The following is a 62,735-nucleotide window of genomic DNA, read 5'->3' on the forward strand; positions in this document are numbered from 1 at the left end:
GATGTCTCTCTGTGTGTGATGTCCCTCTGTGTGTGATGTCCCTCTGTGTGTGATGTCCCTCTGTGTGATGTCCCTCTGTGTGATGTCCCTCTGTGTGTGATGTCCCTCTGTGTGTGATGTCCCTCTGTGTGTGATGTCCATCTGTGTGTGATGTCCATCTGTGTGTGATGTCCCTCTGTGTGTGATGTCCATCTGTGTGTGATGTCCCTCTGTGTGTGATGTCCCTCTGTGTGTGATGTCCCTCTGTGTCTGATGTCCCTCTGTGTGTGATGTCCCTCTGTGTGTGATGTCCCTCTGTGTGTGATGTCCCTCTGTGTGTGATGTCCCTCTGTGTGATGTCCCTCTGTGTGTGATGTCCCTCTGTGTGTGATGTCTCTCTGTGTGTGATGTCCCTCTGTGTGTGATGTCTCTCTGTGTGTGATGTCCCTCTGTGTGTGATGTCCCTCTGTGTGTGATGTCCCTCTGTGTGTGATGTCCCTCTGTGTGATGTCCCTCTGTGTGTGATGTCCCTCTGTGTGTGATGTCCCTCTGTGTGTGATGTCCCTCTGTGTGTGATGTCCCTCTGTGTGTGTTCCCTCGCTGTGTGGTTTACGACATTTTCACCTGAGGACGAGCGCTTGTGTTGCGTTCGAAATGTCGTGATTAATTTAAATTTATTTCTACATACGTGACTTTACCGAAAGAACCAATGAGTATACGTTTTTAATTTCTGTATAAAAGCTCGCACACATTCAAGCAATTGCCATCAATATACACGTACGGGGGCTGGCTGGCATATTTTAGGCAGTAACTACGCAAACATGGAATAATAACGCACTTTAGCTTTATTTAATGTTATTATTATAATCAGTTATACTTAAAATGATACTTAATATTACATTCAACATCCTCCAGAAAACACGATCATCCAACCGCATATTTAAAAAATGAACGTGCCAGTGAAAATGTATTTCACCTTTGGATGGCATTTAATGTCTTCGACCCGCTGAGTGCACAGTCAATGTTCCTGTATTATGCAGTAAATGCAATAAAAACCAAAATACATGTGGATCACTTATGATGCATCCCATGATATATAAATCAGGGCACTGCAACAACAAAGCCGAATCTAGGCAATCGTCAGATTAAAGTTATCAGAAGGCAAAGTGACAACTTCAGTCGCCTTTGACACTTTCAATAGGGTCAATTTAATCAAGCTGTAGACGGCACAGATAATAGTCTCCATCCATTTGAATTGACGACAACCTGCCCCTACCAATATCTACAAAGCGAACGCACGATGTTCCATTTCGTCAGGAGGATGTCAAACGCGACAACAATCGCTCCTCTTCGTGTTACCCCCGAGATCCCTTCGCATCTCCTGGCGAGTTTCCCCTGTGGCCCGGTTTGTCACCGTCGCCATCGTCGCCCTCAGCGTTGCCCCGCGATTTCTTGTCGCGCGCGAGCTCTCTCCGCAGCTGGTTCAGCATCTGCTGTGTCAGAAGACCCTGCTGCAGCAGCTGCTCGGACAGAGAGCCGCCCTTGACCGCCTTCAAGGTGGTGTTCCCAATCCGCATGTCTGCTGCTCCCCCCGGGCCCTGGTTCTTGGTTCCTTGGCCCTTCCTCCTGTACCCAGTGCCACTGGTGCGGTCGGGCCCCTGTGTCTGGGTTGGCCTGTTTGGGCTGTCGGCGGAACTGCTGTCGTCCTCGCCGCTGCCTTGCTTGTGCGGCACGCCGCCCCTGCTCTCCTCCGTAGCACGAATGAGGCGCGTGATGTTGCGTACCCCCTCCTGGATCGCGCTGTCCAACTGTCGCTGGAGGTCGCGCACCAGTAGGGCGTCCGGAAACATGTCCATGAAGCGGTAGCTGTGGCGTGAACATTGCGGCCCGCGGGAACGTCAAAGCAAAGCAATGGCTGGCACCAATGTAATAATAATAGTATTATGGCCTGCCGAGGCGAGAATGTTCATAAATGGCCGAGCAGTGTGGCTCTAACAAGCATTCAACAAAGATACAATGCAGGAATTTGTTTAGGTGGTTATGCCTCTCAGAATGGGTTACCACCAACAAATAAGTCATGCATTTGATATTATAAATGATAAATGGAGAAGTAAAATTATCGACCTTTCATATGTTACAAAGCTCATGCCGCAGTTACGATAACGGGGACATCAAAACATAAGGCGATTCATTTTCAACAGCTTATATCATCAGATTGGTAATGCTGATTGCAAACGATGATGCAGGGCACGAAGTGGCTCAGCAGTCTTATAGTGCAGCGATGCAGGGCCACGTGGGCTGCACACCTGAGCCACGGGTACAGTGGCTCAGCTGCCTTTTTGTGGAGTGACGCAGGGCCATGGAGGCTGCACACCTGAGCCACAGGTAGAGGTCGAAGACGTCGTGGACGGCTTCCAGGTGCACGAGGTCACGGATGTTGCGCGGCTCAGCCAGGGGCCAGCTCACGTGGCGGCACAGCCAGCCGACCGTCAGTGGCTCGTTGCGGCTGTACTGACGCGCAAACTGCAGCGCACGAGGAACAGTTCACACGTACACGCGCGCAATCGTAATCACCCTCTCGCAGAATGGGACACATGCACACAGGCATTCCTCCAGGAAAACACCTAGCCACGAACACACAAGGGTAAATATCCCCTGTCTTGCCTTAACAGGCTGTTGGGGCAAGTGCTGTTAGCAAGCACCAATGAAGGTCGGCACGGCACACGAGGGGGTGGGTGGCAAGCAATACGCCCGGCCGCCTTCGTCTCCCTAGTGGCAATTTTGACACACCGCACCAGGTACCCATTTGAGGCTGAGTCGACCTAGGGGAGGCCCAGGACCGGTTCACATATTAGTCACTGGTGTTGGCCGTGGTCGGGAATCGAACTCAGGTCGCCGGGTTCGTAGCGCAGCACGCAAACCGCTACACTCCCGCTCCTCCCATCAATCGCTCAGCCAATGACAGCGACGTACGCTGTGAGCCAACTTAATGTTCTAACATCCATCTACGAGTGCACGTGTGCCAAGTTACCGTGTGCATGTTGAACTTCATTCGCACCGGACGTAGCCAACTGTGCTAACCTGAGGTGCGTTCTTTTGTTGCGGTTGTGCCTGTGGGGCTGTGGTTATGTTCGTGGGGCTGTGGCTGTGTTTGTGGGACTGTGGTTGTGTTTGTTGGGCTGTGGTTGTGATCGTGGAGCTGTGGTTGTGTTTGTGGGACTGTGGTTGTGTTTGTTGGGCTGTGGTTGTGTTTGTGGGGCTGTGGTTGTGTTGGTGATGCTGTGGTTGTGTTCGTGGGGCTGTGGTTGTGTTCGTGGGGCTGTGGTTGTGTTCGTGGGGCTGTGGTTGTGTTTGTTGGGCCGTGGTTGTGTTTGTGGGACTGTGGTTGTGTTCGTGGGGCTGTGGTTGTGTTCGTGGGGCTGTGGTTGTGTTCGTGGGGCTGTGGTTGTGTTCGTGGGGCTGTGGTTGTGTTCGTGGAGCTGTAGAAGCTTTGCGGCTTTGTCCGTGATTGCATCCAAGGGTCATGCCAGTTACTGCTCCTGCACGTGTCCTTGCACGACACCGAACGCGCCGCGCATGGACGTGCCTTGAGGAAGGACGTGCACACGAAGGGCTGCTTGCGGTTGATCGGCGCCGTGCAGAAGACGTAACGCACGCGTAGGTTGAGTGGGATGTGCTGGATCATGTCAGCCAGGAATTTGAAGTCGTCCACGTTGCAGACAAAGTAGAGGCCGTCCACCTGAGACAAGCTCACAAAGATGTCCTGCAACCAGGCGGGGTGGTCAACAAAAACACACAAAATCAAACTTTTTTTATTTTACTATTTTTATATTTCACCAGGAGGCCCACTGAGCTGTATAGATCTTTTTTTAGAAGGGACACTGGCTGTCACACAATATACATGTGGATCAAGTGGCTTATCACGTGGAAATTTATAGCAGCCACAAACTCGAAGCGCATGTTTCTATATATGGAGGGAAAAATTGGAGGACTCGGAGAAAAATGCAATCAACATAGGGGAGAACATGTAAACTCCAAATATACAGCAGGCATCAGGGTCAGGATCGCACCCATAACCTCCTGTATACCAGGCGAGGTAGTTATCAGCGGCCATATTGCAGATAGCCACACGGACGTGAGTGCAAGATGACTCTGATTAATTATCGGAGCACACGCATAAATAAGAGCAGCGGGGCGACCTAACGTGGTAGGGTAGCCAACTCGTGACGGGCTGCCCACATTCACACTATCAGCAGATTGCACGTCCGGACACAGAACTCTACGTTTGTCGATGTTCTTTGGTTTCCTACGCATTACACACACGGCTTCCATCGTCTCTTTCCTCGTGTATCGTGCCAGCGCGCGGTATCCACAGCTTCAGCTGGGTGCTGCAGGAGAATCCGCGTCGCGTAGCAAGGAGAGAAAGCTGCGTGCGACCCAGCCAGCACGTCCCGTGTTACACAATGCGCTACCTACGATAATATTGGAGAGGGTGGCTTGAGGTAGGTTGTACGTAAACAGCTCCACTTGCTCCGCTGTGGGATGCAGCCCAGCCTCCTAAACCCAGGGGGGGCACAAAAGCAGCAACAGTTGTCACAGATGAACACGAAGAAATGTAACAGCAGTGATCGTCATGCTGTGGGCTCTTCTCCAGATCAATGATGCGTATACTATCCAGCAATGTAGTCGCCAGTAATGTACAATGCGTTGCTTTACAATGAATGACGGAACAGGAATTAACCAGTTCCTCTGTGAGAACTTGCATCACCAGGGTGTGAAAGCGAGAATACGGCATCACCAAACCTTTGAGTTGACCAAGCACCGTATACAAAACAACCACCTACCACCATAAGCAGTGTTGTAGCTCCCTCTTTTCAATCCAACTAGTAGATCCCTCTATAATACAGGTTTTTTGGGTTAGATCACGTAAATATAAATGTGTTAAACCCACCACCACCCGACACAGCTAATTAGTAAGGTTTGTCACGTAAACAAAACATGCCAATTCGTTACGAGTACAGCACACCGGTGTGTTGGAGAGTAAACCCACAACATATACAATTCGAGTACGCCGTTTCGCCAGGAATTACAACCAGTTTCATCAGGCGACAGCCAGATTTGTGGAGAAATCCTCCTGCTTCGGTCTTAAATTCGAGGGATACGTGCGATGTCGTCACTTGCGAGTCAATACGGGGCTTCGAAGGCCAGAGGGGAGGGGGTGGGTTATTATCCAATGGCTTTAAAAGACAAACGCTTGCTTGTGTAAATTATGTTACATCTATGCAACTGTTATGACAGCATGGCAACATGGTCCACATTGCCAAAATTCGAAAATGGATCCGCAAATTACTCAATTGGGACCACGCGTTGCATCATCGGCGGGCCCCTACTGTCAGCAGTAGGGGCCGGTGATGCCGAGTTACCTTGTGCCCACAAGGGACAGTTGCCACTGGGGTGGCACCCTTTCAAATGCGTTGACGAGATCAGATGTAGGTCGTTCGTCGCGTGGAACGCGCTCCGAGACGTGTAAAGGGCGCTCTGCCAAAAACAAACTTTCATCGCTGATACTTCCGCTTCTTCTTTCACACGGCTGCTGACGTAGGTGTAGAGCAACGACTACAATTTCACATTTAAGTGGTCAAGCCAGATAACCGCGTCAGGAGCAGCGGAGTAGTGTATCATCGTTGTGATGTCTCCTTCATATTTGTGGATTGGGCATTTGCGTCGTTGTACATTGTACGGTTTCTATTCGGGATAACCACAGTCGCAGCCTTCTGCAGAGTTTTACATTTTCCATTTGTGCATCAGGTTTCCGCAGCCACTGCCACGGTTTGTGCGGTGGATGCGGTTGAGGGTGGAGCATGAGCTTCGTGGAAGATCAAACCCAGGGATCTTACCGCGTTGGGTCACTTGCTACTGTTTGTTACCTGAATTGGCTCCAGTGGGCGCGCCATGATGGCCTTCAGCACCGGTAGGTCGTCGCGGTGCATGGTCGTCACCAGGCCCTGGCTAAAGGCCGAGCCGAATCGGCCGGCGCGGCCGCCGATCTGCAGCGCCTGCGACGTGCTGATGCGCTCCATCGACTTCTCCCCCTTCTCGTTCATCGTGGGCTTGGTCAGCGAGTTGAATATCACCCGACGGATGCTCCTGAAAGTGCACGGGAGGAAACATCAGGAAGGACCTGAATAGCGTGTCTCTCTCTCCGTGGTCACGTGGATTTTTCTCCGAGTCCTCCAGTTTTTCCCTCCACGTTTAGAAACATGCGTTTTAGAGTATTTAGCTGCTATAGATTTCCACACGATAAGCGACTTAATTGAGCTATCATTTGTGATGGCCAGGTCGCTTCTGAACAAGAGCTATATAGCGCAGTGGGCCTTACATGGTAAAATAAAAAGTTTAGTTAGTTTAGTTCAGGTCATGCCAGTGCACATAATAAGGTATGTCCCCAACACAATATCGCAAAGTAATATCTACGGGACCCTTTTTGCCAGTATCAAGATGGTGAAATAAGAATAGGCTTTACCCAAACTGCTCAATTCATGCTTTAATATTTGCATTGCTTTTGTGCTGTTTGCCTTTTGGCATTCTCTGGTCTAACACCGGTGAGACAAGACTATAAAAGAAGCTCTCTCTGGTGTAGGCCAATCAGCTTCAAGGATTTGCATATATTACCACAATCATCTGTGGTTAATGCAGAATGTATGCCTTGCTATAGGTGTCTATTTGGCGTTTGAACATCTTAACACCTCCTGTGTGATTGCCGGAAAGGTTAAAGCATTTTCATCATCACAATTTAAATGTGAATATGGAAATTTATGTCGGGTATAACACGTAGGTTTTCGCGGCCAATATGAATGATTAATAATACATTTTACAGTTAGGGCATGCAATTATTTAGCCAAATGTGTCATTAAGACCTTTCACCACTTGACAAAGCCAAATAAATGTAATTGTCGAGTGTACAAGCATTTCTAACACACCGGTTGTTATTGTTTAAGCTCACCGATAAGTTGAAGAGTAACCCATACAACCAAATTGAGCAGTTAAGATATAATTATTTAAATGCATCTCCAGGAATGGCACTTGTGTTGATGATACGCCATCGAGAACATTTCCAGTGTAAGGTCTCCAGTGTGACGTGCATCGTGAACGGCCGACGGATGAACAGAGTGACACGGTTCGTGAGGGATTGGCCCGCTGTTATTCCCCCCAGAACACTCACAGGTTAAGGCCCATGCCAATGGCGTCGGTGGCGACCAGAATTTTGCACGGGTCGCTGGGATCATTGAATTTCTTCGCTTGCGCCAGCTTAGTGCCTGAGAAGACGGGGCAAGCACGTGAGAAACGACCGCGCTCATCTGCAAGTTAACATTTGACCTAGATATAACTGGACATATTTCTAAATACAATCATCCTTTATCAGCATGTCCTGGCTACTCGTACAATAATACTCAACATGGACAAGTCATTCAACACAATGAAGAGCATTGCAAAGGACGATACACAAAAAATGGGAGGCAAGACAAAAAACATGTTATCTGAAACTACAAATTGTATTTGAGGGGCCAGTTTTCACTCGTCAATTATATTAGCCGTGGCCAGGAATTTAGCTCAAATAGCCAGCTTCTTAGCGCAAAATGCTAATCACCACTTCCACCACACCTTAAAAAACATATGTGAAATTTAAATATATTATAAACCTTGCTTGTTTCAAAACGGGAAGTTAGCCATTGTTAGAATCCGAATATTTATTTATACTTGGAGAATTCCGATGAGCCCCTACTAGACATTTTTCACAAATGTCTAGTAGGGGCGGGTCAGAACGTTACAACAAACAATACAAAAACACGATAGGAGTGTAGGAAAGGTAGACAAATAAAAAACGAAACTATTTTTATTTTACCAGGTAATTCAGAAGCAACCTGGTCAGAAATGATAGCTCAGCGAAGTGGCTTTCCATTTCGAAATTCATAGCAGCAAAATAATCTAAATAATCTCAACGCAATGCACAGGTCCACTACAAAGCTGCGAAGCCCACGGTAGAGACACGGCTAATGTATGCGTATGTTAAACTTCTTTCGCACCGTACGTAGTCAACCGTGCGAATTAATTACGGCAATGACTCTACGCGGGGAAGCCTCACCTGGGGGCAGGCTGCCGTAGATGACAGCGCACTCTTGGCCGCTGGCCTCAATCTGCCGACTGATGGAGTAGATGTCGTTCTTGTTGAAGCAGACGACGCAGTCGCCCGATTGCAGCTTGTCCAGTGACTCCAGCGCATGGTCCTCGATGCTGATGGGAGTCAGCCGCTCGTACGTGTGCACCTGTCATGCCACGCGAAATGCGCGCACGGCCTTCAGCGTAACCGCAGCATGGTGGGACGGTCTCCGGCACCTCCAATTAGCACAGTTGGCTATGTACGGTGCGAAAGAAGTTCAACGTACATACATACGTCTCGTGTTGCAGCGTATCTGTAGCCGGTAAAACATGTGAATTTTGATTTCATTTCATTCTTGCCAGACATACTGCTTGACAACACAGCTAAACCGGTAACATTAAGTGTTTCAGCCAATCTGGGTTTTAAGGTCAATTATTATCATCAGCAGCCATGATCAATCCACTGCTGGATGAAGGCCTCCCCAATTTGTGACCATCTATCATGGTTTTGTGACCTAACAATCCCCCTCGCCTGCACCCGAGATAATTTCATGGCTCCATCTCCCATCATGGATGTCCTCTCAGAGCGCATTCCATTTCTTACCTCAATATAAAAATTATTGAAGGAATTACATGCAGCCCCTCTATCACAAAAAAAAACATATTTATCCACGAACGAGACCGGCTGTCAGATTATAGAGGAGGTTTCACACTTGAAGAATATTACTTATTATTCAAGGAAGATCGTGAAATCCACAGATGAACATGAGTGTTTATGGAAATCTCTCTGCGTAGCCTAGTGAAATTCACTTTGCTCTCATTACAGCCGCCCTGCTTCCCGCTGTGCTGCCACTGAAGCAGCGGAGCGTGGTTTGTGATTGAGTTTTATTTGATGTCACGCGGATGATCCCCTTTGGCCAGTTGCCCTGGCTATTTTACAAGGGAGATCCATGCTGCATGAGCACAGCAGCAACAAAACAAAGCCTAACAACATCAATGTTGCAAGAGAACCAGTACAGGGTCATTAAGCAAGATTGCACAACTAACAAAAGAGGTATTTAATGGATGTAAACGAAACACAAAAAATCGGAGCATATATGAGAGCAAGTGGTGCCAGAAAAAAGTTAGGTACAGGTGTGAGTAAGTAAAAAAAATAAACATTGTCCAACAGTTTCATAAAAACACCAATTGAAAAAGACAGTGCAAACGTGGGAGCACAAGGCACCAGGAAAAGAGTTATGTTAAAGTCACAGTTTACATATCAAATGCCTCTGTTGATATGTAAACTCTGACTTTAACATAGCCACTTCCGTGACCAGTTACATGCTAATGCCTCACATTAACATCATGCTAATCGCCCAGTTACATGCCAATCTCTCACAATAACATAGCTACTTCTAAATTATTCTGTTGATATATAAACTCCTTTGTCAAGGCACTCTGCTCCTCCCACCCAGCTTAAAATACGTTGCCAAGCTTAGCAGTGTTCATTGGAGCGCTGTCTTTCCGACAGTTCTGTTTCTTCACCTGAAGACGGCTGCTTGTGTTGTGGCCGAAACGTCGTGAGAATTTTATTTTATTATGTTTATTTTTATTATTTCCCTTCTACGTGACTTTACCGAAAGAACCAAGAAGACGAATCCCTGCAGTCACGAAAGCTCTAAGTCGAAATTTAAACCCTGTTTATTCCCCCTTATTCATGACAATAAAACCATTAATTACAATAAAACCATTTATTTTAATGAATAACTCTGTCCTAAATACATTGGTAGCTCAGTGGTAAAAAAGAGTTCACGTGAATGTTTAAATAATCTATCATTGTCCATTCATGATTAACGTCATCTTTTTTTCCTTAAGATTTCTCCGAAAAAAACCCAGTCAGTCAATCCCTTCTTCTACAGTAAAGGTGATCTAAGGTCCAAAGGCATTACGCTTCCCTCTACGCTTCATGTTAACGAAACTCGGGGGAGACGATGGGATGAGGGAGCATTATAACAGCCCGACCGGCGCGAGACTTGTTCTTATTCACTGGCCATTGCTTCTCACCTCCACCTCCTCGCCCGTGGTGAACATGAGGTCCCTGACCAGCGCGATGGCAGCTGGCTCCCCGCACACATGCACCTCTTCGGCACACAGCCCTGAGGGTGCGGGGTAAGAAGCGGTACGACAAGGCACGTGTACAGAGGCGGCGCAAGCAACATGACGCGTACGTTACGTTGTTGGAAAAAGCCACAGACAAAAAGCGTGAGAAGGCAAAGTTGCGAGTGCGAGGAACAACAAACCAAAGCGCATCAAACTAAAGGTTTGACGGGCCAAGTAATGCGACGCGTGTTTTTTGTGAGAACAGAATGTTGAGGGCACAGACACTTGAAAACAAAACAAAGACGGCCTCTCTGGGTTCATAATGAAACTGAAATTTCATCTAACAGGGGAGTTGCTCTTGAGATTGTTGATCGTATTGCTCAGTGAAACCCAGATCGGTGTCAACATCTACAAAAAGCCATTCCTCCCCCGGATACCTGAGTCACCTTCACTTTAAACTGACGATTCAGCTCATGGGAATTCGAATCATGCGATGGCTCCTGGCTATCTTAACCCTTTCCCATTCCGATGACTAACACGTATGATGACGCAATAAAAAATGATGACGTATTGCGTCATCATACGTGTTAGTCATCGGAATGGGAAAAGGTTAAGATAGCCAGGAGCCATCGCATGATTCGAATTGCCATGAGCTGAATCGTCAGTTTGAAGTGATAGTGGAATTAAATGAAAAGCTAAAATAACTTGATCGGTCCCGAGGCTCCCACAAGGCCATGCGGGAAGGCGTGTGCCAGTTAGTTTGGCGCTAGCTGTCAGAGTGCGGTCGTGTCGCTACAGTTTTCTGCCTCTCTAAATAAAGAGAACGCTAATTGCACGTTCCAAGCTTCAGTGGTGAATGGGACTCACCGTGAAATTTGCAGATGTCTCGGAACAGAAAGGGTTAAGAACTGAGCCACCTAGTTCGATAGTGTATATGGCCTTCTTTGCACGTGCATACTTGATGTAATGTCCTGCTTCACATCTACAGTGAGGGAAAAAAAGTATTTGATCCCCTGCTGATTTTGTACGTTTGCACACTGACAAAGAAATTATCAGTCTATAATTTTAATGGTAGGTTTATTTGAACAGTGAGAGACAGAATAACAACAAAAAAATCCAGAAAAACGCATGTCAAAAATGTTATAAATTGATTTGCATTTTAATGAGGGAAATAAGTATTTGACCCCTCTGCAAAACATTACTTAGTACTTGGTGGCAAAACTCTTGTTGGCAATCACAGAGGTCAGACGTTTCTTGTAGTTGGCCACCAGGTTTGCACATCTCAGGAGGGATTTTGTCCCACTCCTCTTTGCAGATCTTCTCAAGTCATTAAGGTTTCGAGGCTGACGTTTGGCAAATCGAACCTTCAGCTAACTCCACAGATTTTCTATGGGATTAAGGTCTGGAGACTGGCTAGGCCACTCCAGGACCTTAATGTGCTTCTTCTTGAGCCACTCCTTTGTTGCCTTGGCCGTGTGTTTTGGGTCATTGTCATGCTGGAATACCCATCCACGACCCATTTTCAATGCCCTGGCTGAGGGAAGGAGGTTCTCACCCAAAAATTTTACGGTACATGGCCCCGTCCATTCTCCCTTTGATGCGATGAAGTTGTCCTGTCTCCTTAGCAGAAAAACACCCCCAAAGCATAATGTTTTCACCTCCATGTTTGACGGTGGGGATGGTGTTCTTGGGGTCAAAGGCAGCATTCCTCCTCCTCCAAACACGGCAAGTTGAGTTGATGCCAAAGAGCTCCATTTTGGTCTCATCTGACCACAACACTTTCACCCAGTTGTCCTCTGAATCATTCAGATGTTCATTGGCAAACTTCAGACGGGCATGTATATGTGCTTTCTTGAGCAGGGGGACCTTGCGGGCGCTGCAGGATTTCAGTCCTTCACGGCGTAGTGTGTTACCAATTGTTTTCTTGGTGACTATGGTCCCAGCTGCCTTGAGATCATTGACAAGATCCTCCTGTGTAGTTCTGGGTTGATTCCTCACCGTTCTCATGATCATTGCAACTCCACGAGGTGAGATCTTGCATGCAGCCCCAGGCCGAGGGAGATTGACAGTTCTTTTGTGTTTCTCCCATTTGCGAATAATCGCACCAAATGTTGTCACCTTCTCACCAAGCTGCTTGGCAATGGTCTTGTAGCCCATTCCAGCCTTGTGTAGGTCTACAATCTTGTCCCTGACATCCTTGGAGAGCTCTTTGGTCTTGGCCATGGTGGAGAGTTTGGAATCTGATTGATTGATTGCTTCTGTGGACAGGTGTCTTTAATACAAGTAACAAGCTGAGATTAGGAGCACTCCCTTTAAGAGTGTGCTCCTAATCTCAGCTCGTTACCTGCATATAAGACACCTGGAAGCCAGAAATCTTTCTGATTGAGAGGGGGTCAAATACTTATTTCCCTCGTTAAAATGCAAATCAATTTATAAAAATTTCCACATGCGTTTTTCTGGATTTTGTTGTTGTTCTTCTGTCTCTCACTGTTCAAATAAACCATTAAAATTATAGACTGATCAACTCTTTGTCAGTGGGCAAACATACAACATCAGCAGGGGATCAAATACTTTTTTCCCCTCACTGCACATTCTGCTTCATAATTCCGACGCTAAGGAGGCGCACGTGCATCTTACCCAGCAATGCCCTGGTCCACGCCCATCCTCGTCCGGGGTCCCTTATCATCTGGATCTCATCCACAACGGCCACCTCATCTAGCGGGCACATTACACACAGTCGTCGCTCGGGCCCAACAATTCACAGCCGTCGATGCCAAATACGTGAAAAAAAACCCACCACTCGCAGCACATTTGCATTTCTGAGATCTATTATTAAATATATGGCACTGTTCTATTCACATCTGGCTGATGGTCTCGCAATGCTTTGTCAGTCGTGAGGGTTGATTACTGATGACAAAGGAAATGATGATGAAAATGGAGATGATGTTGGTGATGGTGAAGGGATGGTGAGGTATGGTGGGCATCAAAGTTACCGCTGTCTCTGTCACCAATGGCACGTGCTATTGTTGCCACGGTTGATGGATGACGATGGATAACCATGATGGTGGATAACGGTCACTGCCCTCTGCAGTACACGTTATAATACCAGAGCTCCCACTTATATCAAAGTTAATGGATATGATGCTCATTTTGTGCAAATAGTGATGAATAATTAACATCATAAGACTTTCTCATATCTATAAGTAACCTGAGAATGGACGATAATCATGCATGTATGTTGAACCTTTTTTCGCACCGTACGTAGCCAACCGTGCTAATTGGAGGTGTGGGAGGAAGGACAACAAACTTCACGCAAAAAGTTCGAAAGAAATTAAGTTTTAAATCTATATTTAAAAGTGCATAGCTCCAATTGGCTTCCTAATAATGACGCAAACCACGGAAATCTTGAGCGTCTCAACGCTGCCAATGTTTTCACTGGGACTTCTTACGCACGCACGTATTGGGCCTACACCAGCGGTGGCCAACTGGTGTCTCCCGAGCTGAGTGCGGCTCTTCAATCCACCCACACGTGGCTCTATCGAAGGGGCATAACGTGGAACGTACTATCACAGTAGTGAAGAATGTCTCCCGTGCTGTGCCGAAAACTGTTTATCTACACACACACTTATACAATATACACTTGGCTCTTTGCAGAACTCATGGGTACACTCTTTGGCCCTTGGGCTGTTACAGGTTGGCTACCCCTGCCTTACACATTATGTTGGTGCTGCACATTTCGATGGTGCAGGCCACGTGGGAGGACGGCCGACCCTCCTCAGAGGCGAATAGCCGCTCCTCACCCGTCACCAGGTCACATGGTACGCCCTGCCGCCCAGAGACAGGTCAAAGCCACACACACACAAGACCATGTGAGTACAGCTTCTGTTTTGAGCTTATAATCTGGTGATGTTGCTTTGGCAGTGGTACACAAGCACACAGAATAACAAAAAACAAACCACAACATATTCATCAATATCACTGCTTTAAAAGCAAACATATCATAGACGATGTTTTGGATAATGGCCCTACTTCATAGCAATTATGTGCTTCATGCTCCGAACCCGGCTATCCGAGTTCGATTCCTATTCGCTCAGAATAAATATCTGAACCAGTTCTGGGTCGCCACGAGGTCGAATCAGCGTTACACGAGTACCCGGTGCGATGTGTGAACATCAGCAGTGGCGTGGTGTTAACCACCATCCACTCGCCAACACTTGCCCCAGCAGACTGTAAAAAGGCTACACGGGAGATCTTTGTTTGTGTGGCGGTGCGCACACCGACCGCTCCTTTGCTGCGCTCGTAGATCTCGTGAGCGAGCAGCCTCAACGGGCCACAGTAGACGGCCGAGCGTGCCGCCAGGAAACGCTGAATGGCGTGGTGAGTCTTGCCACTGTTGGTGGGGCCCGCGTGGAACACGATCTTGCGCTGCATGCTCCGTGCCTCTGGGTACCTGCAAAAAACACGGGAGCGCTCGTGTATGTACAATGTTGAACTTCTTGGCACCGTACGTAGCCAACCGTGCTAATCGGAGGTGCGGGGGAAGGACACCAAACTAAAAGACGATAAGCAGTTCGAAAGAAATTAGTTTTCAATCCAGACTGAAAAGTGTATAGCCATTAGATACGCGACATTAAATACGTAAAGCATAGTCAGAACAAAATACAGAGAGTCAGAATAAAAATCGAGGAAATTTTAATTAAAAATTGCATTCTATTTCTGAGCTCACAACAAATGTTGATGTTGAATTAATTCATGAAGAGGCTTAAGCCACAAAAAGCAGTTCTAGAGAAATGAGTTTTCAATCTAGACGGAATAGTGCATAGCTCTCGTGGCTTCCCAATATCGTATGGAAGAGCGTTCCAGACGGACGAAGAAGCGCATCTAAAAGCACGCAAATGTAAATTGCTTATGGTGTGACCCTGGATACTGCTGCTCTTGAGTATTCATTTGAGCCAAGTGATATATTGCTTCTTTCATTTTAACATTCACTGCGGCAATTTAATATTTGAAAGCTGTGGTTGTTTATGCTAAGGACAGTTATGAGCAGGGGCGGAGCCAGGATTTCAGGCCGGGGTGACATTCAACAAATTTTAATTTCAAGAATGATTAGAGAGTCAGGCTGTTGAACTAGACGCCATCGGTTGGCGACACACTGACAATTCACTTGCACGGAGTCCGCCAGACCGAGTGTCGTACACTTATACGCAGAATGTCACCCCTGTCACCCCCCCCTGGCTCCGCCCCTGGTTGAGTAATGTAGAACAATGTAGAACAATTTGATGTCGCAGCATATTTTGTGTTGAGTATATTATTATATAAGCAAATTCCATTTTTGTTCTGGAGGATTATAGGTTGGTGGCATAATTTGAACTTAGCCACACTTAGTGGCTTGGCAATAACGACAAATTCTAGATTTAAAGCTTTCGTGACTGCTAGGATCCATACTCTTTGGTTCTATTGGGTAAAGTCATGTAGGTGAAAATAAAATAACAAAAAATCACGACGTTTCGGCCACAACACAAGCGGCCTTCATCAGGTGAAGGGACGAGACTGTCTGGAGGACAGCGCTGGAGTGGGAGAAGCCACGCTTAGATCACGACCTTTAAGCTGTGTGAGAAGAAAAACACAAAGCGCCTTGACAAAGGAATTAGCATATAATTTAGCATTGAAATGGCTCATTGAAATAGCTAAGTTAAAGTGTACACATCCGCAGAGGTACCCCTTGACAAAGGAATTAGCATAGAATTTATCATTGAAATAGCTGAGTGATTAGCTTGTAACTGGTCACAGAAATAGCTATGTTAAAGTCAGAGCATATATATTCACCGAGGCACCTAGTACTCATCAAACAGGAGAATTTAGTGAAACACAACCACGCTCAGACAGCGGACCTTTAAACTGTGTGCGAGCAAACAAGGTGTCCTGACAAAGAAATTAGCATAAAAATTATCATTTGATTGGTGGATTTTAGGAAAGAGGTGGTGTACGTGCCGGTGGACTTGCCGTTTGGCGCGGGGGGAAGGGGGGGAGGGGGAGTTTACCTATTGATGGTGTGAAAAGGGAATTTATAAGAGCTGCAAAAGTTTGGGGTACCACTACTTGAAAAAATATACTGTACCATTGAAATTAGTTAAATGTTTAGTTTGATTTAGAACATCTTTCCAATGGTTGCTTAATTTGAAACCATCTTCTCGGTTGAAATTGTGTCTGTGTTTGTAGATCTGAATTGCTTCATGAACAAATCTCTGATAAAAGCCCATGGGTTTGCAAAGAACCTTGGTATTGGAGAAAATTATATCGTGATCCCCCACAGTGATCAGCCACGGCAGAAGAATTCGTTTTGCCGTGTTTCAAATCTGATTTGTGCTCGCGAATTCGGTCAGAGACATGTCGCTTTGTCGCCCCGATATAGCAATCACCGCAGGTACAACTCAATTTGTGAACCCCGGGGTACTGTAAATCAGGAATGACATCCTTCACGGATGGGATCAGATCACGAATTTTGTGTACTGTATTGAATCGGACCTGGATCTTGTGTTTGTTTAGAATTTTGGAAATCTTTTTAGTAACGCCTGCTATATATGGAAGTGTGATGGTTTTGACCGGAGTATCAAGTGGTTGTTTCTGTATGGAGGGAGAAACAGCTTGGCGGATGGTACGGTCAGAGTAACCATTCCTTTTGAGGGCCAGGTGTACATGTTCTAATTCACTGGTCAGGTGGTGTTGGTCCGAAATGCAATGAGCCCTATGGTATAAAGTTTTGATGAGAGAATTATTTTGGGCTGGGTGGTGGTGGGAATCAGGTTTCAAGTAGGAATCTGTGTGGGTGGGTTTCCTGTAGACAGAATGCCCCAATGAGCCATCAGGTCTCCTCTCAAACAGAACATCTAAGAATGGTAGCTTGCCATCTTTCTCCACTTCCATGGTGAATTTGATGGCGGGATGTCTGGAATTGATGTGGTGTAGGAAAAGGTTCAGAGCTGGGAGGCCATGTGGCCAAATGACAAAAGTGTCATCCACATATCTTCCACAGGGAAGGTCTGAGGGTGGAAGTCTGGATGGCGTCTGATTCAAATTTCTCCATGAAAATATTGGCTATCACTGGTGATAAGGGGGATCCCATGGGGGTACCCTCATTTTGTTTGTAGAAGGAGCCATTCCAAGTAAAGTAGGTATTGTTGAGGCAGTGCCTAACCAATGCAGGTGTGTCGGGGTCTAGTCCATGTTGGACCAAATTTTCAATTATTTCAATGGTATCAGGTACTGGGACCTTGGTGAACAAAGAGACCACATCGAAGCTGACAAGGATATCGTCAGGGGACAGTACAACGTCTTTGACCATAGAGACCAATTGGGCTGAGTTAAGTACTGCTGAGGCGGTCTTGCCAGTGAAAGGCAGCAATGTTTCTGACAGAAAACGGGCTAGTCTATAGGTAGGGGAGTTGATCGTGGATATGATGGGTCGAAGTGGGGTGCCTTCTTTATGAATCTTGGGAAGACCATAGAATCTAGGGGGTCTTGCAGCAGAAGGTTTTAGGGAGGGACGTTTAGTTGGGTCGATTAGGAAGGTCGAACTTGTGATGATCTTGTTGGTTTTTATCGCTAGGCTATTGGTAGGGTCATTTTTTTTATTTTTGAGTAACTTCCATCGTTGAGCAGATTCTGGATTTTGTTGTTGTATGAATCGTTATCCATAATAACAGTAGCGTTGCCTTTATCGGCTGAGAGGATGACTATATCACGTCTGTTTTAAAAATTCGCGAGTTCAGAGCGTTCATTTTTGCTGATGTTACTAATGGGTTTCTTAGCATTCTTAAGAATAGTGGCTATTTCAGCTCTCGCAACGTCTGCTTGGATGTGTCCTACGCCTTTGAGGGCTGCATCGACCTGAGAGATGATATCATCTATTGGTATGTGTTTTGGGGTGACAGCAAAATTTAGTCCCCTAGCCAGTTCTGTTTTCAAGTAGTGGTACCCCAAACTTTCGCAGCTCTTATAAATTCCCTTTTCACACCATCAATAGGTAAACTCCCCCTCCCCCCCTTCCCCCCCCCCCCCCGCGCCAAACGGCAAGTCCACCGGCACGTACACCACCTCTTTCCTAAAATCCGCCAATCAAATGCTAATTTTTATGCTAATTTCTTCGTCAGAACACCTTGTTTGCTCGCACACAGTTTAAAGGTCCGCTGTCTGAGCGTGGTTGTGTTTCACTAAATTCTCCTGTTTGATGAGTACTAGGTGCCTCGGTGAATGTATATGCTCTGACTTTAACATAGCTATTTCTGTGACCAGTTACAAGCTAATCACTCAGCTATTTCAATGCTAAATTCTATGCTAATTCCTTTGTCAAGGGGTACCTCTGCGGATGTGTATACTTTAACTTAGCTATTTCAATGAGCCATTTCAATGCTAAATTATATGCTAATTCCTTTGTCAAGGCGGTTTGTGTTTTTCTTCTCACACAGCATAAAGGTCGTGATCTGAGCGTGGCTTCTCTCACTCCAGCGCTGTCCTCCAGACAGTCTCGTCCCTTCACCTGATGAAGGCCGCTTGTGTTGTGGCCGAAACGTCGTGATTTTTTGTTATTTTATTTTCACCTACGTGACTTTACCCAATAGAACCAAAGAGTATGGATCCTAGCAGTCACGAAAGCTTTAAATCTAGAATTGATAACCTCTATGGGGAGGGCTTTCACCTATCTGTTAGAGCTTTTAACAGACAACGGGACAAGAAGTCGCAGCTCATCGAGACGCTGACCTTCCTCAAAAGATGCCGCGATCACAAGTTAATACCGATCGCTTTCACACTCACTTCTGCTGCTGTATCTTCTCCGAATTCTAAACAGATTCTGCTTAAGGCCAGCCTATCTTTAATCTCAGAGAGGATAAGGCTACTCCGATTTGAACTCGATACTTTAGACAGGACTCTCCTACAAGCTCATTTAATGTTAACACAAAAAATGTCACCTTCTGATTGGAATCACGTAGACAACATGACTGCTTCTTCTGCTGAGTCACTGTCAGTCAAATGTAAAGCTAACCTGATTTCTAAATTCAACCACCTATCAAAGAAGAACCCAGTTCCACATATAACAAAACTAGATGTTAACAAAATCGTCATTAATCAGAGTAGCACCCCGATTTCGGACAATCTGAAAACAGTACTGGCTAGGGGACTAAATTTTGCTGTCACCCCAAAACACATACCAATAGATGATATCATCTCTCAGGTCGATGTAGCCCTCAAAGGCGCAGGACACATCCAAGCAGACGTTGCAAGAGCTGAAATAGCCACTATTCTTAAGAATGCTAAGAAACCCATTAGTAACATCAGCAAAAATGAACGCTCTGAACTCCGAATTAAAAAAACAGAAGTGATATAGGCAACGCTACTGTTATTATGGATAAAGATTCATACAACAACAAAATCCAGAATCTGCTTAACGATGGAAGTTACTCAAAAATAAAAAAATGACCCTACTAATAGCCTAGCGATAAAAACCAACAAGATCATCACAAGTTCGACCTCCCTAATCGACCCAACTAAAAGTCCCTCCCTAAAACCTTCTGCTGCAAGACCCCCTAGATTCTATGTCTTCCCAAGATTCATAAAGAAGGCACCCCACTTCGACCCATCATATCCACGATCAACTCCCCTACCTATAGACTAGCCCGTTTTCTGTCAGATACCTTGCTGCCTTTCACTGGCAAGACCGCCTCAGCAGTACTTAACTCAGCCCAATTGGTCTCTATGGTCAAAGACGTTGTACTGTCCCCTGACGATATCCTTGTCAGCTTCGATGTGGTCTCTTTGTTCACCAAGGTCCCAGTACCTGATACCATTGAAATAATTGAAAATTTGGTCCAACATGGACTAGACCCCGACACACCTGCACTGGTTAGGCACTGCCTCAACAATACCTACTTTACTTGGAATGGCTCCTTCTACAAACAAAATGAGGGTACCCCCATGGGATCCCCCTTATCACCAGTGATAGCCAATATTTTCATGGAGAAATTTGAATCAGACGCCATCCAGACTTCCACCCTCAGACCTTCCCTGTGGAAGATATGTGGATGACACTTTTGTCATTTGGCCACATGGCCTCCCAGCTCTGAACCTTTTCCTACACCACATCAATTCCAGACATCCCGCCATCAAATTCACCATGGAAGTGGAGAAAGATGGCAAGCCACCATTCTTAGATGTTCTGTTTGAGAGGAGACCTGATGGCTCATTGGGGCATTCTGTCTACAGGAAACCCACCCACACAGATTCCTACTTGAAACCTGATTCCCACCACCACCCAGCCCAAAATAATTATCTCATCAAAACTTTATACCATAGGGCTCATTGCATTTTGGACCAACACCACCTGACCAGTGAATTAAAACATGTACACCTGGCCCTCAAAAGGAATGGTTACTCTGACCATACCATCCGCCAAGCTGTTTCTCCCTCCATACAGAAACAACCACTTGATACTCCGGTCAAAACCATCACACTTCCATATATAGCAGGCGTTACTAAAAATATTTCCAAAATTCTAAACAAACACAAGTTCCAGGTCCGGTTCAATACAGTACATAAAATTCGTGATCTGATCCCATCCGTGAAGGAAGTCATTCCTGATTTACAGTACCCCGGGGTTTACAAATTGAGTTGTACCTGCGGTGATTGCTATATCGGGGAGACAAAGCGACATGTCTCTGACCGAATTCGCGAGCACAAATCAGATGTGAAACATGGCAAAACGAATTCTTCTGCCGTGGCTGATCACTGTTACAACGCTGTGGGGGATCACGATATAATTTTCTCCAATACCAAGGTTCTTTGCAAACCCACGGGCTTTTATCAGAGATTTGTTCATGAAGCAATTCAGATCTACAAACACAGACACAATTTCTACCGAGAAGATGGTTTCAAATTAAGCAACCATTGGAAAGATGTTCTAAATCGAACTAAACATTAAACTAATTTCAATGGTACAGTATATTTTTTCAAGTAGTGGTACCCCAAACTTTCGCAGATCTTATAAATTCCCTTTTCACACCATCAATAGCTAAACTCCCCCTCCCCCCCTTCCCCCCCCCCGCGCCAAACGGCAAGTCCACCGGCACGTACACCACCTCTTTCCTAAAATCCGCCAATGAAATGCTAATTTTTATGCTAATTTCTTTGTCAGAACACCTTGTTTGCTTGCACACAGTTTAAAGGTCCGCTGTCTGAGCATGGTTGTGTTTCGCTAAATTCTCCTGTTTGATGAGTACTAGGTGCCTCGGTGAATGTATATGCTCTGACTTTAACATAGCTATTTCTGTGACCAGTTACAAGCTAATCACTCAGCTATTTCAATGCTAAATTCTATGCTAATTCCTTTGTGAAGGGGTACCTCTGCGGATGTGTATACTTTAACTTAGCTATTTCAATGAGCCATTTCAATGCTAAATTATATGCTAATTCCTTTGTCAAGGCGGTTTGTGTTTTTCTTCTCACACAGCTTAAAGGTCGTGATCTGAGCGTGGCTTCTCTCACTCCAGCGCTGTCCTCCAGACAGTCTCGTCCCTTCACCTGATGAAGGCCGCTTGTGTTGTGGCCGAAATGTCGTGATTTTTTGTTATTTTATTTTCACCTACGTGACTTTACCCAATAGAACCAAAGAGTAATAACGACAAATATCTGTGTGCTCCAGTCATGCGAAGCAGCGGTGTGTTAGTCGTACAATTTAGAAGTATGCCGACAACTAACATTGACATTCACAGCACGAATACATCAATAGGCATCGATTTGTTTAAGGGAAAAAAACATACTTTAAATAAAGAGAATGCACACAGGGGGATTGGATTTAAAAGTACAAACCAGTTACTGGGGAACCGAAGGTCACTGATCTTGCGCAGCTCCTCCATGCACTCCAGCATGGGGAAGATCTGCCGGGAGTGCTGCAAGAAGTAGGGGAAGATGTCGTCCACGTGTCCTGCGATCAGACAACAGCCCCAGAGTCACGAATGTGCTGGGTAACTCAATCTGGTAACACCCTGCTGTCACACCTGTGGTGGGTAACTCAATCTGGTAACACCCAGCAGTCACACCTGTGGTGGGTAACTCAATCTGGTAACACCCTGCAGTAACACCTGTGGTGGGTAACTTAATCTGGTACCACCCTGCAGTCACACCTGTACTGGGTAATTCAATCTGGTAACACCCTGCAGTAACACCTGTACTGGGTAACTCAATCTGGTAACACCCTGCAGTCACACCTGTGCTGGGTAACTTAATCTGGCAACACCCTGCAGTCACACCTGTACTGAGTAACTCAATCTGGTAACACCCTGCAGTAACACCTGTGCTGGGAAACTCAATCTGGTAACACCCTGCAGTCACACCTGTGCTGGGTAACTTAATCTGGCAACACCCTGCAGTCACACCTGTGGTGGGTAACTCAATCTGGTAACACCCTGCAGTCACACCTGTGGTGGGTAACTTAATCTGGTAACACCCTGCAGTAACACCTGTGTTGGGTAATTCAATCTGGTAACACTTTAATCAAAGTGGGTACAATTCATTAGGGTTATTAAACCGGTAAACTGGTAACCATTTTTCATAAGTGATTACCACTTGTCAAAGTCAGGAACCAGTAACAATTTACAAATTAATCGTAGTCATGACTGCACTGAATGGCACAAAAGAAGGCACAAATGGTACGGTGGTCTAAGTTTCCTGCTAGATATTTCCATACGTGCGGCGAACCGGTCACTTTTCTTTTAGCTGTTTTTTTTCCAATTGGTTACCGGTAATGCAAAAAAACCGATTTGAACCATTTTACAAGACAGCCCAACTGCGTCAACGGACCGATGCATGATGCCAATAAATTTAAAACTAATTTCTACAGAACTGCTTTTTGCGTTCAGTTTGTCGTCCTTCCCCCGCACCTCCGATGAGCATGGTTGGCTACATATGGTACGGTGCGAAAGAAATTCAACACACATACAAAACAAGTAAACCAACATTTTACTATTCAAGAGTAATTTTTTGCCTCTATCATACAAGTGCCACCGATACCGATGTGCGGCAGAGTGGGAGAGGAGGGAGTGAATATCAGACGGCCGCAGCCACGACAGAGAAGCGACGTTCGCCTTGTCTGGTTCACGAGATGGTGGGCTTGCCAAGGAGAAGGGCACTGGTGGCAGACTGGAAGTTGCAAGATGGCACCTACGATGAGACCATTTGTGACCCAGGGTGTGAGTGTGTGTGCTTTGTAACAGACGGCAGCAACTTTGGACAGGTGCATTGTTGAACTATGAAATTATTTGTATTTTACCAGGTAAAGCCCACTGAGCTATGTTGCTCTTTTTCAGAAGCGACCTGGCCACAAATGATAGCTCAATGAAGTTGCTTATCACGTGGAAATTTATAGCAGCCAAATACTCTAAAAGCCTGTTTCTAAATATGGAGGGAAAAACCGGAGAACCTGGAGAAAAATGCAATCAACAATGGGGAGAACATGCAAACTCCAAATATAAAGCAGGCATCAGGGTCAGGATCGCACCCAAAACCTCCTGCATACCAGGCGAGGGAGTTAACATCTTGTCATCGCGGCGCCCTGGATGCCAGTGGAGTTAAGTCTGAGGAATGGATGGAGGAATCACGTCTAGTGCCGAGTAGTGTGCGGGCAAGGCACTTGTGAATGTGCTGGAGATGCTTGCCATATTTTGTAGATGTGCTGGAGAAGATGGCGTTGCAGTTGGAGTCCAGTCTAGATCAGACGGTAGGTAGAGTAGGAGGCAATGGCGTTTGGCAACTAAGTGTTCAGAGGAGAGGGATAATATTACGAAGCCTGGAGAGATGGTGATTGTAAATGTGGACAATGGATGAAATGTTAAAGTCTAAACTCAGGTTGTGAGCTAATAGGACACCAAACATCTTGGGATGGGTGGTTGGTGTGGTGAGGCACCCAGCTATGGCCAGGTCACAGGTAGATGGCATTCGGGAAAGCCTCTCGACTGCCTATGATCTTGACCTCATATGTTATCGGATTTAACAGGAGACAGTTTTCCCAGAGGCAACGCTGAACTGACAGAGAGAGCAGTTGGTAAGATCAGGAATAACTGACCAGGAGCTTTAAGGGGGGGTTGTATAAACGTATGGAGTAATGAACAAAGCATTGCGATGAATGACAATGAAATACAGCATTCCCTCGTTATTCGCAAGGGAGACGTTCCAGATATTTTCGTAAAAAAATACATAAATAAGCTATTAAATACATGAAAAATATAAAAACACAAAAATTGGTGATAATAAACTAAGTATTTTTTTAAAGTATTAAATAAAAGTTTATAAAATAACTTACCTTATATTATCATGCAGTGCATCACCAATTTATGTCATTACTTTATCTCTCATCACTTTCTCTCTCATCAAATCGCAGAGTGATGAGGCAATACTGTGCCGAGCAATGCAAAGACGTTGTCACCAGGCTAAGAGCGTAGCTGTGTACCTGCCCCATAGGAGATGTCACTCAGTGCGATGTGGAACTCGACGGGAAGTGCATTTGACTCCATCACCCACTTGCGGAAACTGATGAACGCTTGGTGAAAGAGTCGTGCTGTGCCGCCAAACAAGCACACACACACACACCAAGCAGTAATTAGCAACTGTTGTCATCGGCTGCCATAATCGATCCGCTGCTGGATGATGTTGATCGTAAAATATTTTTTATGTCACGTTACGCAATTCCCATTTAGCGACCTTGACAAGCATGCTGAGCGAAATATTTTAAGATGCTGAACACTTTGTTTGCTGAACTAGTAACAGTGTGTTGAACTAGTAACGAATTGGTATGTTCTGTTTACGTGACAAACCTTACTATTCGGCTGTGTCGGGTGGTGGCGAGTTTAACGAGAAATTTATAATTTATATTAACGTGATCTAACCCAAAAACATGTTATGGACTTTGTTTGTAGTAAGACGGAACATTGATCATAAAATAAAGGACAACCATTTGTTGATTAGAGTATTGAGTTGTTTATCAAGATCCTTATCAAAAGATAAATAGCACATAGATGTTGTGTAATATTCCTTATATGAAAACCAATAGAATTCAGAAATATGCATGTGAGATGTAGAATAATCTCAATTGTAGTCATCTCTTGATTTAAAGCAAATGTTTTTTGGCAAACTTTAGAGATTGCCTGCTGTAAAATAAAAATTTTGAAGCTATATTATAATGAGTCACTGTAATATTTATGTTTAAAAGGATACTTTTTGGGTCTTTCAGTAAAAGGATAATCAAGAACCCAATCATCTATGTAAAATTATTTTCGCTTAGAGTGAAATTAAATTAAAAAAGGCTCCCTCTGTGTTTATAAAGCAATGTGAAAGACACATATTATAAAAGAACATGACTCAAAAAACAAGTGCTCTTTATTTAATCCTATTGCTGCTTCAGTGAGCATATCAGGTTCATGTTTGGTGAATACATTTTATAAATGTGAAAAAGGCAAAATAATTACCATCTAAGCCATTGTCCACTCCCAGTTTCTGCATCTCCTTCCGCTTGTAGAATTTGTTCAATATTTTCAAAACCTCATCTAGGAGCAGAAACAATAAAACACAAGTTAGGAAATGCAGCAAAAACATTCTGAGAGGTGTGCATTAAAACCATCTACATATTACCAAATATTACATTTTATATCTAGAAAATAAGCTCTAAAACCCTCCAATTTCACCGACACATTATTTATAGTAACATATCGGTTATATATTTCTCACACACATTTGAAATAAATACAGAGAATCAATTTTTACCAGTACCTGAAAACTGTGGTGGGGAATTCGTAAGGACAGGTCACTGAGTGGCAGTGTCATCAACCAAATACCGAGGTAGAAATAATACCAGCAACATTGACAAAGGAGACATAACAGCAAGTCATTCTCGTTTCTCTTCGACCAGATTTAGGTACGAATTCACAACTGTTGAACTGATGGACAATGACATTCCATCCTTGCCTCGGTGAAACTCGGCTCCTCAGTCCATGTGAAATATTGCAAAACGTCCATCACATTCTGTAATTCTTTGGTTCTTTCGGTAAAGTCACGTAGGTAGAAAAATAAAATAAAAAATAATATATTACGACGTTTCGATCGCAACACAAGTGGTCGTCCTCAGGCGAAAAAAATAATCCAGCAGTGGAACTGCTGTAATTTTTTTTTTTTCAAACGGGGTACAGGGGTATGCAACAACAAAATTACAAATTAACATTTACAATACCCAGTCGCCATCTTCACAGTTGTTACGTTGAGCGATTTTCCTGCTTCGGCTGCCATTATAATCTGTGTATTGTCCATCCCTTCCGGCGACAAGTTTACTTTTCTTGAGTCAACTACGCTGTTTCAAACTTGTATGCATTTCGCTTCCTGTATCTCAAAAGTAATGAAAACTTCAGAGCGTTAACTCCTCTCTCTATGTGCTTGTCTTTGTGACCATATTTATCATCCATATTCCGTGAGCAGATAATATGTACTGATTGAAACCGTGTGTTCTGTAGGTTACACTACAGGTATCGTTACTTTACATGATCAAGTTCAGCTTCCAAAAGCATTTTAATTCTGTCCCCACTTCACTACCTGGCCAAGTTACACATTCGGATGCATTTCCCAGCGTCACTCGCACAGATTATAGTCATATGTTTAGAAAAATATTCCTGAGGTTTTTTGTTCAGGTTATATCGCGTAAATATGTCGTTAAACCTGCCACCACCTGACACAGCCAATTAGTAATAAACAAAACATGCCAATTAGTTAATAGTTCAGCACCCCGGTGTGTTGGAGAGTAAACTCACAACATTAGCAATTCGAGCACGTTTCGCGGGTAATATTTGCTCATATTTTTTACGACTTGCTTCGCACCTTCTCTATTTAGTTATTATGCAACTTCAGTTGATTGCTATACCGCTGAAAGCAAAAGCATTTGAAATGACGTGGGCAAGACAAAAACACCGTAAGCCGGGCGACATCGGTGAGCATCAGCTGGGTCGAACGAGCGATCCTGAGCGTGAAATGTGAACTTGTTTGTTTTGCCGTGTGTGAGCAAAGCGTCACTGTGACAATGCTGTTCCGTCGAGGCCGTGAAGTGACTCGAAAACAGAATTTACTTCATACCTCACACTCAGCCCATATTGTTACGGCGAACCGGGCGAAATAGTCAAGTGCAATATCCGTGTACGCCAGCGGTAACAGCAGCTGCCTGGCCCACGTTTATCACCTGTACTCGTATCTGAAGCCACATCATCTACTGCTGTTACAGGTGACAGCCTATCCAGTACCTATTCTTCTTCTGTCGTATGGCGGTTGATGTAGATAATGCAGAGCAACAACTACAATTTCACGTTCAGGTGGCCAAGCCCAGACAACCGCGTCAGGAGCAGCGGAGTGTATCATCGCTGCGATGTTTCTCCTTCGTAATTGTCGATTGGGCATTGCGTCGTTATAGGTTGTCTGTTCTGGATGACCACAGTCGCACACTGGTGTACTTACTGAGTACTTACAGTATTTAAGCCTGGGAACGTGTACGATTTTGGTTTTCTCCATCACACTGACCCTAATAACGAATGAACCAGTGCCCGCATGTCTGTGTCAGCATTCCTTTTTTTCTCAGTCGGTCTCGCTATTGTCTCCACGTTGCTCTCTCTCCACTCGTGTCTGTGTCCCAAATGTCAACTTATTTTATCTTTGTACGTTTGACTCCACGTCGTGTGTCTCTGAATTTCTCTCCCTCTCTGAGTTGCCTTCCTGTCATCTGCGTGACCATTTCTGTGCCAGTATCGATGTCTGTCTTGTCTCTCTGTATGCGTCTCCATGTGCCTGGTACCAGTTGCATGCATGTTGAACTTCTTTCGCACCGTACGTAGCCAACCGTGCTAATCCCATCTCTCATGTCTCTCGTCTCCGTGTCTCTTTACGTCTGAATATCTGCACCTTAATTTGCTCAGCGTCCATATCAATTCTTGTGTCTCTTGCCACGTTTCTCTCTTAAATCTCCCGCTGTATCTGCTTCCCTTAATCTGTTTAACACGTAGGCTTTTGCGACCAATATCATCCATAAAAGAGGTGTTTTGGGTTAGATCGCATACATGTGTCGATAAACCCGCCACCACGTAAACAGAGAATGCCAATTCCTTACTCGTACATCACACCGGTGTGTTGGAGAGCAAATCGATGACATTTACAATCCGAGTTCGACGTTGCGCCAGTAATCACAACCGGCCGGTTGTGATGTTTTGGATTTGCTCTCCAATATACCGGCGTGCTGTACAAGTAACGAATTGACCACGTTCTGTTTACGTGACAAACCCTACTACTACTAATTGGCTGCGTCGGGTGGTGGTGGGTTGAACGACACATTTATACATTTACGCGATCTAGCCCAAATAACCTGTGCTATGGTGGCCTTAATCTGCCTGTAGGATTTCCAATGCGCTGCGTGTGCAGTCTCCACGTATGGCTTTATTTTGGTGATTTCTAAAACGTTTTTTGGTTTGGCCCTGTTTGTTTGTTGTAGTACGGAGTTAAACTGATGGCTTTAAACTAAGTTGTCTTGTGGTTGTTGTTGTTGACTTGCATCCCACTGGGATTTTTGCACACAGCGTTGGTGTACGGTGCTTTTTTTATGGAAGATTTTGATGTTTTTTTCCTGGATTTTTCTGTTTGTGCTTAGTCACTTTAAGATGTTTTTGTTTGTTGCGGTTGCCCCCGATTCAAGAGCCGAATGGCTCACAGGGCTATACCACATAAATGAAACTGAAACGTACAGACTCCAGCCGACCCGGCACGGTGTTTTCCTATTACTTCTCCCGCACCCCCCCCCCCACACAGCCAACCCCTCAAGACGATATACTCCGCCGCCCAAATTGTTGTCGTGATGTTTAGGCCAAGCCACGAAACACACTTCCAGATCTCGCGAGTGATTTAATGAGAATGTACGCGTTTAAAATTCCCGATTTGCCTCGCGCTCACTCTTGTCGAGCGACTGGGTGAGCTCGGCTCCGATGTCCTCCTCGCTGCCCACCGCCGGCTGCACGACCAGCGGCACGAAGAGCGACGTGTCGGCCGGCCTAGGCCCCGACGAGAAGGCAGAGGGAAGGCAGCGACCCCAGGCCACGGCCGACGGGACCAGCCACGCCGGGCCACGCGGGGAAGCTGAGGAGGCGACGACTCGACGACTCCAGACGCCGGCGCGAAGCAGCAGGAGCCCGGCCGAGCCGCGCCGCACCACGCTCATGTTGGACCCGCACGGTGGAGCCCGGAGAGCGGCGACGCTCAGTGAACGCGGAGGAGCCTGGTGACACACGCGGAGGAGCCTGGTGACACACGCGGAGGAGCCTGGTGACACACGCGGAGGAGCCTGGTGACACACGCGGAGGAGCCTGGTGACACACGCGGAGGAGCCTGGTGACACGCGCGGAGGAGCCTGGTGACACGCGCGGAGGAGCCTGGTGACACGCGCGGAGGAGCCTGGTGACACGCGCGGAGGAGCCTGGTGACACGCGCGGAGGAGCCTGGTGACACACGCGGAGGAGCCTGGTGACACGCGCGGAGGAGCCTGGTGACACGCGCGGAGGAGCCTGGTGACACGCGCGGAGGAGCCTGGTGACACGCGCGGAGGAGCCTGGTGACACGCGCGGAGGAGCCTGGTGACACGCGCGGAGGAGCCTGGTGACACACGCGGAGGAGCCTGGTGACACACGCGGAGGAGCCTGGTGACACACGCGGAGGAGCCTGGTGACACACGCGGAGGAGCCTGGTGACACACCCGGAGGAGCCTGGTGACACACGCGGAGCTCAGTGATCGTGTGTCCCCCGTAAGTGTTCTGCGGCTCTTCGGGAGCGTGGAGTTCAGTGAACACGCAGGGGTTAGGGAAATCACCGGAGCGCCAAACGGAATGCGGCACCTGAGGGCGGTGACTCTCGGTGAACGGGGGTGGGTTAGCGAGTGTGCTGGGGTGTGGTGAGTCTCGTGAATGCGGTGTCTAACCAGCCTGGTGAGTGTGGTGAGGAGCGAGTCTGGCGAGCCTGGTGAGTGCGGCGATCAACGAGCCTGGTGAGTGCGGCGAGTAACGAGCCTGGTGAGTGTGGTGAGTACCGAGCCTGGTGAGTGTGGTGAGTAACGAGTGTGGTGAGTAACGAGCCTGGTGAGTGAGGTGAGGAGCGAGCCTGGTGAGTGTGGTGAGTAACGAGTGTGGTGAGTAACGAGCCTGGTGAGTGAGGTGAGGAGCGAGCCTGGTGAGTGTGGTGAGTACCGAGCCTGGTGAGTGTGGTGAGTAACGAGTGAGGTGAGTACCAAGCCTGGTGAGTGAGGGGAGGAGCGAGCCTGGTGAGTGAGGTGAGGAGCGAGCCTGGTGAGTGTGGTGAGTACCGAGCCTGGTGAGTGTGGTGAGTACCGAGCCTGGTGAGTGAGGTGAGTACCGAGCCTGGTGAGTGAGGTGAGGAGCGAGCCTGGTGAGCGGCACGCTGCGCACGTGTGACACTCTTGACATCCCAGCCCGGGCCAAGCCAGCTAGGACCCCCTCCCCCCATCCACAACCGGGGTGTCCGAAGACCGCCTGATACGCGTACATTCAAGCACTCGTAATTTACGCACGACATTTCGCAAACTTAAATTGTTTACAAACCCCATCAAATTTCCATTGTTATAAAATGCTCGTTTTATAACCACCTCAAAATTACAAAATTGCAGTTCGCTTTGCCGCTAAGCCCAATGGCGCTATGGGACAGGCAACAACTGAGGACGCCCAATACCGGGCTGCAAGAGTCGATAGCCGACGCAATCGATCGCAGACTGAGCGAAGCGACGCGAGATCGGCACTGGCGACGTCGTGACGTCGCTGTGCTCGCAAGTGACATCCTCTACGTCACCACGCTCGAGCGTGGTGATGTCATCGCGTCCACCGCTCGCCCGGGCCGTGATGTCACCGTGGTTAGGACGCCCAAGCTGGGCCGTGATGATGTCATCGAATCTCCTCGCATGGGCCGTGGTGACGTTAAACGAAGTTACGTCCCCATGCTACGCTGTGATGATGTCATCGTATCCCATCGCCCTGCCCGTGGTGACGTATTCGCGGTTACGTCACAAGAGCTCACGGCTGTAGTGGACGTCATTAAGTCAGCCTCGCCCGGGCCGCGGGGACTTTGAACGCGGTTGCGTTTAACCGATATGACGTCATCACGTCACCCTCGCCCGGGCCGCGGGGACGTGCTGCTGTGAACGCGGTTGCGCTGGGGCGTGATGACACCATCACGTCACCCTCGCCCGGGCCGCGGGGACGTGCTTGCTGTGAACGCGGTTGCGCTGGGGCGTGATGACGTCATCACGTCACCCTCGCCCGGGCCGCGGGGACGTTGCTGCTGTGAACGCGGTTGCGTTGGGGCGTGATGACGTCATCGCGACACCGCGTCCCTGCAATGGAGAACCTCGATGGAGGAGACGGTGGTGGAGGCGGCTGCGGCGGCGGCGGCGTTGTCGGCGGCGAGGAGTTCGCGCAGTGGTGCGTCAAGTACGCGGAGGCGCGCCGCCTCTCCGAGGTCGAGGCGAAGCGCGACCCGCACGGGGAGCCCTTCAAGTCGAAGTACGCGGCGCGGGAGCTGCTCTACGAGCTCAAGCGGGCGCTGAGCGGGCGCGGTGAGGGGGGAGGAGGAGGAGGAGGCGGCGACGAGGAGGAGCGGCGGCAGCAGCAGGATCAGCAGCGGGAGGAGGGCGAAGGGTGGGAGGCCACCGGGGCTGCCGCTCCGGGAGGTCGCGGGGAGCGCCTGCTGAGCGCCGCGCTGGAGCTGCAGATCGGGGTGAACCTCATGGAGACGGAGGAGCTGGCGGGCGCCGAGGAGCACCTGGAGGCGTGCCTGAGCGGCCTGCGGGCCGAGGGGCTGGCGCCGGATGCCGTCTCCGTGCTCATGCACGCGCAGGTAGCGGCTCTAGTGGGGGGGTGAAGGGGGTGGTCGCTCGCCATGTCGCGCACATTCACCGCTCTCTCAGCGATGGGGAGCACACGCCCGGTGCGAGGGTTTTGTTTGCGGATTGCCGTTTCCGATAGACCTCCTCTCGCGTGTGCGCGCCCCCTTACGTCTGATATCTGAATCGCAATCATTCAGTCATCCGTGCAGAAATCCGATGAGCTATGAAGTCGGGGCGGGTCAGAGCGTTCCAACAAAGAGTACAAAAACACGATAGGATAAAAGCAAAATAATCTTCATAATCTCAATGCATGTTTGTAAATGTGGAGAGGAAAACCGGAGGACCCGGAGAAAAAAATTTCATACGACCACGGGGAGAGAGAGACATGCAAACTCCAAATATACAGATGTCAGGGTTGGAATCAAACCCCCGACCTCCTGCATACCAGGCGAGGAAAATAACATCAAGCCATATGGGTCGAATATGCGACGTTCTTCTGAATCTATTCGTTTGCCCCATCATGCATAACACAGGTGTTATAGGTTGTTGCGTTATCAGCAGACCGTCCAGCAACATTTTATTTTTGGACAAACTCTATGCTCCGATAGCTATGGTCCCACTGACCAGAGTGGTGAATTATTTGTCAGAACAGATGTCCAGTATGGGTTGGTCAGCAAGTTGGTCATTCAACCCAACATATAGATCAACCAAAGCCTGAACTAGTCCTTCAAAGTACAGTATTTGGCCTTAATTTTATAAAGCACCATTTAGACCGTGATATTACTTTACCTTCTACATATTTGCTTTTGAGGGAAAAAGACATTGCCACCCTTAAATAAACACTTTTTAATGTCCATTCCACAGAATCAGCTGGGAATTTTGTGGGCAAACCGGGACGACATGAGCAAGGCACGAGTCCTTCTTGAGAATTCCGAGGCCCTTTACAAGACCTTCATGAAAGAGGTGAGCACAGACAACCTGCGTAAAAATAGGGCTTACTACAAGTTAACAAATTGGTTCCGTTTTTCTCAGTTAAGGTGTTGAAAAACACTTTTTTTTATTTTGGGTATTGCTTTGCCTTTTTATTGAAAGTGTTTTTTTACTTTATTGCAGGTTGGAACTCCTCCGTTAGACATCCACGACTTGTTTACAAGAGATGATGACAAATGCTCGGAGCAACAACGAAGATTAAGGTAAATTGTCCCAATGCCAGGTACTGTTGTATATGTCGTAAACGTCCTACCATGGGACTCTATAGTTCAGGGGTCGGCAACTTGTGGCTTCGGAACCGCATGCGGTTCTTTAAGGACCCCTTCGTGACGTTACTTATTAAGGACCCACCGTCTCGTATTCACACGCATTGTGGCTCTTGAAATATTGAATTTTTTACAGAATCCGAAAAGAATAGACTTTTCTTGTTATTTTGGTTGCCGACCCCTGGTATAATTCATACCGCTGGTTCAGGGTCAACCAAAAAAAATTAATGCCATCTTATTAATAATCCAAGCAGGGAAACTTGATATGTGCAGAGACCACACAAGGGATTTACCATTGCCTAGGAACCGTTTTGGCTGACAGCTGGTTCTCTGATGAACCCCTTTGAAGGTAAAATGCATCCATGTTTCCCCTGCTGCGGACTGCCATTAATGTCTTTCTACAAGGCGTGTGACGTGCAGGATTGAGTGGCGTCTGTCAACATAAAAACATTAAATTGTGAAATTATTTTAATTACATTTGCGGAAAATGTGTTTTAAAAAAATGGTATGCATATATGGGGTGCATATTTTGATCATTTACCCTGATTATGGCCTTCTGCCCCTGTCCTTAAATTTCATATGACCAACATGATGAGTAGAAAACCAGGTGAAAGTGGGACCCTGGTCTAGGCATGTCATCTCTATAGTGCAACACTCACTACCACTGGCAGACAAGTTTCCAGTAGGTCAATGGAAATCACTATAGTGTGGTGGTATTTGGGTGGTCGTACATTCATTGAAGGCAGATGAGCTTCCATGAGACTAATTCTCACCCACAAACACTGGGAGGAGAGTGGCTCCCTGCCACTAACTACCACACCATGATGTAAGCTATTTTAGATATTCTCCTAGTTTGAGAATTGTGTTCAGTACAGTCAGGTAACCATTGTTGTTGTGGGTAGTGGATTAATTGACCCATGTTCACCACTGTGCACGAGTAAGCAATATTAAGACAATGAGTGGAGACATGCTGGGCAGCATGGAATGGGAGTGAAAGGTGGTGGACACTTTCCCATGGCAGTGCAGGTGAAGATTTCTCACGTGGGACGTGATATCTCAGAACCAACGCTTCTCTACAACATGTAGCTTTAATCAACGTAGAGTTTCTCCAGCATTTTTCTGCCACTCTTTTAACATCATGGTAAGTATTACGGCGCACATTGCTGCCTTATATGTAAGAGTATTGCAGAAACCAAGTTAAGTTTTTTTTTTAAGTGTCGTATGTATGTAGAACTTCTTGCGCACCGTACTTAGCCAACCGTGCTGATCGAAGGTTACATGTTTGATGAACGATAGATGATGAAGTGGCCGTGACAAACCCAAACCTGTGTGTGTTGCTGGTCCAGGTTTGAGCTTGCGCACACCCACACCCTCTACTACCTGGCTCAAGCGTACAAGAGCGGCGAGGAGAACGAGAGGGCTGCACGCTACTGCCATTTGACACTGCAGCGTCAACTCCAGTGGCAGCACTACGACCCTGTTGAGTGGGCGACCAATGCCGCCACTCTCTCCCAGTACTACGTGGCCCACGTGCGTACATTTATGTTTTCAGTAATACTCCCGCATGTCCCTTGATATAATCTACAATCTCCCTCTTTTTTTTCCCTTCAAAACCTCTGATCCATATTTGTTTTTGGATTCGGTCAAGTGGTACCTGCCTGCTTTGAAAAATCTATTGTTTATACAGTTTTGCCTTAAATGTAAGCTAAATATTTTTTCGGTGAATTAATCCAAAGAAAATAACTAGATTGAATGTTATGTCTGTTACTTAATGCGGGGTGGAGCAGATGTAAATCACTTATATATATTTGAAAGAATACATTTACAAAATAATACGGAATATTTTTCTATTGTAGGTGGACTACACTTCATGTTAATTTTGATGTTACCAGGTGACTTATAGGTCTACACGCTCACCTGGCACTGATAACGCCACTGAACTTGGGTTTTAATCTAGGCGGCCACGGTGATTAGAGAGGGTTCTCAAGTACTGTATAGTGAGAGTTTGAGGGTCTTAGCCCAGTCACCAATGGCTGCACACAAAATTTAGATCTGCCATTAATTTGGATGAATTGCACCACCTCTCCAATAATATTTACCATACATATTCTATTTTTAGTGATTACAACTCTTTGCATGTTCAAATCTCAATCTCGTATGCATGAAATCAACTGAACCACAAGAGGGAATATAATGAAATACACCTCTATTAATCTTTCCACATACATTTTTTTTAATCCACCAGCATATTGGCTTTTCAGACCAATATTATTCAGCTGCATTTGTTTAAAGAAACTCTGAAATGGTTATTTGCTCTTGATTATAAGCTTTCGCAATTGCAGGAATTCATACTCTTTGGCTCTTTCGGTAAAGTCAGGTAGATAGGAACATAAGTAATAGATCACGACATTACGATCGCAACAACAAGCAATCGTCTTCAGGTGAGAGAGAGAGAGAAGCATGCCGTTGTGACGAGGCATTATATCGATCCGAGAAGGGGGGAGGGGAGGCCGTAACGGGCGAGAGGGTGAGGGTGAAATTCACCTAAGCCCTCTTTGAATTTCACCCCCACCCTCTCGCCCGTTACGGCCTCCCCTTCTCGGATCGATATAATGCCTCTTAACAAAGGAATGCTTCTCTCTCTCTCTCACCTGAAGACGATTTCTCGTTGCGATCAAAACGTCGTGATCTATTATTTTACTATCTACGTGACTTTACCGAAAAAAAACAAAAAGTATAGTTATTTGCTGTTACGGTTTCATCAACAAAATCTAGCTTCTTGACTTAATGCTTTCGTGACTGCAGGAATTAATATTCCTTGGGTCTTTCGGTAAAGTCACGTAGATAGGTTCCAAAAACTATGACGGTTCGATCACAACACAAGTGATCGTCATCAGGAGGAAAACAGAGGGTGAAAGCTGCTAAAAGCAGACTGTTTTAAAGGTTTTAAATGGGTGTAGCCCAAGGGTCATAAACTAAGTGGGCGGGACTAGTGATGTTAATGTGATAAATTAGCATGCTAATTTTCGATTTAAAGCTTTCGTGACTGCAATGATTCATCTTTGGTTCTTTCGGTAAAGTCACGTAGAATGAGAATAAAATAATAAATTGATAAAATAAAATAACACAATAATATTGTCACGACGTTTCGGCCACAACGCAAGCGGCCTTCATCAGGTGAAGGGACGAGCCTGTCTGGTAGGACAGCGCTGGAGTGAAAAAAGCCACGTTCAGATCACGACCTTTAAGCTTTATGCTAATTCCTTTGTCAAGGCGCTTTGTTTCCTCTCACACAGCTTAAAGGTCGTGATCTGAACGTGACTTTTTTCACTCCAGCGCTGTCCTACCAGACAGTCTCGTCCCTTCACCTGATGAAGGCCGCTTGCGTTGTGGCCGAAACGTCGTGAGAATATTATTATGTTATTTTATTTTATCAATTTATTATTTTATTCTCATTCTACGTGACTTTACCGAAAGAACCAAAGAAGATAGCATGCTAATGTAAGATCTACGTGACTTGACCGAAAGACCCAAAGGCTATAAAAATCGAGTTTGTTTTTTAAAAATAGGTTGTGAAACAAAAATAAAACACTTTTTAAAAATATTATATTCATTGAACCCATTTTAACAATCACAACAGGAGCATTGAGCCCTCAAATTTGTTGTATGTTTAATGTGGAGAGACGACTGGAAGTCTATATTTTTTTTGTAAAGACGAACTCACGCTGGTCAGCGTTGCAGGAATTGAATGCACACATGGTTTTCTTGGTGGTTGTTACAGCAACGGTACCGCGTGGGCCGGCACTGTTTGGCAGCCGCAGAGGTGGTGTTGAGTCAGGCCAAGACTCCTGTGGACACCGAGGGTAAGTGTGCCAAATGTTCTCCACTTTGTATTCCATTCAGGTTCTTAATTCATTTTTATCCAAAATAACAAACATAGTTTTGATTTAAAGCTTTCGTGACTGCAGTAATTCATATCCTTAGCTCTTTCGGTAAAGTCACGTTGAAGGGAAACAATAAAATAATAAAATATATATAAAACTATAAAAATTCTCACGACGTTTCGACCATAACACAAACGGTCATCATCAGGTGTGAAAAACCAACGGCAAGAAACATTTGAAACATTTCAAATGTTTCTGGCCGTCAAGTGTTTCTGGTCGTTGGTTTTTCACACCTGATGATGACCGTTTGTGTTATGGTCGAAACGTCGTGAGAATTTTTATTGTTTTATATATATTTTATTATTTCCCTTCAACGTGACTTTACCGAAAGAGCTAAGAATATGAATAACAAACATAGTGTTTTTTTGGGGTTAGATTGCGTAAATATATAAATGTGCCGTTAAAACCCGCCACCACCCGACACAGGCAACTAGTAAGGGTTGTCACGTAAACAGAACGTGGCCAATTCGTCACTACTACAGCACACCGGTGTGTTGGAGAGCCAAGCCACAACGTTTGCAATCTGAGTACAACGTTTTGCCACTTATTACAACTAGTTTCATCAGGCGACAGCCAGATTTGTGGACAAGTCCACCTGTTTCGTTCCTTATATAGAGGCGTAGATGTGGTGACCACCCTTCTGTGCTCTTGCGCAGAGGCGGGGTGGATTAATGAGTCAACGTACATTATGCGTGTGCATTATGTGAGCCCTTTGAACTTGTCCTTCCTGCCTATTGTGTGTATTAAAATATCCGTGCCAACGGTGATCCCTATTGAAGTATAGTGCCCTTTATAGATAGGCATGCATTAAAATAATGTATTATTTGATTATTTGCTTCCACGCAGCACGAAGGCGGTAGCTGTCCGAATGGTTAAAATTATTTTGTATTCCTTTCAATTTCGATAGATTCTCTAATTAGTCTTGGCCAGTAGTAGCTAGTTTTGCACAGAACTTCAACATTATCAAAATAATTTGAGTGTCCTTGTTGGCACGTGTGTTCTGCTACTGCTGACCGTTGTATTTGGATTGAAAGTGTTTGTCAACCACAATTGTGATAACATCCTTTGCCAGTCATGTTTACTGTCCATTAATTGTTTCAATGTGATACAAACATTTCTACAAAATTATGATTTGCACTTTGATAATTGCGATATTAACTTGATTCTAACCACAAACCTCTGATAATCTGAGGCATCGCTGTCCTCATTAAACATTCTCTGATGTTTTAACCCAAATAAACCTCTTATGGATGATATTGGTCGCGAAAGCCTACGTGTTAAACCAAAATAACAAAACTTGTGCAATCCTCCCAATACTCCTTCCGCTCTGGCTTTCTCCCACTATTTGTAAGATTGAGCTCATTCGTTCGACCCTTGTGTTTACCCCTCTCCTCAAAGCTCAATTTCCTGCACTTTCCTCTCCTCCATGCTCCACTGTCCCTCCTCTCTCCGTCTTCATGACTTCTCGAGCTGAACTCCATGGTTATTTTCAAAACTCACCCTGCCTCTTCCCTCCTTGACCTCATTACTGCCTCCCTTCTTCCTTTCCCTCTCCCCTTGATCCTTCCCTACCTTTTGTCTCTTTTCAACTCCCCTCTCTGCATTGGTGTCTTCCCTCCACCTTCAAATCCCTTGTCCCCATCATTCCAGGCAATTACCGCCCTATATCAGAATCAGAAAGGGTTTTATTCGCCATGAAAGTTCACACCGACACAGAATTTACTTTGGCACGATGGTGCATACATTCAACACATAGGAATCTAAAATCTTAAATAAGTTTTAAACAAGTCTTACTATAATATCTATTTTGCCTTGCTTTTATACAATTCTGGAATGTCTTGTTCATTACCGGCTCTCACTCTACATTTCTTCTCATTCCCTCTATCCACAATTACAATTTGGGTTTTGTCCTCTCCATTCCACCGAAACAGCCCTTTTCAATGTCGAGGACCATCTTGCAAACTCATTCCATGCTGGTGTTACTTCAATTCTCATTCTTCTCGACCTTTCCTCCGCTATTGAGACTGTTGATCACCCCACTCTTCTTTCCTCTCTCTCCGACCCTCTTTGACCCCTGATCTTTCCTCTCGGATTTCCTCCAGCCTGGCTGCTATCCAGTTCGGGATGTCACTTCACTTTCTCTCTCTTAATCCGTCCAACACATTCAATTTCTTTGCAGCCTCTTTCTCTCCCACCATCTCCTTACATAATTTCTCTCATGCCTGCTTCTACTGTTCTGAAGCCTGGTGTCACCCTCAACTCTTACCTTTCTATTTTCACCCACATTGCCTTGACTACTCACATCTGTCACTTTCACATTCTATATCATGAAAATCTGCCCTCTCCTTTCACTTTCTGCTGCAAAACTCCTGGTTCAAGCTCTGATCTTTAACCGTCTATACTACTGCAATTCTCTTCTTCTTGGTCTCTCTGACTACGCACTCCCCTCCAAACAATTAAAAAATGCTTTTGTGCGGGTTATTTCCAACCTCCCAGTTAATTCGCCTATTCTCCATCAACTTCACTGGCTTCCCGTTTTCTATACTGCTGTATTTTCAGATACAGTGAGGGAAAAAAGTATTTCATCCCCTGCTGATATTGTACGTATGCCCACTGACAAATAAATTATCAGTCTATAATTTTAATGGTAGGTTTATTTGAACAGTGAGAGACAGAATAACAACAACAAAATCCAGAAAAACGCATATCAAAAATGTTATAAATTGGTTTGCATTTTAATGAGGGAAATAAGTATTTGACCCCTCTGCAAAACATGACTTAGTACTTGGTGGCGAAACACTTGTGGGCAATCACAGAAGTCAGACGTTTCTTGTAGTTGGCCACCAGGTTTGCACACATCTCAGGAGGGATTTTGTCCCACTCCTCTTTGCAGATCTTCTCCAAGTCATTAAGGTTTCGAGGCTGACGTTTGGCAACTCGAACCTTCAGCTCCCTCCACAGATTTTCTATGGGATTAAGGTCTGGAGACTGGCTAGGCCACTCCAGGACCTTATTGTGCTTCTTCTTGAGCCACTCCTTTGTTGCCTTGGCCGTGTGTTTTGGGTCATTGTCATGATGGAATACCCATCCACGACCCATTTTCAATGCCCTGGCTGAGGGAAGGAGGTTCTCACCCAAGATTTGACGGTACATGGCCCTGTCTATCGTCCCTTTGATGCGGTGAAGTTGTCCTGTCCCCTTAGCAGAAAAACACCTCCAAAGCATAATGTTTCCACCTCCATGTTTGACGGTGGGGATGGTGTTCCTGGGGTCATAGGCAGCATTCCTCCTCCTTCAAACACGGCGAGTTGAGTTGATGCCAAAGAGCTCCATTTTGGTCTCATCTGACCACAACACTTTCACCCAGTTGTCCTCTGAATCATTCAGATGTTCATTGGCAAACTTCAGGCGGGCATGTATATGTGCTTTCTTGAGCAGGGGGACCTTGCAGGCGCTGCAGGATTTCAGTCCTTCACAGCATAGTGTGTTACCAATTGTTTCTTGGTGACTATGGTCCCAGCTGCCTTGAGATCATTGACAAAATCCTCCCGTGTAGTTCTGGGCTGATTCCTCACCGTTCTCATGATCATTGCAACTCCACGAGGTGAGATCTTGCATGGAGCCCCAGGCCGAGGGAGATTGACAGTTCTTTTGTGTTTCTTCCATTTGCGAATAATCGCACCAACTGTTGTCACCTTCTCACCAAGCTGCTTGGCAATGGTCTTGTAGCCCATTCCAGCCTTGTGTCGGCCTACAATCTTGTCCCTGACATCCTTGGAGAGCTCTTTGGTCTTGACCATGGTGGAGAGTTTGGAATCTGATTGATTGATTGATTGCTTCTGTGGACAGGTGTCTTTTATACAGGTAACAAGCTGAGATTAGGAGCACTCCCTTTAAGAGTGTGCTCCTAATCTCAGCTCGTTACCTATATAAAAGACACCTGGGAGCCAGAAATCTTTCTGATTGAGAGGGGGTCAAATACTTATTTCCCTCATTAAAATGCAAATCAATTTATAACATTTTTGACATGCGTTTTTCTGTATTTTGTTGTTATTCTGTCTCTCACTGTTCAAATAAACCTACTATTCAAATTATAGACTGATCATTTCTTTGTCAGTGGGCAAATGTACAAAATAAGCAGGGGATCAAATACTTTTTTCCTTCACTGTACCTTACACGAGTCTTCAAATCTCTCCATGGCCTTTCCCCACCTTATCTTGCTGCTCTCAGTGCTTTTTACATCCCCCCTCATGCTCTTTGTTCCCAGTCCTCTCCGTCTCAGTCCCTCCCTCTTCCCTGCTCCCAATCTCGTTTTCGATCCTCCTCCCTCTTTGCACCCTTCCCCTGTACATTAAGCAGTCCCCCTCAACCTCCTTTCATTCCTCTCCGAAAGCTCCACCTCTTATGCATTGCCCATTCCCTTCCTCTTCCCTCTCCTCGCCCATTCCCTCCATCCTGTCCCTCCCTCCTCCCTCTGTTAACGGCCACTCATTCCTCGGCCCTTGCTCTCCCTTGCCATCTAAATCACTTCTAAACTTTGAAAAGCGCCTTAAGATAAGGTGCTCTATAACTATACAATAAAATAAGTTAACTGAATATTGGAGTACAGTAAACCCTCTCTATCCGTGAGGGTTACGTTTTTGAAAACACTCGCGAATACAGAATTTGCGAATGCAGAAACCTTGTTCCAATGGGAAAATGGGGTTACGTTCCTAGTAAGAGTGAACATGGGTGGGGGGGGGGGGGAATGGTTAATGTTTAATAACAATCACTACAATTCATAAATAATACATTATAAAGAACAATTGATGACGATCGAGGTGGTGTTGATGGTGAGGAATTCAGAAGGATGACTTCTTGAGAGATGCAGGTGTTTGATAACGCACAGTTGTTATCATTTTAGTACAACTGTGGAGTGCTCGCCACAACAATTTCCCTGATTTCATTCGTGTCCTTTTTAATGGACCTCACAGTCGACCCGTTTATACCAAAAAAAAACCGGGCAGTCAAGGGGTCGTGCCTAATCTTCGCAGACAGTTTCAAATGTAACAACATTCTGCGCACACCTCCCCGGTGTCGGTGGTCTGTGCACGTCGTACACTCGTGAATACTGGAGTCCAAGGAGTTGCGAATAGGGAATTAGTATACATTTAGTAACTCGTGAATATGCGAACCGCACAAATTCATAACTCGCGCATAGCGAGGGTTCACTGTATGTTTATAGTGGCCATCCTGTGGAAAGGCTTGTCCATACCATTGGAATGTGGGCTTTCAAATGTTGGCTCTGCCACCAATGGAATTGTGCTACACAATGCATATTACTTAAAGGGCAATTTTGTTGCCTGAATGGGATTTTAGTTTTAAATTAAGGATGTGCATGATTTTTGTATATACACTGCTATGTGACATTATTGCAGAGGCGGAAGATATGGACTGCGCGCAGAGGATTGCCCAACGACAGGCGGAAGTGGCGCGCTGCTGGATCAAGTACTGCCTGAACCTGCTGGAGGACTCGCGCAAGCAGCTAGAGGTGGGCCCTTAACTAAAACACACGCACACAATTAACTTGGCCACATCGCTCATATACATGATGACTATATCATCATTGACCTCTGTAACAGAGTCTACAATGACCCGGGTCGCTTGGGGAGAGTGGCAATGGAGTCACCAGGAATCGTACCTTGGTAGTGCTCGTCGGCCTGTTTGTGTGAGTCATGGAACATGCTGTGTGTGTGCCACGGGAGGGACGAGCAGTGTGAGCACATGGAATTTGGTCTCCGGGGTCCGAATATTTTATTCGGACGTCGGTGTACAAGTATTATCATAGCAATTATACGGTTTTTGGTAATAGTCAAGGTTTGGATAAAGATTGGTGTCAGGATTAGAGACAGGGTCAAGTCTATAGGATTAAGGTTCGCGTTGGGGGTAATTACGTCAGCAACGACGAATGATGTAAACTGCCGGGATGGTTAAACTGCCACAGGGTGCTGCGGTGGCGAGATGTTAACTACCTCACGTGGTATACAGGCGGTCATGGGCTCGATCCCAACCCTGACGCATGCTGTATGTTTGGAGTTTGCATGTTCTCCCCATGGTCACATGGATTTTTCTCCAGGTCCTCTAGTTTTCCCCTCCACATTTAGAAACGTGTGTAAGAATTTGGCTGCTATACATTTGCACATGATAAGCCACTTTGTTGAGCTAACATTTGTGGCCCGATCGCTGTACCCCAGCGTCAGAATCATATGGAATGTCAAATAGTGTTTTACACTGACATCAGGTGCTTGCCAACAGCACTTTCCACAGATACTGTAATATGAATAAACAAGGGCGATACAGTAATTGGTTTTGTACAAGTGCTGCTTTGCGCTTCATTTAGGAGAGGGAGGTTCACGAATGCATCAGTAGGTGGCGTTAGGGTGGTGTGAAATTAATGTTCGGTTGTGCTAAAGTGAACCAGCATCTTTGTTACTCAATACGCCCATAGAGGTCACAATGGTAATATAAAGGCTGCTTGGGATAGCTTTTCAGATATGGAGTAGTCCCTACTATCTGCAAAAGTAATCCTGACAAAACTTCGGTTTTGCACACTTGCCATTTTCCCCTGGCCTTGGTTTAGACTTTAAAGTCTGAAGATCAATGTGGAGCTCTCATGGCCTACTATCATCACTCAAACCAAAGCTGCCACTCCACTCAACACCCACTTGTCATCATGAAGATTACCTCACGCACCACCTCCACAATCCACCAGATGGCACCGCACACCAACTACCTCATCTCACAATTCAGCACGCATTGCCAGTTGCCACGACAACTCCACACCATCGAGCACCGCGCTTTGCAATCTCCAGTTCACCAATGCTTCATCCCCCCCAGTTCACAGAGAAGAAAAGGGGTTCCACAATCCTAGTCGGGTAACGCCGCATCTTCTTTGTCACCGGCTGATGTTCGGTGGCAGCCTTCTGCTGCTTCCGATTAGCCCCGCCCTGTTCCTGCCCTGCCTTAGACTTGATCTGTGGCCTTCGCCTTCATTTTGGGAATCCCTATTACTTCAAGGACGCTGCTGTGCAGCACAGTAACCTTTTCCCCATTCCGAGACGACTGCAAGTTGCAGGGTGGGTGTCCCGTTCACTGCCGAATCTCGGAACACGCAAGCGGTCCAGCGTTAATTTTATTTAGAGAGGCGTAGCGGCGCTGTTTTTAAAGACTCGCCGCTGAGAACCGTAGCGACACGACCACACTCTATGATACCTGGTGTCAAACTGTGCCACACGCCCTCCCGCATGGCCTTGTGGGAGCATTGGTACCGATAAAGTTATTTTATTTTAGCTTTGATTCTGAATCGGAAGAAAAACTGATGACATATTTGTACGTACTTGTACATCATCGGAATGGGAAAGGGTTAAACTATACCATAAAACTACTGCATAGTGCAGGATCGTAAGCTGTGATTACAGTTTCGAGTGGGTGTTGAGTTTGATTCACCTCTCTTTCAATCCCCACTCGTGCTGTGAATACTGTTGGTGGTGGAACTCACCTCCACTGTAGCTTGGTGTCTCCAAGTTATCTGTGCTGTGAGGTCTCCTTTTAGACACATCCCCTGGTCATCCCTACCCAATGAGTGAGCATCTCCACCTAATACCGTTACACCTGGCTGAGTACCAAATTGTTCTAAATCATAACTCTGCACACAGTTCTAAACAATCTGCTGCTTGGTCTAAAATGCATGCCAAATCAATCAGTGGTGTGCAAGCAATGAATCACCTGCTGGGCAGATGTCATTCCCCCTCCATGTGTGCAAGTCCCACCAATCTTAAGGTGGCAATTCTGCCACTCCATGAGTGATACTGCACTTCCCCAAATGTGCACGTTAAGCCTATCGCAGCTCAGTCACTCTCAATTGATTGTCGCGCATGCACCGTGACTGAATGCTCGATTTTCGCAGTCATCTCAGGATCTGCATGGTCGACAATCTGCCCACCTGCGTAGGTACTGCACCACTTCACAGAGAAAATGCTCGAAATGGCACCACTCAAACAGCTCACAGTTCTCATCAGCCACTCCAGCATCCACTTATTACAATAATAATTACAGTGAAACCTTGGATTGCGAGTAACTTGGTCTGTGAGTGTTTTGCAAGACGAGCAAAATTTTAAATAAATAATAATTTGATAAACGAGCGATGTCTTGCAATACGAGCAGTACGTACAGTATACGCTTTGTCTTCCGAGTGTCACGTGATCACAACTGAGCCAATGTTTCTTCTCTCTCGCTGCGGGATTGTGGATAATCATCTCCCATGCTCGGTCTCAGTCGGCGTGCCTCACTCGTATAGTCAACATCCGTGCGAGCGTATACTGTTTACTACAGTATAGTGTTGTGACCACGTGTATGCTGTTTACTACAGTATAGTGTTGTGACCACGTGTGTGTGCGTAAAGCATTTTTTTTTATTTTGTGTCCAAGTGTAGTGACGGTTCTTTAGTAACTGTACTGCAAGTGAAAGTCGTCCTACACAATAACCCTCCTCCTCTCCTCTCTCTCGTCTCTCTCACACCAGCCACGACTAAATGTAATTAATCAATTTAATTACTTTATATTAAATTTAAATAATAAAAATATAAAAAGGTATTTTGTATTAATAATTTTTATATGAAAATAGTATTTTTTGGGTTGTGGAACGAATCATCTGAGTTTCCATTATTTCTTATGGGAAAATTCGCTTTGATATACGAGTGCTTTGGATTACGAGCACGTTTTCCGGAACGAATTATGCTCGCAATCCAAGGTTTCACTGTACATTCAGTAACATTTTATATAGATATACCTTTAGCTGTAATGCTCCATTTGACTTAATGAGGTAGGCATAGCGATTTGGGGGATACTTTATTACCAGGCCTGCATGCCAGCATCTCTCATCTCTGTAAACCAGCAAGGAAAGCAAGGCAAGCAAGCTAAAAGCTAAGCGAGAGTAATTCATTGCTCGGTGTTTCACATGTTTTGAAGATTAATTCTATCGTTTTATTAAGCTATGCCATTCTTGATTAGCAAGTATATGTCATATAGTTTACCATTATTATCCATAATAAAGGTTTTTTGGGTTATATGGCATAAGTATAAACGTGTCATTAACCCACCACCACCCGACAAAGCCAACTAGTATGGTTTGTCACGTAAACAAAACGTGCCAATATGTGACAAACCTTAATAATTGGCTGTGTTGGGTCGTGGTGGGTTTACGTCACATTTATATTTACGCGATCGAACCCAAAAACACATCTATTATGTATATGTCGTATATTTAGGTTAGTGTGTGATTTTATTAAATAAATTAAATTATTCTTAATGAATGTATGTGATTTAGCAAGAATAATGGATGTGATTTAGCAATATCATCATTAGGTAGCAATAAAAATGAATATTCCTTTAAAATCTGGAAATTGTTCATGATCTGGTTACAGTCATCACCGACAGCCATGAAATATCCACTACAGGATGAAGGCCTCCTCAAGCCAGCGCCAATCTTTCACAGTCTCGCGACGTAACTATCTTGCTCTGACACATGAGCTGATTCCATTGCTCCATCTCTTCACAATTCCTGCCCTCTTGGGCACGTTTCTTCCTTTGGCTGTCTTCATCCCTTCTAGCAACGTGTCCTACCTAACCTCACTTTTCTTAACAGCCAGATTCTGAAATCCATGTGTTCCTCTTCCCGTGTCAGTGTTATTCCAAGCGTGCGCCTGCCTCTTCATGCTTCTTTGCAAACTTTTTAGATGTACATGTCGGGAGATGTAAATTGTTTCGGGAAAGAGTTAATTCATTTCTTTAGTATGAGGAAAGCAAACCCTTTCACGTTTGCTGAAATGCAAAATTTGGGTCAACTTGATTTGAAGTAACATAGTTTAAAACATTGAGTCGAATTTTTTAAAATGTAATTATAGTGCAGGGAAAATATGTACTTAAACGTTATGGCAGATAGCAGGTGATGTAGTTCTTGAACTTATTGTTATAAAAAGTAAACATTAAATGTGACCTTTTCTACATGTATCTGCAGGATGACATCAGTGAGCTGGACACTGAGCGGCAGTTAGAACTGCACGCAGAGCGTCAGCGCCAGCACGAGCAGGGTAATGGTGACATGGACGGGGACTGGAATGGAAACAATGAAGGTAGCGACGGTGCAGATATAAAGTTCAGCAGCCTGGTGAGTGCTGCCGATATGTTGGAGGCCTTGGCTGGAGCAGAAGAGCGTGTTCCGTGCCGCAAAGCACTCAGTTTCCAGGAGGCGCGAGAAATATTCCTATTTGGGCAGGCACGTGTGACACAAGCCAAGGAATTCTTCGTGCTGGACGGCCATGCTAGCGACTACGTGCAGATAGTGCGCGATCAGAGTGCTCTGTTCAAAGCACTCGCCTTCTTCGAGGAAGATCTGGAGAGGCGCTGCCGCATGCAGAAGCGACGTGTGGACATGCTGGAGGGCCTCTACACGCAGCTCAACCCCCAGTTCTACCTGACGGCGTGCCGCCAGTTGTGCTTTGAGGTGGCCGACACGTACTACGACATGATGGATCTCAAGGTGGCGTTGGCGAACCACGCGGAGCAGTTGCAGCCACAGACCGTCAAGAAGATCAACCTGCTGGCGCGCGCGGCCCTTACGCACTACCAGAAGTTCCTGGACTCGCTCTGCAACTCGCGGGGCGAAACGCCAGCGACGTTGGACATCGACGTGGTCCGCCCGGCGCTTGTGGCAAAGTTCCGCATGGGTCGGCTGCACAGCAAATTGATGGTGTCCGACACGGCGAGCAGGCTTGCCAACGCGCGCCTGTCGCTCGAGTGTTACCGTTATGTGGTGGATTACTGCGACCAGAATCCAGATGTCGAAGAATTGGCACAGCCGGAGCTGGAGCTCAGCAGGGAAATGGTCACTCTGCTGCCTGCCAAGATACAGCACATGGCGGCTGGCAGCCAGGCCTTCAACTAGAGCAGTCACATATGTGTGCTTCCTGTACATGACGACAATAGCACTATTTCCAATGTTCCATCATGGGAAACTACATCTAAGTGTTTGACGTTCTGTAATTGGAGCGATAAAATCTAGTTATTTATTTATTTTAAAGTTAGAGTTTAGTTTTTTTTGCATGCCAATTTGTTAATTTAAACGGGTCAAAATCATCCCTGATGTTCTCATTCTTTTGACTGCTATTATTTCCAATAAGTTCTCCAATACAATGTAATTTTGTGTTTCATCATTTGCAGAATGCAGGGTCCTCAGACCACCTTAAGCTTGGTTGGTGGATAGTTTTCAACAATGTGCTTCATTGTCTGTATTGTGCCGCTGTTACAGTTCTGGTTGTCGTGAAAGCCCCTCCAGTGCAGGCTTACTACAAACAGGCCTTGGCCAGTTGGGAACTTGGGATGAGCAGAGTTAAGGCACGGCGCCGAAGTTCAAACCCAGCTGGGCAGATCGTGGGGTCGTCCACGAGGATTCGGTTCCTGTTGACGATGCAAGCCACTCGTGCTACGAAGACCTTGCCGGTACATCCTGGCGGGGCACGTTGGTCCACGGTGGGTGCTGTGATGACAGGCAGCAGTAGGTGGGCTAAAGAGAGCAACGTCCAGCGCAGACTTTGGTTGTCGCGAATCCTGTCCCGGTAGCGTGCCATTCGCAGCCTTCCGACGGATATGTGGAACTGGTGGCTAAGGGATGGGAGTCGGTTGATGAGCTCCTGAGATGACACGCATTGCCGAATGTGCGGATCGTGTCTCACCCTCTTGTCTTTTGAGGCAAATGTTCAGTTCGTGGCAGCACTAGCATTGTGACGGTGTAACACACACGACGCCATCTTGGTAACACTCGGCAGAAGACGCTGCATCTTCCATCGTTTAGTGGGTGTGTGGGAGGTTGTTGGTGTCGTGGTTAAACAAGGTAGCCACAAGAATGTGACTAAGGAAGACTTGATTTACCTCCTTAGAGCATTTGTTTTTTTTCCCATGTATACTCTGAACCACCTGTCATGCAGAAGTAGTTTGATGATATAAACCATGCATCTCAGCAGGATTCTGAACATCTTAAGCAGGCCACTGTTCCCGACTGTCATAGGCAGTTGTTAGGTTCAGTAAAACTGCCAATGTCTTGAAGTAAAAAAAAAAGTTCTCGATTAATGTTGTAGGCATCAGCACTTGTTCATATGTGCTATAGCCTCGTCAGAAGCCAGCTTTGTTTGACACTCAGGATGTCTTCCACTTCTGGTGATCTACGTTGGAGGATTGGACATTGCAAGACTTTGAAGCACGCAGAGGGCAGTGATGTCGGCCACTTGCTCGCAGCAAGGGTTAAGTCTTTGCCCGGTTTCGGAAAGGGCGACGACTTTGAACTTGTGGTAGATCTTGGTTTGGCGTGAACGTTGCGCACCTTTGTACCGGTGGCTGCCGGGCCGCTTCCAGGTCGACGAATTAAGACTCCCCGTTTCTGACTAAATCTGGTGAAGCCAAGCTCCTCTGTTGCCTCAGGTTTGGTTTATCCAATAAATAAATATCGTGCCCATTATTAATAGTATTTTGTCATAGAAATGCCTGACGATGCATGGGACATCATATGGCAGTTGATATAATGTGGTGGTGGTTGGTGGCTGAAAGGATAGTAGTTGTAACTTGTTCAAGTGTCTGTTAATGTCATGTGTTTGTGTTGTCATAAAGAAGGAACAAATGGAAAGGTGTGGTGGTATCAATTGCATTGGCGATGATCTCATAAATTGACCTTCAACGGACTGTTGGAGTTTGTCAAGGCTGAATTGGAGATTTGGTATACAGACAAGCTCAGGGGCGGAGCCAGGATTTCAGGCCGGGGTGACATTCAACAAATTTTAATTTCAAGAATGATTAGAGAGTCAGGCTTTTGAACTGGACACCATCGGTTGGCGACACACTCCGACAATGCAGTTGCACGGAGTCCGCCAGACCGAGTGTCGTACACTTGTACGCAGAATGTCACCCCTGTCACCCCCCCTGGCTCCGCCCCTGGACAAGCTCATTCGCTCGCCTATAGAATGTGGAGTCTCAATCAAAATAAACAATTTTGGCAGTAGCTCTGTGGACCAGCAAATTCTCAATCTTGACGTTCCACGTATAAATAACAATATTGTTATATTTTAATACTGGCAAGAAAGGTCCCGTATTAATTACTGGATAAGTCTGTTCATCCGTCCTTCTCTTCGAGGTCAATGCAATTAATACCTCGAGGTGAGCACCATTTTGTGGAAAGTTCAAAGTTGGTTCATGGATAGAGTTGTCCAGCATGTAAGTAATTGGAATGTACACCACTGGCTTAAGACCATCAAAGGAAATTGATACTGCTTGGTGTTCTTCAAGGCATGGGAGGCACTGATTGGACGATGCTATGCTCACGAATAAGCTAAATAGTGTTGATCCTGGAGAGTGCTTGTGTCGGTGACCACCATGCATGAACAGGCGATGTGGGCGATCGAGGGCAGTGCAGCAAAAACCACGTTCTCTACTGCGCACACCTTTACCAAACCACACTGACCAGCGCGGTGAAGTCTGGCCAAATAACCCTCGCTGCCTGCACGGCATGGGGAGCCCTCATCCAGCAGCGGATTGACAAATGGGTTGTTCGTAAAGGTGGAATTAGCATAAAGTAGAATCGATGCTTTACTGAACTTTAATGTTTAACAACGTAATCTGTAAAATGTCAAATATATTGTCTAGATTGAGCTGCTATGTATATACTGTAAATACTTTCTGTCAGGCTACCCTGTGAGTACATGTTTTCCCATAATGCTGTGAAACGTTAATATTTATATATTTTTCATCTTGGCACGTATTATTTAGAGGTTGCCTGGTGGCTTAAGAGTGCCTAGCCAGCACTACCGAGGGCCTGGCTTTATCAGAATGAGAGATCCAGGGCAGTGGATGACGTCACCCTTGGTTACCACTGACTGCACCCAATTTTGTTTTATTTGGTCTTGCACTGGATTTATATCGGGTTGACTGTCACGCAATGAACATTTATTCCCTGTAGTAGACTGGGTGGAAAGGTGCCCCCTCCAAAGATATTTGAGAAGTCGTTCTGTGACGGCTCCTTCTGCAGGCCACTCTAACATGGGTGAAGGATTCATCCAGGAGATTTCTCAACGAATCCTTTGTATATTGACATGAAGTTGAAAGTGTCATTGAGATACAAATATAATTGTGTCATCAATGTTTTTTTCTCATTGTGCTCGTGTTTTCAGATGGTAGGAATTCTATCGTTGATGTTTTTGTTGCAAACTGTACGTTCTTTCTTGTGCACCTGATTATCATTGATTTTTAAGTAGCATCACTTCATCATGAACAGACATTGTCCAAGCATCATAATTGTTTCTCATATTTGATTAGTCTATTTTTCAAACGCTGCTTAGCAGCCAGTATTAACCTATTATATAAATGTGTAACGTCAAGGGAATTTAATATAAAAAATATTGCAAGTGCATTTAAAAGTAACACAAGTACTGTTGCAATGTCCTATTTAATTACATATTGGAAAACGTGTACGTGGGTTTTAGTGTTGTGGCTTTGTGTCTCTGTGCTCGGCTTGTACAATATTACACTCAAGGAAGATGCAAACCCATAAAACAAATAGCTATTATATAACAGATACTTGCCAAGGCTGTGTGCTGGGCTGTCCAAAATGACCTTGAAGTCATGTTAGTTAGGAAAACAGACTTCAGAATTATAGTGACATTCCTTCAGTGAGAATGCTTAGTTTAAATAAAATAACATTTTCGTGTTGCTTCTTCCTATAATCTCCACAGGAAATAATATTTGTGACTGCTTGAATGCAGCCTTTTTTGTTTTTTGTTAAACGAATAAAGAAGTCGCATGGCACAGTCATCGTGTTGTCTGTGATTGTCACTGCAACTATCAAGAGTCCAGCTATGAATGTTATTGAATTATTTGTAGGTTTCGAGTGAGTTGATAGGGGTGGTAATATTTACAAGTTATTTTTCTGTACCGTTTTCGGGTTCTTCATTACGCATTTAGTTGTAATGAGCTATTCTAAAGTGTTACAAAATAAGATATGGTTGACCAACAATTAAAGGCAATCGGGGACATTGTGTTTGGACCAAACATAGCACAGCACATTATCTGCATGGCATACCTGTCAAAACTAATAACAGTTCATACTTACAACTAAACTTCTGACTGTTTTCGCGTTCCATGACAAAACCTATAAGCAGCAAGACAAGAATACATTAAAAAAAATCCCATCTTGAGCAAAACATTTTATAAACACTATGTAAAAAAGATGTGGTCTAGCTTCCAGTAAGTTACGTCAGGTGGGTCCACCATTGTTACTCCATTGTGGTCAGTTCCAAGATTGGTCATTGCCTACAAAGGAATGCGTACTTGTGATAAGCTATGAAAACCAGCTTGTTAAAAAAAAACTCGGGTCGAAGTTAGGTGTCATCAAGAAAAACTAAGGCATTGAGGACTGTCTATACCAGCAGTTATTTTATGTTCTGTTTTATTCACAAGGACTTGAGGTGCAGTCGTTGCACAGTGAGAATTACGTTTCTCAGGGGTGACGGTTGTCGGGGAGGCTGACCCCTGGCTCCTCGCTCACGTGGCATCTGTTGCTCCCCTCTTCCGTGTCCTGGGGAGGGTTACTGCTCACCGACTCCCCCCTCCCCTTCGCCGCGGCCCCTCGGGGCATGATTCGCGGCTGGCGTTTAGCCACCTGGGGTCAATTCACACAATCTCTGCGCACACACACTCACCCACTCGAAATCCGACGTCGCTCCTCTCCCGTGCCGTGCACCAATCGCGCGCGCGGGACTGGGGGTTGGGGGTCAGAGGGCAGGGACGTCACTCGCACACGCGCAGCTGATGGGGGGGTTGTCTCGGAGATTTATTTAAAGGGCTGTATGAACAATCTCACGGGTACGCTGCCCGTTTGCCTCATGCACACGCTAAACAAAGGCCGCACGAATAATCTCGCGTGTACGCCGCCCGTTTGCCTCACGCACACGTTAAATACAAGGGCGTATGAGTAATCTCACGTGCCCCTGTACGAGTCCGCCGCCGCTCACCACACGCACACGCTAACCATGAGCTACACGCATGGGCGAGCGCAAACACGTGGGTAAATACTCACGCACAAACACAGGGTACAACAACGCACACCACCATGCATCCGTTCCACCCTCGCAGAAACCACACGACAAGGTTTATTGATCACCAACAGTTTATTCTCAGCGAGTCCAAGGCTAAATTACCTGAGTCAGTTTGAGTCAGCAGGGCAGGTCTAACCTATCTCCCGATGGTCTAAGAGCCGATCTGTCCCGCCTCTTTCGAATCACTCTCCTAAGACAATCTCACAATGGCCTCAATATCTCACTCTCGGGTACTCACGGTTCGACTCGTACGGAGCTGCTGGGTCGGATCCTCGCTGCACTTGGACTCGTCACACGGACGTTCGAGTGGCTGGGAAGTCGACGGCCCCGAGCGCTGGCTTGAGTAGAATCCGAACTAACTCTATCCCTACCTTCTCTCCTCTTTTTATTGTCCTCTACATCAAAGATAAATCGGCGCTGATCCGCTGGCCTCCCGTCCAATCAGGTGGCTCGGATTTCCCGCCACTCTCCCCGGGCCAGTGCTCTCTCAGATGTCCGCTTTTTACTCTCTAAACAAGGGCATTTGTCCTTCCAATCAGAGGACCGGCCTTGTTTTGCCCGCTGTTCGTGACTGTCCCCCCCCAGCTGCCTGCCGACCCGTGTGTGTTGTGGTGGTTTCTACCCACGGTGGCTCAACAGCCCCGACATGACCATGTAATTACAACCCAAGTCACTGCGCCGCGGTGCGAGTTAGCCTCGGGGGAGATCGTCCAATTCCCTGGTCGCAGGAAACCGTGAAGTTTGGTCCCATGAGAGGGCTTCGGGGTGAAAACCTGTCGGCCAGGTGACCTCCCCTCTGGGTTCCATGTGGGGGTGTGTGTGTGTTCATGTGGGGGGTGGTGAGGGAAGAGCAGCGTCGGCCCCATCCCTCGGAGGTGGCGGCGTCGCAGTTGCAGGCACGGCTCCGACGGAGCGGCTTCGCTGCTGTGGCACCACATAGCCCCCCGAGGTGCCAGTCCCTGTCCCGGGTTGACTGGAGCACCTCGCCTGGGTTGCCCCCACGAGGTAGTGCCGTGGGGTCCACGGGACTCGCCCGTCCTTCGTGGCCGGCCTTGGGGGTGGTGGTTCCGTCTCCTGGGGTTCCGGCGGCGGTCTCCTCCACTCCAACGGCTCTTCTCGTCCCTCGGCACCTGCTGGCTGGGGAACAAACTCAGAGGCAGCAGGGTTTAAGGGCCATCGTCCTCGCCCCCTCCGGTCCGGGCCGTGACCCCTCAGGGCCCGGGGCCCTGTGGGGCCCATATACCGTGCGAGGCCCCCGAGCATGGGCGGTGTGGGGACCCCGGAATTTCTTGGTACCCGAACGGTGGGGTTCTCCCTCGCGGGGCTGCCCTCCATGGTTTCAATCGGCGGACGTTGACCACCATCTCTCGGCCCCTCTCTCCGCCCTGAATCAGCACCGTCCAGGGGGAGATCTGTCGCCCCACGGTCCAGGGTCTGTGCCAGTAGGTGGTCCCCACCTGTCCGGCCCTGATGCCAGGGGTGTGTAGCCACACCTTAGAGCCCGCCGAGTATAAGGGAGGCTCCATACGAGGTCGGGCGCCCTGCTCTTGCCGCTGATGCGCGGCCTCTCCTTGCGGGTAGGCCTGGCCCCGGGCCCCTCGCAGAGTCTCCATCAAGTGCTCCACGGGGCGGCTCCCCTCCTCCCGTTGCGGAGGGGGAACGCCGAACAGCAGATCTGCGGGTAGACGAGACTCACGGCCAAACATCATTAGGAACGGGGTCTGTCCCATAGACGTGTGTACCGTGGTGGCGTAGGCGAACAGGGCATAGGGGAAGTGTTCATCCCAGTCCTGCTGATTTGTGGCCGCCATGTGTTTGAGCTTTCCGGCTAGGGTCTGGTTCATACGCTCCACCATACCGTTCGCCTGGGGGTGGTACGCCGTGGTTCGGTCCTTCTGGATTCCGAACTCGCGGCACGGCGCCTGAAACAGCTCTGCCTCGAACTCACTACCTTGGTCGGTAATGACTCGTTCGGGGATTCCGTGCTTAAGTACGTAGTGCTCCACGAATGACCGGGCCACCACGAGGGCCGTCTTATCGGGGATGGCCACCGCCACGGGATAGCGAGTGAAATACTCCACCGCTACGAGAATATATCGGTTGCCCTGGTGGGATCGCGGTAATGGCCCCTGTAGGTCGATCCCAACCAGCTGGTTCGTCCGACTGACGCGGAACGGTCTCAGGGGTACCTGATATCGCGCCGGTTTCGGCCCACATTGATGACACGCGCGGCAGCTCTGTACCCAGGCGGCCACGTCTTGTGCCAATTTGGGCCAGAGATACTGGCGATGCAGGGTCTACCGAGTGCACCGTTCCATGTCATGGCCCCCGAGCGGGTGGTCGTGCACCAGCCTTAGCAGCTGGGGTCGCACCTGGGCGGGAACACAGATGCACCCTGACCGGCCGGCTTCGGTTAGCTCTCGTACCACCCTGTTCTGCACACACAACCGGGCACACAAACCACTCCAGGGTCCTGGTCGGGCGCTGTTCTTCTCCCGCAGGGCCGCTTCCACCGCTGCCAGATCCGGATCCTGCTGCTGGGTCCGTCTCAGTTGCTCGTCGTCCAAGCCCGGGAAGGCGCAGCCGATGTCCTCTTGGATCCGCCCGGTCAGGGTGGGGCGGTTCTTCGGGTCCCTGGCTCCTTCTGCAGGGGTCTCTGCGGCGCATACTGCACTCTCTCTCGCGAGAGGGGGTTTAGTCTCAGCGCGCTCCCGGGGGCCCGTTGCCTGTCGGCAGCGTCCCCCCGTGAAGCAACGGGCAGGCCTCCTCTGCCCTCGTTTCGGCGCACACCGCGGGCCGCCTCGACAAGGCGTCCGCGTTTGCGTGCGTCCGCCCAGCCCGGTACTTGATCTGCAGGTTGTATTCCTGCAACTGCGCCAGCCATCGGGCCATCTGTCCCTGTGGTTCCTTGAATGTGAGGAGGAACTGCAGGGCATAGTGGTCAATGTGCACGCGGCACCTCCTGCAGTACAAATACGGTCGGAACTGTTTACACACGAAAATCACGGCGTACAGCTCCTGACGGGTCACGCAATAGTTCAGTTCGGCCCCGCTCAGGGTCCGGCTAGCATATGCAATGACCCGCTCCATCCCGTCCTGCACCTGTGACAGCACCGCGCCCAACCCACAGCTGCAGGCGTCGGTGTCCAAAATAAAATCGGTGGTGAAATCGGGGAACGCCAGGGTGGGGGTGTGGGTGAGGTGGTCTTTGAGGGTGGTGAAGGCCGTCTGGCAGGCCTCCATCCACTGATAGATGTTCTTAGGGGAAGTGAGTTGGGTGAGGGGGCGTGCAATCTCGCTGAATCCCTTTACAAATCGACGGTAATAGGTGGCGAGCCCTAAAAATGACCTGATCTCTATCAGGTTCCTTGGCCGTGGCCAATCCACTACGGCGCGTACCTTCTCCGGATCGGTGCTTACTCCTGCCTCGCTGATGCGGTGCCCGAGGACCCCACCTTGCGCTGTGCAATGTAACACTTACGTGGCTTGAGCTTGAGATGGCCGCTCGCAGTCGCTGGAACACCTCCCGTAACCTGGACCAGTACTCAGACAGAGATCTACTGAACACTATCACATCATCCAGGTAAATTAGGCACTGTTCCCACTGCAAACCCCGCATCACCAACTCCATCAGCCGCTGGAACGTCGCGGGCGTGTTGGTGAGCCCGAACGGGAGTACACGAAACTCGAATAGTCCCATCGGGGTGGTGAATGCGGTTTTGGGCCGTTCCTCCTCCGCCATATCCACCTGCAAGTACCCGGATGCGAGATCGAGGGTGGAGAAATACCACGCCCCCGCGAGGCTGTCAAAGGTGTCATCGATGCGGGGTATGAGGAAGGCGTCGCCGAGGGTGACCGCGTTCAATTTGCGGTGATCAACGCAAAACCAGGTTGACCCATCCTTTTTTGTCACTAGTACCACCGGGGCGGACCAGGGGCTCGCCGAGGGCTGGATTATGTTATCTCGGAGCATGTCCCCGACTGCCTCTTTGATCTGGGCTCGTTCAGGTGCGCCCACTCGGTACGCGGGGAGTTTGATTGGTCGGGCTGCACCGGTGTCAATTTGGTGCTTAACGGGGTCTGTCTGACCCATGTCGGAGTCGTGCTCACTGAACACGTCGGCGTACTCCCGCAGTAACCCGCGCAGCTGATCGGCCTCCCCCTTAGGTAAATCTGCCCAAGGTATGTGTAACTCGTCAAGCAGGGGGACGCCCTCGATGCGGGGAGTCTGGCCGACTCGCCAGGCCAGGTCCTGGTTGTCCTCGGGGCGACCGGAGTCCTCAGCCCAGAATGCAAACACCGAGTCGTTAGAGTGGCACGCGTGTAGGGGGTGTACTGTGGCTACCGTGGTGTGCTGTCGTAGTATTGCCGGGGTACTGTGGAGGTTAACCACCCGCATAAACAATTGGTCCCCATCTGCGTTTACCAGCGTGGCTGACCCCACAATCCCGTACCGTTTCGCCAACTCCGGGTGAGGAGTTAGCATTACCTCGCCCGATGGTCGGTGTGTGGGGCCGGTGGAGGAGGTTGCCACTGGCACCAGCATCTCGGCGAGCGGCCCGATGGTGATGGCCGACACCAGGGTAGTGGCCACGGGTGTGAAGTGAGGGAGATTCGGCTCGTCCCAGGAACGGAATCCGCTCCCAGCTGCCTTCCACGGTGGCGCATCGCTGGCGGGGCTGCACGTTGAGCCCCAGCTTTTCCATGAGGTCTGTACCTGCGATACACTCATGGCACAACACACTCGAGACATAGAATTCCTGGGTGCACACCTGGTGTCCGAGACGGACCTCGAGGGTGACCCTTCCCAGCAGGCCCATCCCGGCTCCGCTTGCAATGTGCAGCGCGCGATTCTGGGCCTGCAGGTGGCCCACGTCAACACCGAGTACGCTGCAGTGTGTGGCGCTCATGAGTGAGGCCACTGCCCCATGTCCAACAGAATCCGGGTACGCCACCTGTTTACCTGTCCTTCCACCAGCAACGTTGCTCCCGTGATTCCAGCCACTAACTCCCATAGCCAGTCGCCAGGAGTCACCGCGTTCTTAGGTGCTGTTGTCGGAATCTGTGTGGAGGTCACTCGCTCACCATTATTAGTATCGTCATTTTGTGTTGGGACCACGTCGATTGCACTCCCAGTTGGTCCACTCTCTAGGCGGCGTTGGCATTTAACCCTGGCGCGTTTCTAGCTCGGGCGATCTGAGGACAGTCTCTCATGAGATGCCCTCGACGGTCGCACAGGTAACATGCCCGGGGGGCGGCCCCATAGGAAGCCCCCTGCCCGTCCCTTCTCCTCTCCCCGATACGTGTCTGCCCAAGCTCTGCCTCCAATCGTGACACTCGTCCATTTAGCCCCCCTACCATGGAGTGCAGCTCTCCCATTTCGGTCTGAATGGTCTCAACTGTAGACTGTAGTTTGGTCATGTTCCGGTTCGCTTCCTCACGTATATCCCTTATGCCCATCTGTATCCCGTTACCCATCCCGTGGTTGTCTCGTGGGGTCCCGGGGGCTTCCTTGTCTGCCCCCTTACCATCCTAGAGAGCTCCTCCTCCTCTGGGAGCAGGCTCGCGATGGCATACTCTCGTCCCAACCCTCGAAGTTGTGTACGCTTGCTGGAAAGCTCCTCGCACTCAAGCGCGCGCTCGACAAGGGTATCAAAGGGGAGGCTTGCACTACCCACTTTGGGCTGCCACCACGCGGTGCGGGCTTAATACCGGAGGATTTTGTCAGTGGCCAGCTCGTCAATTACCTCTGTCGCGAACTCTGGACGGGCGATCCGTGTCAGCGATCGCACGTCTTCGGCTTTAATCGCGAAAGTCCTCGCCGGGTTGGCGGCGGCGCGCCTCTAAGGCTGTCTTTGCCCGTCTTACATTATGCGTGCTGAAGCGTAGGTCGAATCGGCGCATCAGCTCTTCTAACTGGGTTTACGCGCTTGCGGGTAGAGCCTCCACAAAGTCAGCTGCCCGCCCATCTAGATTAATGGTAAGTTGCCGTAACGCCTGCGCGTCCGTCCAGCCATTAAGCTCTTTAGCCCCTATGATGTTGCAGGCAAACACTTTCCATGAAGGGGTCCCCTGGCCGGTAAACACATACCTTATTTTCGCGTGGAGCAACGCGCCTCTCTCCCGTGGGGATGTGGGGGTTCGTACCGCTTCTGATGCCAAGTTGTCGGGGAGGCTGACCCCCGGCCCTTCGCTCACGTGGGATCCGCTGCTCCCCTCTTCCGTGTCCTGGGGAGGGTTATTGCTCACCGACTCCCCCCCCTTCGCCGTGGCCCCTCGGGGCATGATTCGCGGCTGATGCTTAGCCACCTGGGATCAATTTACACAAATCCCTGCGCACACTCACTCACACCCACTCACTCGAAATCCGACGTCGCTCCTTTCCCGTGCCACGCACCAATCGCGCGCGTCGGACTGGGGGTCGGGAGTCAGAGGGCAGGAACGTCACTCGCACACGCGCAGCCGATTGGGCGGTTGTCTCAGAGATTTATTTAAAGGGCTGTATGAACAATCTCATGGGTACACCGCCCGTTTGCCTCACGCACATTCTAAACAAAGGCTGCACGAATAATCTCGCATGTACGCCGCCCATTTGCCTCATGCACACGTTAAACACAAGGGGATATGAGTAATCTCACGTGCCCCTGTACGAGTCCGCCGCCGCTCACCACACGCACACGCTAACCACGAGCTACACGCATGGGCGAGCGCAAACACATGGGTAAATACACACTCGCGCACAAACGCAAGGTACAACAACGCACACCACCATGCATCCGTTCCACCCTCGCAGAAACCACACGACAAGGTTTATTGATCACCAACAGTTTATTCTCAGCGAGTCCGAGGCTAAATTACCCGAGTCAGTTTGAATCAGCAGGGCAGGTCTAACCTATCTCCCGATGGTCTAAGACCCGATCTGTCCCGCCTCTTTCAAATCACTCTCCTAAGACAATCTCACAATGGCCTCAATATCTCACTCTCGGGTACTCACGGTTCGACTCGTACGGAGCTGCTGGGTCGGATCCTCGCTGCACTTCGACTCATCACACGGACGTTCGAGTGGCTGGGAAGTCGACGGCCCCGAGTGCTGGCTTGAGTAGAATCCGAACTAACTCTATCCCTACTTTCTCTCCTCTTTTTATTGTCCTCTACATCAAAGATAAATCGGTGCTGCTCCGCTGGCCTCCCGTCCAATCAGGTGGCTCGGATTTCCCACCACTCTCCCCGGGCCAGTGCTCTCTCAGACGTCCGCTTTTTACCCTCTAAATAAGCGCATTTGTCCTACCAATCAGAGGACCGGCCCTGTTTTTCCTGCCGTTCGTGACTCTGTCCCCCTCCTACCTGCCTGCCGACCCGTGTGTGTTGTATGTGTTTTCTACCCGCGGTTGCTCAGCAGCCCCGCCGTGACCATATAATTACAACCCAAGTTACGGCGCCGCGGTGCACGTTAGCCTTGGGGGAGATCGGCCAATTCCCTGGCCACAGGAAACCGTGAAGTTTGGTCCCATGAGAGGGCTTCTGGGTGAAAACCTGTCGGCCAGGTGACCTCCCCTCGGGGCTCCATGTGGGGGTGTGTGTGTGTTCATGTGGGGGGTGGTGAGGGAAGAGCAGCGTCGGCCCCGTCGCTTGGAGGTGGCGGCGTTGCGGCCACGGCGTCGGCAGGACGGCTTCCCTGCTGCGGCATCACAGTTGCAGGCACAGCTCCGACGGAGCGGCTTCGCTGCTGTTGCACCACACGGTCATGTGGATCTTTGAAATATCGCGTGCATTATAAATTGCATTACTGTATGATTATTATTTATTCAAATATGTGCCTCAACAACAATTGGTGAAGCTGTACAAGAAGACCACATTCTTTATATTGGAGAACTAAAAACACATGTTTAAACATTCTGTACTCCCCGCACATTTTATTGTAAGTGATACACATTAGGCCAATACTCTGAAATTCAATAGTACTGTAATATTTATGTAATATTATTACGACGTAAAATACAACTTACAAAGGAAATCAATGTACAGAAGTATGTGTGCCACGTGTAAGTTCTTGGAACATGGTTTTGTGGTACTCATTGCAGCATGGGTAGATGGCTATCGTTTGGGTACACCTTTAACCCTGCTATTTGTAGTTTCCACCATGTACATGTCTGGGTGTATGGTTGTGCGTGTGGATAAGGAGTGATGTGCGCGATACGTGCGCCCATTTGGTGACATGATCTGGGGAAGCGTTAAAATTCAAGACTTGAGTCGAACGACAGTCGGTGTCCAATCTGTAGCCACTTTGGACGAACAATTCGTTTGGTTCAAGTTTTGAGTGCTCGGATTGAATTCTCATTTTAATCGGCTGGAAACCATTGAACAACAAAGGCAACCGAAGCGGTCTGACACGCCACACGTTTCGCCCCGATCAAATTACCCCATAAACCATCGTCACGTGAAGTCCGGTCATCCTCGCAGCAGCAGCAGCAGCAGCCGCGGATTTTGGCTCGGTCATCGAACAAAGATGGTCACCGCATCACCGCGCGCTTTCGGAGGCGTTTCCGCGGCCGTCTGGAACGCTCTTCCTGAACGTACTTAGTTTTGGAACGTAGCTTGGGCGACTCAAGTCAGAGGTCACAGAGCACTGAGCTGGCAATCCTGTGCTCGAATCCAGGTCAGCCAGCCAGCCGCCTGTGCTTCCATTGGGTTCTCAAGTGCGGTGGTGAGTTCCATGGTCTCGGACCAAGTCAACAAATTACCAGGACAAAAATAAAATGGTCACTGTCAACGCACTTTGCCACTGCTCTGCGAGAGTTCCACGTATGAAAGATTTGTCTCGCCGAGAGCAAAGCGCAATGTGGATATAATCAGGTTGGGGTTGGGGGGGGGGAAAGATTTAAAATGACAAAAAACTACATTGCAGCGCGAATCGCGTCCATGTCATTGGGAATTAATGTCAACTGCATTGCCACTTCTCTCTCCCTTGCCACTGCCCCTGCCAGCTCGCTCAACCCGTTTGGACGTCTGTGAAAAATATCTTTATAGCTCATCGTATTCCTCCAGGATAAATGCATACAGTATTCTGATTATTTCTGGATGAGGGATACACCGCAATATTGCTGCATCTCCAAACTTTTTAAAATTAATATAAACGAAATGTGCTGACCCTGCACACAGAACACATGCAAAAAATGTGTACACATAACACGAGTACAGAAACA

At 47.5% G+C, this 62,735-nt stretch overlaps 2 protein-coding genes across 5 annotated transcripts; one reads left to right on the forward strand and one right to left on the reverse strand.

Annotated features, from left to right (window-relative positions):
- Positions 1-806: 806 nt before the first annotated feature.
- Positions 807-31,768, reverse strand: SUPV3L1 (Suv3 like RNA helicase). 4 transcript variants are annotated; one of them, XM_032951943.2, is made up of 16 exons: positions 31,684-31,768; positions 29,230-29,551; positions 25,728-25,805; positions 24,713-24,820; positions 22,078-22,192; positions 14,500-14,668; positions 13,932-14,043; positions 12,856-12,933; positions 10,183-10,274; positions 8,123-8,303; positions 7,202-7,295; positions 5,907-6,126; positions 4,456-4,536; positions 3,566-3,742; positions 2,354-2,502; positions 807-1,845 (listed from the first exon to the last, which is right to left on the reverse strand). In XM_032951943.2, exons 2-16 carry the CDS (start codon positions 29,492-29,494, stop codon positions 1,335-1,337), a joined length of 2,430 nt encoding a protein of 809 aa, XP_032807834.1. In that variant the 5' UTR covers positions 29,495-29,551; positions 31,684-31,768; the 3' UTR covers positions 807-1,334. The 4 variants fall into 4 exon arrangements, with proteins under 4 accessions (XP_032807834.1, XP_032807831.1, XP_032807832.1 ...); XM_032951940.2 differs by lacking the exon at positions 31,684-31,768 and adding an exon at positions 30,679-31,016; XM_032951941.2 differs by lacking the exon at positions 31,684-31,768 and adding an exon at positions 30,654-31,016.
- KIFBP (kinesin family binding protein) lies at positions 31,125-52,249 on the forward strand. The gene is made up of 7 exons (XM_032951945.2): positions 31,125-32,172; positions 33,026-33,124; positions 33,275-33,354; positions 34,764-34,947; positions 37,199-37,280; positions 42,779-42,891; positions 47,415-52,249. Exons 1-7 carry the CDS (start codon positions 31,645-31,647, stop codon positions 48,339-48,341), a joined length of 2,013 nt encoding a protein of 670 aa, XP_032807836.1. The 5' UTR covers positions 31,125-31,644; the 3' UTR covers positions 48,342-52,249.
- The last annotated feature ends 10,486 nt before the right edge of the window (positions 52,250-62,735 follow it).

This window comes from Petromyzon marinus, chromosome 11 (assembly GCF_048934315.1).
Source record: "Petromyzon marinus isolate PM22_M1 ecotype Great Lakes invasive population chromosome 11, UKy_Petmar_22M1.pri1.0, whole genome shotgun sequence".
Classification (NCBI taxonomy): Eukaryota; Metazoa; Chordata; class Hyperoartia; order Petromyzontiformes; family Petromyzontidae; genus Petromyzon; species Petromyzon marinus.

What these genes read in the sequence shown, in the direction of transcription:
- SUPV3L1 (XM_032951940.2), bottom strand. Translation starts at nt 30,858, where the DNA reads ATGTCGTGCGTAAATTACGAGTGCTTGAATGTACGCGTATCAGGCGGT. An exon ending in TGACATCTCCTATGGGGCAG is followed by an intron (nt 22,193 to 24,712) that starts GTACACAGCTAC and finishes GTCTGATCGCAG; the next exon opens with GACACGTGGACGACATCTTC. An exon ending in CTTCGGTTCCCCAGTAACTG is followed by an intron (nt 14,669 to 22,077) that starts GTTTGTACTTTT and finishes TGTTTTTTGCAG; the next exon opens with GTACCCAGAGGCACGGAGCA.
- KIFBP (XM_032951945.2), top strand. Translation starts at nt 31,645, where the DNA reads ATGACGTCATCGCGACACCGCGTCCCTGCAATGGAGAACCTCGATGGA. An exon ending in ACAAGACCTTCATGAAAGAG is followed by an intron (nt 33,125 to 33,274) that starts GTGAGCACAGAC and finishes ACTTTATTGCAG; the next exon opens with GTTGGAACTCCTCCGTTAGA. An exon ending in GAGCAACAACGAAGATTAAG is followed by an intron (nt 33,355 to 34,763) that starts GTAAATTGTCCC and finishes TTGCTGGTCCAG; the next exon opens with GTTTGAGCTTGCGCACACCC.